We start from the raw sequence: 71,551 nt of genomic DNA on the forward strand, positions 1-71,551 counted from the left end.
CATTTCCAATTGTGCAGGCAGGCTGAATCCCATAGAGATATAACTCTAACAGTATTGACATCTTATGTTTATTTGAGAATATTTTGATACTCCATTATATCTTTATTGAATATTTCAGTGGTAGCATATTCTGATAGACAAATATACCCTATCAAATAATGCTCCCCCAACAGAATCATTATATATTGCACCACTACTCACTCCATGTGCGCACATGGAGTGACAGTGCGCACTGTCAGGAGATAAGGAGCATATTTTGATCCATCCATCTTCTTCGTCCGCTTATCCGGTGTCGGGTCGCGGGGGGAGCAGCTCCAGCAGGGGACCCCAAACTTCCCTTTCCCGAGCAACATTAACCAGCTCCGACTGGGGGATCCCGAGGCGTTCCCAGGCCAGGTTGGAGATATAATCCCTCCACCTAGTCCTGGGTCTTCCCCGAGGCCTCCTCCCAGCTGGACGTGCCTGGAACACCTCCCTAGGGAGGCGCCCAGGGGGCATCCTCACCAGATGCCCGAACCACCTCAACTGGCTCCTTCGACGCAAAGGAGCAGTGGCTCTACCTCGAGCTCCTCACGGATGACTGAGCTTCTCACCCTATCTCTAAGGGAGACGCCAGCCACCCTCCTGAGGAAAACCCATTTCGCCGCTTGCACCCTGGATCTGCGTCTTTCGGTCATGACCCAGCCTTCATGACCATAGGTGAGGGTAGGAACGAAAACTGACGGTAGATCGAGAGCTTTGCCTTCTGGCTCAGCTCTCTTTTCGTCCACAACGGTGCGATAGATGGAATGTAATACCGCACTCCGCTACCGATTCTCCGACCAATCTCCGCTCCATTGTCCCCTCATTGCGAACAAAACCCCAAGGTACTTGAACTCCTTCACTTGGGGTAAGGACTCATTCCCTACCTGGAGAAGGCATTCCATCGGTTTCCTGCTGAGAACCATGGCCTCCGATTTAGAGGTGCTGATCCTCATCCCAACCGCTTCACACTCTCGGCTACGCCCGATCCAGTGAGTGCTGAAGGTCGCAGGCCGATGATGCCATCAGGACCACATCATCTGCAAAAAGCAGCGATGAGATCCCCAGCCCACCGAACCGCAACCCCTCCCCACCCCGACTACGCCTCGATATCCTGTCCATAAATATTACAAACAGGATTGGTGACAAAGCGCAGCCCTGGCGGAGGCCAACCCTCACCTGAAACGAGTCCGACTTACTGCCGAGAACCCGGACACAGCTCTCACTTTGGTCGTACAGAGATTGGATGGCCCTGAGTAGAGACCCCCTCACCCCATACTCCCGCAGCACCTCCCACAGTATCTCCCGGGGGACCCGGTCATACGCCTTCTCCAAATCCACAAAACACATGTAGACCGGTTGGGCATACTCCCAGGCCCCCTCCAGGATCCTTGCGAGAGTGAAGAGCTGGTCCGTTGTTCCACGACCAGGACGGAATCCGCATTGTTCCTCCTCAACCTGAGGTTCGACTATCGGCCGAACCCTCCTTTCCAGCACCTTGGAGTAGACTTTACCAGGGAGGCTGAGAAGTGTGATACCCCTGTAATTGGCACACACCCTCTGGTCCCCTTTTTAAAAAGGGGAACCACCACCCCAGTCTGCCACTCCTTTGGCACTGTTCCAGACTTCCACGCAATGTTGAAGAGACGTGTCAACCAGGACAGCCCCTCCACACCCAGAGCCTTGAGCATTTCTGGACGGATCTCATCAATCCCCGGGGCTTTGCCACTGTGGAGTTGTTTGACTACATCAGTGACTTCCGCCCGGGAAATCGACGACAATCCCCCGTCATCCTCCAGCTCTGCCTCTAACATAGAGGGCGTATTAGTCGGATTCAGGAGTTCCTCAAAATGCTCCTTCCACCGCCCTATTACCTCCTCAGTTGAGGTCAACAGTGTCCCATCCTTACTGTACACAGCTTGGATGGTTCCCCGCTTCCCCCTCCTGAGGTGGCGAACAGTTTTCCAGAAGCACTTTGGTGCCGACCGAAAGTCCTTCTCCATGTCTTCTCCAAACTTCTCCCACACCCGCTGCTTTGCCTCTTTACGGCAGAGGCGCAGCGGCCTTCGGGCCCTTTCGGTACCCCTGCAACTGCCTCCGAGTCCTCTGGGATAACATATCCCGGAAAGACTCCTTCTTCAGTCGGACGGCTTCCCTGACCACCGGTGTCCACCACGGTGCGTGGGTTACCGCGCCCTTGAGGCACCTAAGACCCTAAGACCACAGCTCCTCACGCAGCTTCAGCAATGGAAACTTTGAACATTGTCCACTCTGGTTCAATGCCCCCAGCCTCCACAGGGATGCACGAAAAGCTCCACCGGAGGTGCGAGTTGAAAGTCCGTTGGACAGGGGCCTCCTCCAGACGTTCCCAATTTACCCGCACTACACGTTTGGGCTTACCAGGTCTGTCCAGAGTCTTCCCCCACCCCCTGACCCAACTCACCACCAGATGGTGATCGGTTGACAGCTCTGCCCCTCTCTTCACCCGAGTGTCCAAAACATACGGCCTCAGATCAGATGAAACGATTATAAAATCGATCATTGACCTTCGGCCTAGGGTGCTCTGGTACCAGGTACACTTATGAGCATCCCTATGTCCGAACATGGTGTTCGTTATAGACAATCCATGACTAGCACAGAAGTCCAACAACAAACAACCACTCTGGTTTAGATCAGGGAGGCCGTTCCTCCCAATCACGCCTCTCCAGGTGTCTCCATCATTGCCCACGTGTGCGTTGAAGTCCCCCAGCAGAACAATGGATTCCCCCACTGGCGCCCCATGCAGGACTCCACTCAAGGTCTCCAAGAAGGCTGAATACTCCAAACTCCTGTTTGGTGCATATGCTCAAACAACAGTCAGAGTTTTCCCCCCCACAACCCGCAGGCGTAGGGAGGCAACCCTCTCGTCCACCGGGGTAAACTCCAACGCAGCGGCGCTCAGCCGGGGGCTTGTTAGTATCCCCACACCTGCCCGGCGCCGCACACCCTGAGCAACTCCGGAGAAGAAAAGAGTCCAACCCCTATCCAGGAGTACAGTTCCAGAACCGAGACTGTGCGTAGAGGTAAGCCCCACCAGATCTAACCGGTAGCGCTCCACCTCCCGCACCAGTTCCGGCTCCTTCCCCCACAGAGAGGTGACGTTCCACGTCCCCAGAGCCAGCGTCTGCTGCCCGGGTCTGGTCCGTCGAGGCCCCTGACCTTCACTGCCACCCATGTGGCAGCGCACCCGACCCCAGCGGTTCCTCCCACAGGTGGTGGGCCCATGGGCTGGAGAGATGGGAGCCACGTAGCTTGTTCGGGCTGTGCCCGGCCGGGCTCCGTGGCAAACCCGGCCACCAGGCGCTCGCCGACGAGCCCGCCATCTGGGCCTGGCTCCAGACGGGGGCCCCGGGCTTCCTCCGGGCAGGGTCACTCCATTTCTACCTTGTTTTTCCATTGGGGTTTTTGAACCATTCTTTGTCTGGCCCCTCACCATATATTTTGATATTCTATTAAATTATATTTATTGAATATTTCAGTGGCAGTGTATTCTGATAGACAAATATACCCTATGAAAAGGTACAATGAATAAATTATTCATTAGATATTACTCCATTAACCACAGTATCGACCGTATGTTTCGACCGCAGGGTTGCATAGATTCATGGGCGGGGAATCAGACCATGCTTGTGGGTCGTGCGCATGCGCAGAACCGCTAAGTAGCACATCTCGATAGGTAGCATAGATCGATAGAACACCGGCCACGGAACTCTCCACCTCCCGCTGCCGCCGGAGCTCAGATTGCAGGTCCAAGGCGGCATATATATCATAAAACACATTCTCACCTGTGAACTGTTATCCCTTGCTGTTTTTTTTTGTCATTTCTTTCGTTCCAACATCCAAAAACAGTTTGGCATCTTTAGTGCTAATCCTGCGCCACTGAACTCTACCTATCGATCTGCGCTCGATTGCTCTTCCTTCATCCTCCGAACACCGGATGTCTGTCTCAGTAACTTGAAATTGAATTTGCTGATCTGAATCTGAATAGTGAGAACTGAATGTGAGGATATATAGAGAGTTGAATTTTCAGTCAAGATCAAATTTTATTAGACTTCAGTTACAAACGAATAAATTCAATTTCAAATTATACTATTCAGATTCAGTTTTTCAATGGAATGATTCAAATTAAACAATACAATTTCAAATTATGTGATTCAAATTCAGTTTTTCAATGCAATTATTCAAGTTTAGCAATTCAAATTAAAATATAAATGATTCAAATTCAGTTTCTGGTGGCACATATTTCAGCCCATATTGCAAGCCGTGTATAAGACATAAAAAACATTTAAGATAAACATGTATAAATTTACATAATCTTATAAAGCCAAAAAGTCAATAAACGTTACAAGTGAAATCACAACACACGTAAGTAATCCATCAAATGTATCATCTGCTCTACTACAGTTATTACATATTACAGTTTCTATAACACCAAAGCAGTGGATTGTGTTTTATTGTAAAGCAATATAGACATCTTAAGCATGTATTTCTAATTCTTAATGCTTGGGAAAGAAATTAAGAAAAGTTACCGTACATTAACATTAACTATGTATTAACCATTGGCACAGAATTAATTATACATTCTGCAAAAAATACAAAGCAGAATAGGCTGCAGGTGAATCTACTTTCTTCCTGACTCTCTTATTTCAGTTGTGTCTCACTTCCACGTTTATGACAGTTTCATAAAGGTCTGCCATTGTTGCCACGATGGTGACTTGATCCCCCTTATAAGTGAGACTGGGGCCCTTAGCTTCACCTCTGACAAAGGTGGTTGGTGGGTCGTAGTACATCTTATAATAAAGATCATAATTACACTTTTGGCTCTTGTCAAAGATTCCCACTGCATACACGTTAGAGAACATGCTATAGTCGTAGGGCACAGAGAACATGACAGCTATTTTCTCAGTGGAGTCCTGGAGGTCATAAGTCATGACGCCAACAGATCCTCGAGCAGTGTAGGGAGTCTTGGTGAACAGGGCACTGCCAGATGACTGCGGGCCAATCTGCGGTGGCGGAATTTGGGTGCAGCGACCACTCTGCGTGTATTGACTATAAACAGCAGAATAAATATTTAAGAATTGTGTGTATTTATTGAAAACGTATTTAAATGAAACGGCCAAAAAATAAAAAAGTCAATTGCATTTACCAGGGGTTACAGAGGGTGTCTTCAGAGCTGTAATTTATGACGGTAATATAACACTGACGCCAGGTAATTCTTCCAGTGGTGTCATCGCCAACTGAAATCACTGCACCGGTATCAGTAGAGGCTGTCTCCATATGGGCTGCAGTCTCTTCTGAATCAGACATGATGGCTGTGCAGTGTGCAACAAGACGACCTGTTCAGACAGAAAGACACAAAACAAATTTTTTAATTTAACCTTTATTTATCCTGGTAAGTCGATTGAGAACAAATTCTCATTTGGAACGACGACCTGTCACATTCACACGGTTACACATTCATACCTGGAAGCTGCCCGGTACAACCACAGTCTGATCTGCTGGCCACTGAGCAGCTCAAGAGGCCTCAGATGCACAAGTAGCTTTGTGCAACTGTCTATCTGAACCTGCACAGCTGGAAAGAGGAAGTGCTGTTGGGGCCCTGTATACATGAGGGGTTAGGCTCTTGATGCATACAAGAGGTGAAAAAGGTTACTGCTCTGACCTATTGATCAATGCAGTTGAAGTGAGCAGTTAGATTCTATGTTAGATAGCAACATGCATATGTATAAAGGAAATATCGTCATATGAGATGGTTTTACGTATATCCAACCTGATTCTTGCTTTAAGACTGTATTACCATGTAAGGTCATATAAAGTGGTTGATCACCCCCAAGCTGCATCTATGAAGGGAGGGGGATGAATTGTGTATAAAAAGAGAAGCTTTGCAAGTCAAAGGGCCTCTTTTTTTGGGCAGCACCAGACTCCTAGTGCTCTCAGCACAGGGGTTCAGTACCTCCCTGGATGGCCAGGAAAAGGGCTGAGAGGCACCTCCCTGGGGGACCAAGAAAAAAAAGGAGCTCTCTCGCCCGCGCTCGCTCGATCCCTTGGGTTCGTTTTCTGTTTTTGACCAAGACTCTGTCTCAGAGTAATTTTTGAGTGACTGAACTCTGTTCATTTTTCATTTATTTTGTTTGCTTGTTAACTTTTTGCTTTTTTATAAAAAAATAATAAAACCACCTGTGTTCGTCTTGAGCAAGGTGACCCAAAAGGCCTTGTGAGTCTTTTTTTGCTCTTTTAGAAGACTCTTTCCTTTTTTTTCCTTTTTCTTCCTTTTTGCCATTTGCCTGAGTGACCGGGGACCCCCTCCAAAGGAGAAGTGGTGGCCTCCTCTTTAGCCGTGCGGTTTGCAGCAACCCCGGGGACCGACCTGACAAGCAGACCTTTGATCCTCCAGCCGAGCGGAAACCTCTGTGACCAAGGCAGAAGTGGCTGTTCGAGTGTGAGTAATCAATTGTAATTGTTTGGTTATAAAGATCTTCTGTGTGCTGTGTATTTCACATACGGGGTTGTCAATCGAAAGCCTCTTGTCTCGTCATCGGGTTTCCACTGTAGCGAGATCCCGCCAGTGCGGGGGTGTGTGTGTCTCTCTAAAAATAATCTAAGAACCATAGAGAAGTATTTCAATTAATTCCTTTAAACCTATTAATAGTTATGATACAATATTTATAATATTTGAACCTATAATGTTTTAATACCTACAGTATTAAATATAGGGAAGTATCTGAAACAACTCCTCTAATATAGGCTTAACCATCCGCCCCGCTGACAGTATCTGTAACGGCTGTACGGCAGAAGAGGGCTTAGAGGGCGAGGGTTATCGGGGGGGAGAGGGGGGGTTGGCTTTAAAAGAAAAAGCGATACTATGCCTCGATAACTGTCACATCGTTCCACATGGCGCCCAACGTGGGGTAAACGCGTTAAAAACTGTGATGCTACGTTATAAACATAACTAGTACAGGGAGCAACAGATTAACCATTTAAAAACCCACTCACAGTGTGCTTAAGGACAGTAACGTAAAGCTATAAACATAGTTAGAAGAGTCAAAGCTGATTAAGACACTGATTTTTATTCGCAGTGCGCTAAGAGCTGTAACGTAGAGTTATTAAAAAAAAAAAATAGCTGGAAGTGTCAAAACAGGTTAGCGTCACTGGAACCTGCTGACCAACGAGATCAGCAGGTTCAAACGCTTTAAAACTAGACTGAAGTAGCGCGCCGCGCAACTGTGCTGAAATAGTGCATAGAAGCTACAGCCCTAGGAACAGTAGGCGGACCGAGGCCTTCACTGCCGGCAAATGAAGAAGGGTCCCCGGGTTAAAGCCTGAACATTCCAACGGGTTAGGTGAAGTAGTCGAAAAAAGACGAAAGCAACGCAAACAGTCAATTAGTACTAAAGTAGGACTCAAATCGGCGGCAGGGGCTTTTTGTCGAAACAGTATTTCCACAAGAGCAAATCACTGAAGTAGGCCCCCAAGCATGGCCGCAGCACCGTCTGCATTTGAGGATTCAGAGGAAGAGGGGACGGAAAGAGCCCTAGGTGATCCTCACCCAAACCTAGCTTCAGGGCTTTCCTATAGCATGGTTAAAACCGGCAACGGTTCAATAAAATATTTCCATGGAGATATTGAGAAGTGTAGTCCATTTCCTGGACAAATGAGAATGACCTCGTGGTTTAATCCAGCAAATCGGTCGCTGAACCACGAAGGAGGGGTAGCAGAGGCGTTAAAACGGAGGTTCCCCAAAACATGTGACTGGGAACCCTCTGAACTATTACCAGACGGGACAGTAGTTCAACAAACAATTAGGGATAGTGGAAGTTATGGTGAAATAATCCACTGTTGCTACAGTGATAAAAATAGCCCAGATAGGCTAACATCTGCGTTCTATGATGAAAACGATGAAAAATACTTGTATAGAATAATACGGAAGGAGCATTGGCAGCCAAACACACAGGCAGGGTAATAACCTTATTCCGGGGATGGGAGCTTCCAATACTCACAAAAAGATTGTTGCGTGCACTAATTAGACTGCTACAGAACCACAAAAGTTGTGAGTGCGTGATATGTTGTCCAGAAGCGGTCATGGAGGAAATAGAGAAGGCTCTGGTCTGCCCGGAGCCGCTATACCGGACCTGTTTCTACGACCAGCTAAACACCTGCACCGCCGTCGCCAGATGTAGCAGTGCATATACCAACTAAAACCGTAATGATTGGTATGTCAAGCCGCCTAGTAGAAGGACCAAGAGATACCTCTCTAGGAGCACAAAATAGCAAACAAGCAGAAAAAAACCACTCAGCAACCCCTGGGAATGTGCCAAGTTCCTTTTTAGGACTATTGACTGCAGAACGCCAGGGGGATGCAAGATATGCAGACTCAGATACAGGCATCAGGCAAAATACAGTGGTGCTAAAAGATTGGAAATATCCTGTACATATTACCCAATTGCAGCTTAAAAAGAGACACACCCAAGATGGCAACGGTAGACCCTAGATACCATTATCTGCTGTCAAACGACCATAGAGGAGGCCCATGGGGGAGGACATGACGATGCTGACTGGGGTATACTTCTATATTCCTTATCCGCTCATTTGTTTAGTATTATCTGTAGGGATGTCGTCGGGTAAAACCTGGCGTAGAATGTTTTTGATATGGATTTTAGTTTGTGGTCTTGAAATTATGACATTTGTTACGGTGTGTGAACCCAGAATTGGAACAGCTGTAGGATACGCTATTGTAGTAGCTACTCCGGTCAAGCTGCCTGGCTGGGCAGCAGCGGCCTGGACAGGATATGCCTTGATTGTTTTAGCCAAATTGGCAGAAATTTTCTATCCTGCCTTTAGTTATGCCTACACGGCTGTTATCTTGGTCGGGATCTGCGGTTATTTTATAGGGGTTCTGGTTGTGATTAAACATTGCAAAACTAGGAGGATTGTAGGGGAAATATTTGTTAAACTACTTACTGTTTTCCTCGCCCAAGAATTGCTAGGCTTATTTTTGCCAGTGTACAAAGGGGTGCCAGGGTTAATGTATGGCATGTCTGTCAATGGGCGGGTTCGATGGACGAAACATTTGCATAGCCTGGTAGACATCCGAGTAGACCCACCCACACCTAGGAAGGTTCGGCGTGTCTCTAGCCTAGCTGTGATGCAGGGGGGTAGCAGGGAGATGGCAGTACGATAAAATGATGTCATTAAAGTAGATAGAGTTATGGCCTCTCTGCCCCCAGACTCAGTTTGATTTAGGAAATGGGGGGTTGAATGAATGTCTTAATTCTTGTTTCTTTTTTCGTTTTTCCCTTTTTGATTTTTACATTTTATATTAATCTTTTTATTTTTGTTGATCTTTGTGTGTTTCCCAACCGAACTGGAAGAGAGCTACAAAAAAAAAAAAGAGGCAAAAAAGACCAGTTACGGGAAAATTTTACGTGTAAACTTTTTATTTCAACCTAGGGCGGAGAATCAGTGAGCGGTGACAGTGGAACTGATGCCGTCCTGACACTCTGTCCCATCGAAGACTTGAGCCTCGGCAGAGGGAGGGACGAACCAGAGAGTTGCAGTTCCAGAGAGCCCAGTCTCGAAGTGGTCTTCAGGGCATGACATCCTGAGCCTCGAATCCAGCAGTGGAGGAGGAGGGACTTGCAGCCCAGGAAACGGAGGAGAGTCTTTCGGGAGGTTGGGGAGTGAGGACTTCCCCGTTCGCGGAGGCATATCCTGGTGGCCAGCCCCGTGGTGAGTGTGATCGGGGGAGAGGCTGATGCAGGGGATGTTGCCGATTGGATCGGAGCTGAATACTTTGAGCTCAGGGAGTCGATCCGTAATCCCAGTTTTGGAGAAGAGGAAGAGATGTGGGCTTGCATGAGCAGGAAGCAGAAAAAAGGGAGGAAAAAGAGGATGAAGCGTGTTGGGGCACCTGGATTACTTCTGAGAGCCGGGCTTGTTGGTACCGGCCGGGAGTCCGCTCGGACACTGGCTAGGGGCGCTCAACCAACTGTTGACCCGGTAGCAGGTGTGTCAGTCATGGCTCATGAGCCCCCGCGCTGTTCCTTGCCCACTTTTTTAATGCCGACTGTCTCTGAGCCCCCTCCCCGGTCTGCCTCTCCTGTGAGTCCACCACTGCATGCTGCTACAGGTGACCTGGTGCCGGCGCATTGCTGCTGGAATGATGGATACTGCAAACCTGGTGATGCCGACTGATGCTGAGGTGACGTCTTCTTGTGCTGAGGATCCTGGGGCCAGCGTGGTGGCCAATCCGAGCAACAAAAAGAGGAAGTGTGAGCGTGGCCATGTTCACTATTTTTGCCTTTTGAAATGTATTTGTATTAATCCAAAAGACAGCTAAAACTATACTTCTGCTTTTGAAATGTATCAGCTCAAGAACAGTGGAGACTGTGCTTCTGCTTTTGACATGAGTTAACCCCAAAACAGCTAAAATATATTTTTGCTCTTGAAACTATAATACTGCCTTTGATTTTGGTTTATGAGTGCTATGGTGCTTGTTAAAGAAATATATGTATTTGTGTATAAAAAACTGAAAAAATAAAAAAAAAAAAAAAAAAAAAAAATTATTTTGTTTGTGGTTGTGTGTGGTGTTTTGATTGACAATGGAGAAAAAAAAAAGGGGGGGGGGGGGGGGGGGGGGAAAAAAAAAAAGAGTTGGGGAATTATATAAAAAAGCACACGGGGGAAAGGGGGGGGGGGGGGGGGGGGGTTAATGAGGGGTTAGGCTCTTGATGCATACAAGAGGTGAAAAAGGTTACTGCTCTGACCTATTGATCAATGCAGTTGAAGTGAGCAGTTAGATTCTATGTTAGATAGCAACATGCATATGTATAAAGGAAATATCGTCATATGAGATGGTTTTACGTATATCCAACCTGATTCTTGCTTTAAGACTGTATTACCATGTAAGGTCATAAAAAGTGGTTGATCACCCCCAAGCTGCATCTATGAAGGGAGGGGATGGTAATTGTGTATAAAAAGGTTGCTTGCAAAGTCAAAGGGCCTCTTTTTTTGGGCAGCACCAGACTCCTAGTGCTCTCAGCACAGGGGTTCAGTACCTCCCTGGATGGCCAGGAAAAGGGCTGAGAGGCACCTCCCTGGGGGACCAAGAAAAAAAAGGAGCTCTCTCGCCCGCGCTCGCTCGATCCCTTGGGTTCGTTTTCTGTTTTTGACCAAGACTCTGTCTCAGAGTAATTTTTGAGTGACTGAACTCTGTTCATTTTTCATTTATTTTGTTTGCTTGTTAACTTTTTGCTTTTTTATAAAAAAATAATAAAACCACCTGTGTTCGTCTTGAGCAAGGTGACCCAAAAGGCCTTGTGAGTCTTTTTTTGCTCTTTTAGAAGACTCTTTCCTTTTTTTTCCTTTTTCTTCCTTTTTGCCATTTGCCTGAGTGACCGGGGACCCCCTCCAAAGGAGAAGTGGTGGCCTCCTCTTTAGCCGTGCGGTTTGCAGCAACCCCGGGGACCGACCTGACAAGCAGACCTTTGATCCTCCAGCCGAGCGGAAACCTCTGTGACCAAGGCAGAAGTGGCTGTTCGAGTGTGAGTAATCAATTGTAATTGTTTGGTTATAAAGATCTTCTGTGTGCTGTGTATTTCACATACGGGGGACATCTAGGTTGTCAATCGAAAGCCTCTTGTCTCGTCATCGGGTTTCCACTGTAGCGAGATCCCGCCAGTGCGGGGGTGTGTGTGTCTCTCTAAAAATAATCTAAGAACCATAGAGAAGTATTTCAATTAATTCCTTTAAACCTATTAATAGTTATGATACAATATTTATAATATTTGAACCTATAATGTTTTAATACCTACAGTATTAAATATAGGGAAGTATCTGAAACAACTCCTCTAATATAGGCTTAACCATCCGCCCGCTGACAGTATCTGTAACGGCTATGCGGAGAAGAGGGCTTAGAGGCGAGGGTTATCGGGGAGAGGGGGTTGGCTTTAAAAGAAAAAGCGATACTATGCCTCGATAACTGTCACATCGTTCCACATGGTAGCGTTACGGGAAACGGTGCGTTAAAAACTGTGATGCTACGTTATAAACATAACTAGTACAGGGAGCAACAGATTAACCATTTAAAAACCCACTCACAGTGTGCTTAAGGACAGTAACGTAAAGCTATAAACATAGTTAGAAGAGTCAAAGCTGATTAAGACACTGATTTTTATTCGCAGTGCGCTAAGAGCTGTAACGTAGAGTTATTAAAAAAAAAAAATAGCTGGAAGTGTCAAAACAGGTTAGCGTCACTGGAACCTGCTGACCAACGAGATCAGCAGGTTCAAACGCTTTAAAACTAGACTGAAGTAGCGCGCCGCGCAACTGTGCTGAAATAGTGCATAGAAGCTACAGCCCTAGGAACAGTAGGCGGACCGAGGCCTTCACTGCCGGCAAATGAAGAAGGGTCCCCGGGTTAAAGCCTGAACATTCCAACGGGTTAGGTGAAGTAGTCGAAAAAAGACGAAAGCAACGCAAACAGTCAATTAGTACTAAAGTAGGACTCAAATCGGCGGCAGGGGCTTTTTGTCGAAACAGTATTTCCACAAGAGCAAATCACTGAAGTAGGCCCCCCGAGCATGGCCAGCACCGCGTCTGCATTTGAGGATTCAGAGGAAGAGGGGACGGAAAGAGCCCTAGGTGATCCTCACCCAAACCTAGCTTCAGGGCTTTCCTATAGCATGGTTAAAACCGGCAACGGTTCAATAAAATATTTCCATGGAGATATTGAGAAGTGTAGTCCATTTCCTGGACAAATGAGAATGACCTCGGGTGGTTTAATCCAGCAAATCGGTTAAGCTGAACAACGAAGGAGCAGTACGAGGCGTTAAAACGGAGGTTCCCCAAAACATGTGACTGGGAACCCTCTGAACTATTACCAGACGGGACAGTAGTTCAACAAACAATTAGGGATAGTGGAAGTTATGGTGAAATAATCCACTGTTGCTACAGTGATAAAAATAGCCCAGATAGGCTAACATCTGCGTTCTATGATGAAAACGATGAAAAATACTTGTATAGAATAATGCAGGAAGGAGCATTGGCAGCCAAACACACTGTTGAGGCTATCCTAAGCCTCGGTATGGATGACATGGTATTCTCAACACGTAGCAAAAGATCTTGAGTCCAGGCATTGATTATCGTTGGGTGGTGTTCCCGTTTATTATAAAAGTAGAAAAGGAGGTATTTCACATAAAATAGTACTTCACCCAGCGTGGTTAATTAATAAAGTGCGGTGACTTGCTGTCTATAGAATGGGTGATCACAGCTACGGTAAGAACTGTGTGTTCCCCGCCATCCACACCTTGCCCTCACTGATTGCCACACCTGCAGATATATCCAATTCAGAGTGACATACCACACCCAATGCAATACTCCCCCAAGTGGCTAAAATAAATATAAACTAACTTAACCTAACCAAAAAAGGTGAATATAAATGGCTCCTACACACCGGCCCCATAATTGTGAATATTTACTTTAACCACAATTACCCCAATTTCCTAATTTAAATTAAAGGAGCCATTTGTGCAAAGTTAATCTAAATAAAATCATCTTCCTTTCTTGAGCCTAGGAGATCTATAATCAAATCATCTAATCAGGTCATCTATAGCACTTCAGCTTCCATCAAAAGGCAGATCTTCGTTACAGGCCGGTCCAGCTGACCCGTTTTTGTCTTCAGCTGAACTGAGCGGACAAAGCCTTTCTTATCGGGGTACGTCTGTATAATTCTTCCCATCAACCAGGACCCTCGTGGAGCGACAGGATCCATTACGACCACAATGTCTCCAATGGAAAAGTTTCTTTTTGGTCTCGTCCACTTCTGTCTCTCCTGGAGTAGTGGTAAGTATTCCCTCACCCAGCGCTTCCAAAAGAGGTCAGATAAAAACTGCACTTGCCTCCATCTTCTCTTCATGTACAGGTCATCCTTACAAAAGAGCCCAGGAGGAAGGTGTGGCTTTGATTTTAAGAGCAGAATATGATTGGGTGTAAGCGCTTCAAGGTCATTCACATCATCAGAGGCCTTTGTGATGGGACGACTATTGAGAATGGCTTCAACTTCACAAAGAATAGTGTGAAACCCTTCATCATCCAGTGTTTGGAGTCTAAGCGTGGAAAAGAGGATCCTTTTCACAAGGCGAATAAGACGCTCCCAAACTCCCCCATGGTGAGACCCGGCTGGAAGGTTAAAGGACCATGTTAGACCATTCTGCAGCAAAACATGTTGAATCTTCTGGTGGTCTAACTCAGCGATGGCTTCCCTTAACTCCCTCTCAGCTCCTATGAAGTTGGTGTCATTATCTGATGTCAGGTGTATCACCTGACCTCGGCACACATAAAACGGCGGCGAATAGCATTTATGCAGAGTCAGTGTCTAAAGCATAGGCAACTTCGAGATGAACTGCCCTGCTCGCCATGCAGGTAAAGAGGACGCGCCGTAGCGCTTCACTCTGCCTCGACCTTTCTTCACCTCCACTGGCCCAAAGTAATCAACGCCCACATTTGTGAAGGCAGGTAAGTCTGGCACAACTCTCTCTACTGGTAGGTCAGCCATTTTCTGTTCCCCCATCTTTCCTTGGGGGGTGCGACACACTACACATTCAGAGATAACCTTCCTGCAGGCAGAATTGGCATGAGTAATCCAGTATTGCTTCCTGAGAGAAGAGAGCATGTGATTTCTACCTGCATGACCCAGTTGTTGATGGATATGCTTCAGGAGGAGTTTGGACACATGTTGCTCTTTGGAAAGAATGATCGGATGTTTTTCCACTTCAGGCATGGCAGCCCTACCAAGTCTTCCCCCACCCGCAACAATCCGTCCTCCAACACTGGGTCCAGCTTGTGAGGGTTGCTGTTTCGTTTGACAGATCCTCCGTCTTTCAAAACAGCAATCTCATCAGAAAACCTCTCTTGTTGGGAAAAACAGATGATGGCACCTTCTGACCTCTCAAGGTCACCTGTTGTCAACAACTTTCCACGGAGTGCGAAATTTTCCCCTTGCATCTCGGCATGAAGATGGTCGTTTCTTCGGCTTCCATTGTCATGGCCAAGAACCTGTCTCCTCCGGAACAAGGTTAGAAGCACGTGCTTTGTCTGTAAAGCATCCATGCCACAGACGTTCTCAGCTTCTTAAAATCTGAAAAGTGGCTTAAAAACACTTTTGTTTGCATTAACTGGGCTGTGGGAGACAAAGGCATTCACCAGTAGGTTTTTCTTCACCTCTGGGTCATCCAAAGGAATCAAAGGTTGTTCAATGATGGTCTTAGGCCATTCCACTTCCCCCCTCAAGAGAAATTCTGGTCCCTTCAGCCCCCGCTTGCATGCAAAGAATTCTTCAGCACTTAGACCCCTGGATGCCTCATCTGCTGGATTCAATCTTGAGCCAATGTGTCTCCACTGTGCAACATCTGGTTTTTAATATACAGCCACCCTATTGGCCAACAAACGTATGAAACCTCCTAGTCTCGTTTCCAATATACTTTAAAACAGTTGTGCTGTCTGTCCAGAATATTGATGGGTGTAAATCCAGCTGCAACTCCCTCTTCAGCATCTTGTCCACCCGGGCAGCTAGGACAGCAGCAGTCAGCTCAAGACGAGGAATTGTTGTTTGCTTTAAAGGAGCGACCCTGGCCTTTCCCAAAATAAAGGCAATACTGACTTGGTTTCTCGCATTCTCCATCCTGAGGTATGATGCAGTTCCGTAGCCATACTCACTAGCATCAGAGAAGTGATGCAGCTGCAAATGAGTAGGTGTGCCAAAATCTTTTGGCTTGATGCACCGATCCACTCTAAGCTCAGTGATGTGATGGAGATTAGCCAGCCATTTGGACCACTGCTCAGAGAAGACACAGGGTATACTGGCATCCCAGCCGATGTTAAGCCTGCACATCTCCTGCAGCATCCTTTTAACAGACAAAGTAAATGGTGCAAGAAAGCCCAAAGGGTCGTAGATAGATGACACCACAGACAATATGCCACGTCTTGTATGTGGGCGCTCTTCTATGGCTACCCTAAAGGTCAGGACGTCTGCATCTATGCACCAATGAAGACCAAGAGCTGTTTCAACAGGACTTTCCCTTTGATCCAGGTTAAGCCCCTTGGTGGTCTTAGAACGCTGTAACTCAGGAATACTGGCCAAGACTTCACTGCTGTTACTTGTCCACTTCAACAGATGGAATCCTCCCTTCACACAGGCTTCAGTCAATTCATGCACCATTTTTATAGCTTTGGCCTCCGATGATACAGACTTTAGACAATCATCCATGTAGAAGTTTTGAAGTATTGTATTCAGAACACTAGGTTCAAAACTGTCTCTGTAGTCTTGCACAATTCTCCTCAGTGCATAATTCGCACAACTGGGCGAAGACACAGCCCCAAAGAGGTGAACTCTCATCCTGTATTGCATGGGAGTTTGTCTTGTATTGCCATCAGAATACCACAAAAAGCGTAAAAAGTCTCTGTGCTCTGGAGACACCCGCACCTGATGGAACATGGCTTGGATGTCTGCCATCAATGCTACAGGTTCCTGTCTAAACCTGGTAAGTACACCAAGTAAGGTGCTTGTGAGGTAAGGCCCCTGCAACAGCTGTGAATTCAATGAAATGCCTTTAAACACAGCAGCACAGTCAAATACAACTCTAAGGGTTTTCTTTTTTGGATGGTATACCCCATGATGGGGAATATACCACACCTTGCCGTCAGCTCGCTTCAACTGCTGATGTGGTACAAGCTCAGCATAACCTTTTTCGATGACTTCGGAGAGAAAAGCTGTATACTCTTGATGATAATCTTTATTCCTCTTGAACTTCCTGTGAAGACTCAAGAGACGCTGCTCTGCAATGCTGTAGTTATTTGGCATGACGACATCTTTAGCTTTAAAAGGCAAGTCAAAGCAGTAGTGTCCTTCATCAATCTGCATTGAAGACTCCATTATTTTCATGAACCTTTGATCCTCTCTGGAAGGACACACGTCATCTGATCTTTCATTGAAATCCTGATTGTATTGGGCAACCAATAAGTCCTGTAGTTTAACAACTGAGATCCTATTGGCAGTGACAGCAGGATGGCCAAACTTGCCTTTGCACTCGCCCCCTCTCAGCGGACCATTCACGACCCATCCCAATAGAGTCCTGACAGCATATGGTCCTTCGCCTTGGCTATTTATTATTTCCCATGGTTCCATGAGCTTCGGCGCATTAGTGCCTATCAGCAATTCCACCTCTGCCTCAAGACTGGAAACCTTAATGCCGTCAAAGTATTTCCATCCCTGTAGGTCCTGTTGAGTGAGAATGTTTTTTCTACTCACAGCCATGGTCTTCTGAGTATAGACTTCCGGTAAGTCCAAGAAGTTTTCCTCATCCAATCCAGAAACCTCAAGACCACTAAGCAAGAATGTGTCTACAGACCTCTCTTGGCCGAGAGTACGAAGGAGAATGCCAGTCTTGACTCCTGAAAGATTCATTTTTCTCATGAGATGTTGGGTACAGAATGAAGCTGAACTCCCAGGGTCTAGAAAGGCATAGGTATTCACAATTGTGCTCCCAGACTTGGCCTTCACCTGTACAGGCACAATGGAGAGAACACATTCATCACTTCCGGCCCCAATATGGCCACATGTCTCCAATGACACAAGTGCATTATTGACTGACACTTCCTGTGGTTTAGCTTTAGATTCAATGTGTAGGATAGTTGGATGTTTATATTTACATATATCACATATCAAAGGCTTGTCACATTCCCTACTCATATGACCTTTCTTCAAACAGCTGAAACAAACTCTACCTACTTTCAGCGCATCCAATTTCTCCCTGTGTGTCATCTCTTCAATCTGTGAACATTTCTCCACTGAATGCTGGCTCTTACACACACAGCATAACTCTTCGCTGTTCCTCTGTGAAGCTGGCCCTCTGCGCTGTTGGTGCCAAGCTGATGATGAGGTTGATCCTAAAACAGTATTAATGGCAGCAACCGTAGCTTGGCCTCTTCCAATATATCTGCTCCTAGGTTTAGAAGAAGGGTCTGGTTGCGTACCCTGTAGGTCACCAAAGAGAGGATCAGACAGAATCTTTACCTGACGCTCAATGAAGGCCACAAAGTCTGGGAACATAGCTCTGTAACCACGGCGCTCCTGTAGCTCCCAGGCTACAGACCTCCATTTTTCCCTCAATTTATAGGGCAACTTCATCATTATCAGGCGAAGATTAGATGGCACGTTCATCTCCTCCATATGCTGTAAATCTTCCATGACATTACAACAGTCCCTTAAAAAAATTGAAAAGGACTCCAGAGCGTTAATATCATCAACCCCCATAGTTGGCCACTCCATAGCCTTCTCCATATAAGCTACAGAAATTTTTATTTCATTTCCAAAGTATTCTTTCAATAGATTCTTTGCTCTCTCATAGCCCTGCCCAGGAGCCATGTTATAGCAACTCCGAACCAGTTCTCTTGGCTGCCCTTTGGTGTATTGCTCGAGATAATACAGGCATTCTTGTTTATCTGTAGTTCTCTTTTCAATAGCTTGCTCGAAGGCTCTAATAAAGGCAGCATATTTAAGTGGATCACCATCAAACTCTGGAATAACTCGTGGAGGAAGAGAGGCTATGGCTTGATTCTGAACCAGCTGAGCAGTGATGTTAGTTTGCTGTTGTATAAGGTCATACAAAATAGAGTGTTGAACATTGTCGAGAGAGGAATGCGACTGTGATTGCATACATGTGCTCCGTTGTGAAGTCAGTGGCTGGAATCCTGCTGTTGCATTGGTGAGTCTGGATCCAGAGCCGTTTCCCTGTACTTCAAAGTCATGCATGTGGGTAGGCTGACTCCCTTGTAAGATCGAAGGCTGAAGTCCTGCTGGTGCAATTTTAATAGGTCCGGGTCCGGGGACATTCCCCTGCACTTCAAACTTATGAGAGGATGGTGCATATGATGCTGAAGACAAAGGGTTATTAGACCTTACTGAAGACTGGGCTTGTGGAATGTATGGCCTTCCTTTAGGCCGTACAGCCAATGGCAGAGAATGGTCCTGTTGGAAAGCAACAGTTTTAGGAAGTTGCAAAACAGGAGCTGTGTTCAAATAACTTGATGTTTGTGATTTCGAGTGAGCACGAAGATAGGCATTCATGGCATCTTCTCCGTTATCCTCTTCATACTCATCTTCATCATCACCTACATTTTCAAACACAGACAATTTAGCTGTAACAGCAGCCAACTTGGCCTCAACCTCTAGCTGTTCCCTTTTTCTTTTCAACTTTGCCTTTTCAATTTGAAGGGCTTCTTCTTCAGCGTCAATGTCATGTATTTTTTTCAAAGCAACTGCAGACTGTAAAAGTGCAGCCCTTTCAGCCTTTGCCTTTAAACATGCAGAAATAACACTAGAAGTCTTTGAATGGACAGAAAAGTGATCTCCATGTTTTGACCCTTTACTTGAAACATTGGAAATACTATCTTCAGGCTTTATGTCATAATTTGTTATAGACAGCACATCAAAATTCTCACTGTCCTTTGCGGCAGCATCAGCCAACCATTGCTTCACATCATTCTCGAAGGTATTAACTTCCTTTGTTTTTTGTACAAGCCAGCATTGTTGCTTGTCGTATTCAGGGTCTGGCATAGGCATTTCCAGCAAAGTAGTTTGAGTTTCTAAAGCCTCATTGCACAGTGTGGTATATTTACTTATCCATTTCTTCACGTCAGACACAGTTTGAAACGTAATTTTCCCAGAAAGAACCTCATTAATCCTTTGCTTAATTTTATTAGCTTGCATAAATTGGGATCTCCGATTTTTTTGCAGATTTTCAAACAAAATTGCACATCCCTTAGCTGTTAATTTCTTTGTGCGCTTCCCAGAATCATCAACAAGAAAACTAGACTTATCAGGAATATTATTTTCGTCTGTAACCACAGAAGCAGTCTTAGACTTGTCGGGCAAGTTTTCTTCCTCTGCACTCATCTTTGTGCGTTTAATGCGCTTTGTCACGTTCAAAGCGCTCTTCCCCCCTTTTTCTTTTTTTTTTTTTTTTAACAGCACTGAAACAGTCTTTTCTTCAGTTCCATCGGCAGAGATTATGAAAATGTACCCACCAGCTTTCCGTGGTTGCGGTCTGCAGTGCACTGGTTGACGTGAGGACTTACAGGTGTTTCAATTAAAGCTTCCAGGCTCCAAGACAGGTAATCCAACGAAACGGGTAATCCTTTCCATATCCAAACATCGTGGTCAACAGAAGATATTTTTACGATCCCATCCAATTCAGAAGCGTATCCAAACGATCAGGACGCTCCTGTCCAATTCAGAAGCGTATCCAAACGAAGAGGAATAAGTTCTTACGTTGTTGAGGCTATCCTAAGCCTCGGTATGGATGACATGGTATTCTCAACACGTAGCAAAAGATCTTGAGTCCAGGCATTGATTATCGTTGGGTGGTGTTCCCGTTTATTATAAAAGTAGAAAAGGAGGTATTTCACATAAAATAGTACTTCACCCAGCGTGGTTAATTAATAAAGTGCGGTGACTTGCTGTCTATAGAATGGGTGATCACAGCTACGGTAAGAACTGTGTGTTCCCCGCCATCCACACCTTGCCCTCACTGATTGCCACACCTGCAGATATATCCAATTCAGAGTGACATACCACACCCAATGCAATACTCCCCCAAGTGGCTAAAATAAATATAAACTAACTTAACCTAACCAAAAAAGGTGAATATAAATGGCTCCTACACACACAGGCAGGGTAATAACCTTATTCGGGGATGGGAGCTTCCAATACTCACAAAAAGATTGTGTGCGTGCACTAATTAGACTGCTACAGAACCACAAAAGTTGTGAGTGCGTGATATGTTGTCCAGAAGCGGTCATGGAGGAAATAGAGAAGGCTCTGGTCTGCCCGGAGCCGCTATACCCGGACCTGTTTCTACGGCCAGCTAAACACCTGCACACGCCTTGTGCAGATGTAGCAGTGCATATACCAACTAAAACCGTAATGATTGGTATGTCAAGCCGCCTAGTAGAAGGACCAAGAGATACCTCTCTAGGAGCACAAAATAGCAAACAAGCAGAAAAAAACCACTCAGCAACCCCTGGGAATGTGCCAAGTTCCTTTTTAGGACTATTGACTGCAGAACGCCAGGGGGATGCAAGATATGCAGACTCAGATACAGGCATCAGGCAAAATACAGTGGTGCTAAAAGATTGGAAATATCCTGTACATATTACCCAATTGCAGCTTAAAAAGAGACACACCCAAGATGGCAACGGTAGACCCTAGATACCATTATCTGCTGTCAAACGACCATAGAGGAGGCCCATGGGGGAGGACATGACGATGCTGACTGGGGTATACTTCTATATTCCTTATCCGCTCATTTGTTTAGTATTATCTGTAGGGATGTCGTCGGGTAAAACCTGGCGTAGAATGTTTTTGATATGGATTTTAGTTTGTGGTCTTGAAATTATGACATTTGTTACGGTGTGTGAACCCAGAATTGGAACAGCTGTAGGATACGCTATTGTAGTAGCTACTCCGGTCAAGCTGCCTGGCTGGGCAGCAGCGGCCTGGACAGGATATGCCTTGATTGTTTTAGCCAAATTGGCAGAAATTTTCTATCCTGCTTTTAGTTATGCCTACACGGCTGTTATCTTGGTCGGGATCTGCGGTTATTTTATAGGGGTTCTGGTTGTGATTAAACATTGCAAAACTAGGAGGATTGTAGGGGAAATATTTGTTAAACTACTTACTGTTTTCCTCGCCCAAGAATTGCTAGGCTTATTTTTGCCAGTGTACAAAGGGGTGCCAGGGTTAATGTATGGCATGTCTGTCAATGGGCGGGTTCGATGGACGAAACATTTGCATAGCCTGGTAGACATCCGAGTAGACCCACCCACACCTAGGAAGGTTCGGCGTGTCTCTAGCCTAGCTGTGATGCAGGGGGGTAGCAGGGAGATGGCAGTACGATAAAATGATGTCATTAAAGTAGATAGAGTTATGGCCTCTCTGCCCCTAGACTCAGTTTGATTTAGGAAATGGGGGGTTGAATGAATGTCTTAATTCTTGTTTCTTTTTTCGTTTTTCCCTTTTTGATTTTTACATTTTATATTAATCTTTTTATTTTTGTTGATCTTTGTGTGTTTCCCAACCGAACTGGAAGAGAGCTACAAAAAAAAAAAAAAAAGGCGGAAAAAGACCAGTTACGGGAAAATTTTACGTGTAAACTTTTTATTTCAACCTAGGGCGGAGAATCAGTGAGCGGTGACAGTGGAACTGATGCCGTCCTGACACTCTGTCCCATCGAAGACTTGAGCCTCGGCAGAGGGAGGGACGAACCAGAGAGTTGCAGTTCCAGAGAGCCCAGTCTCGAGTGGTCTTCAGGGCATGACATCCTGAGCCTCGAATCCAGCAGTGGAGGAGGAGGGACTTGCAGCCCAGGAACCGGAGGAGAGTCTTTCGGGAGGTTGGGGAGTGAGGACTTCCCCGTTCGGCGAGGGCATATCCTGGTGGCCAGCCCCGTGGTGAGTGTGATCGGGGGAGAGGCTGATGCAGGGGATGTTGCAGATTGGATCGGAGCTGAATACTTTGAGCTCAGGGAGTCGATCCGTAATCCCAGTTTTGGAGAAGAGGAAGAGATGTGGGCTTGCATGAGCAGGAAGCAGAAAAAAGGGAGGAAAAAGAGGATGAAGCGTGTTGGGGCACCTGGATTACTTCTGAGAGCCGGGCTTGTTGGTACCGGCCGGGAGTCCGCTCGGACACTGGCTAGGGGCGCTCAACCAACTGTTGACCCGGTAGCAGGTGTGTCAGTCATGGCTCATGAGCCCCCGCGCTGTTCCTTGCCCACTTTTTTAATGCCGACTGTCTCTGAGCCCCCTCCCCGGTCTGCCTCTCCTGTGAGTCCACCACTGCATGCTGCTACAGGTGACCTGGTGCCGCCGATTGCTGCTGGAATGATGGATACTGCAAACCTGGTGATGCCGACTGATGCTGAGGTGACGTCTTCTTGTGCTGAGGATCCTGGGGCCAGCGTGGTGGCCAATCCGAGCAACAAAAAGAGGAAGTGTGAGCGTGGCCATGTTCACTATTTTTGCCTTTTGAAATGTATTTGTATTAATCCAAAAGACAGCTAAAACTATACTTCTGCTTTTGAAATGTATCAGCTCAAGAACAGTGGACACTGTGCTTCTGCTTTTGACATGAGTTAACCCCAAAACAGCTAAAATATATTTTTGCTCTTGAAACTATAATACTGCCTTTGATTTTGGTTTATGAGTGCTAATGTGCCTTTAGAAATATATGTTTTGTGTTACTGATATTACTATAAACATGCTTAGAAACATTTTAGTGTGAGTTACTGTGTGAAGCTGCCTATTTGACCCTGCAGTCGGAAAGAGGAAGTGTCTGCAAGAGGCCTCAGATGCACAAGTAGCTTTGTGCAACTGTCTATCTGAAACCGGCACAGCTGGAAAGAGGAAGTGCTGTTGGGGCCCTGTATACATGAGGGGTTAGGCTCTTGATGCATACAAGAGGTGAAAAAGGTTACTGCTCTGACCTATTGATCAATGCAGTTGAAGTGAGCAGTTAGATTCTATGTTAGATAGCAACATGCATATGTATAAAGGAAATATCGTCATATGAGATGGTTTTACGTATATCCAAGCTGATTCTTGCTTTAAGACTGTATTACCATGTAAGGTCATATAAAGTGGTTGATCACCCCCAAGCTGCATCTATGAAGGGAGGGGATGAATTGTGTATAAAAAGAGAAGCTTTGGCAAGTCAAAGGGCCTTTTTTTTTGGGCAGCACCAGACTCCTAGTGCTCTCAGCACAGGGGTTCAGTACCTCCCTGGATGGCCAGGAAAAGGGCTGAGAGGCACCTCCCTGGGGGACCAAGAAAAAAGGAGCTCTCTCGCGGCCGCGCTCGATCCCTTGGGTTCGTTTTCTGTTTTGACCAAGACTCTGTCTCAGAGTAATTTTGAGTGACTGAACTCTGTTCATTTTTCATTTATTTTGTTTGCTTGTTAACTTTTTGCTTTTTTATAAAAAAATAATAAAACCACCTGTGTTCCGCGCGTAGCAAGGTGACCCAAAAGGCCTTGTGAGTCTTTTTTGCTCTTTTTAGAAGACTCTTTCCTTTTTTTTCCTTTTTCTTCCTTTTGCCATTTGCCTGAGTGACCGGGGACCCCTCCAAAGGAGAAGTGGTGGCCTCCTCTTTAGCCGCGGCGGTTTGCAGCAACCCGGGACCGACCTGATAAGCAGACCTTTGATCCTCCAGCCGAGCGAAACCCCCTGTGACCAAGGCAGAAGTGGCTGTTCGAGTGTGAGTAATCAATTGTAATTGTTTGGTTATAAAGATCTTCTGTGTGCTGTGTATTTCACATACGGGGACATCTAGGTTGTCAATCGGAAAGCCTCTTGTCTCGTCATCGGGTTTCCACTGTAGCGAGATCCGCCGCCAGTGCGGGGTGTGTGTGTGTCTCTAAAAATAATCTAAGAACCATAGAGAAGTATTTCAATTAATTCCTTTAAACCTATTAATAGTTATGATACAATATTTATAATATTTGACCTATAATGTTTTAATACCTACAGTATTAAATATAGGGAAGTATCTGAAACAACTCCTCTAATATAGGCGTTTTAACCATCCGCCCCGCTGACAGTATCTGTAACGGCTGTAACGGCAGAAGAGGGCTTAGAGGGCGAGGGTTATCGGGGGAGAGGGGTTGGCTTTAAAAGAAAAAGCGATACTATGCCGCGATAACTGTCACATCGTTCCACATGGCGCCCAACGTAGCGGGTAAACGCGTTAAAAACTGTGATGCTACGTTATAAACATAACTAGTACAGGGAGCAACAGATTAACCATTTAAAAACCCACTCACAGTGTGCTTAAGGACAGTAACGTAAAAGCTATAAACATAGTTAGAAGAGTCAAAGCTGATTAAGACACTGATTTTTATTCGCCAGTCGCTAAGAGCTGTAACGTAGAGTTATTAAAAAAAAATAGCTGGAAGTGTCAAAACAGGTTAGCGTCACTGGAACCTGCTGACCAACGAGATCAGCAGGTTCAAACGCTTTAAAACTAGACTGAAGTGCGGCCGCCGCGCAACTGTGCTGAAATAGTGCATAGAAGCTACAGCCCTAGGAACAGTAGGCGGACCGAGGCCTTCACTGCCGGCAAATGAAGAAGGGTCCCCGGGTTAAAGCCTGAACATTCCAACGGGTTAGGTGAAGTAGTCGAAAAAAGACGAAAGCAACGCAAACAGTCAATTAGTACTAAAGTAGGACTCAAATCGGCGGCAGGGGCTTTTTGTCGAAACAGTATTTCCACAAGAGCAAATCACTGAAGTAGGCCCCCCGAGCATGGCCAGCACCGCGTCTGCATTTGAGGATTCAGAGGAAGAGGGGACGGAAAGAGCCCTAGGTGATCCTCACCCAAACCTAGCTTCAGGGCTTTCCTATAGCATGGTTAAAACCGGCAACGGTTCAATAAAATATTTCCATGGAGATATTGAGAAGTGTAGTCCATTTCCTGGACAAATGAGAATGACCTCGTGGTTTAATCCAGCAAATCGGTCGCTGAACCACGAAGGAGGGGTAGCAGAGGCGTTAAAACGGAGGTTCCCCAAAACATGTGACTGGGAACCCTCTGAACTATTACCAGACGGGACAGTAGTTCAACAAACAATTAGGGATAGTGGAAGTTATGGTGAAATAATCCACTGTTGCTACAGTGATAAAAATAGCCCAGATAGGCTAACATCTGCGTTCTATGATGAAAACGATGAAAAATACTTGTATAGAATAATGCAGGAAGGAGCATTGGCAGCCAAACACACAGGCAGGGTAATAACCTTATTCGGGGATGGGAGCTTCCAATACTCACAAAAAGATTGTGTGCGTGCACTAATTAGACTGCTACAGAACCACAAAAGTTGTGAGTGCGTGATATGTTGTCCAGAAGCGGTCATGGAGGAAATAGAGAAGGCTCTGGTCTGCCCGGAGCCGCTATACCCGGACCTGTTTCTACGGCCAGCTAAACACCTGCACACGCCTTGTGCAGATGTAGCAGTGCATATACCAACTAAAACCGTAATGATTGGTATGTCAAGCCGCCTAGTAGAAGGACCAAGAGATACCTCTCTAGGAGCACAAAATAGCAAACAAGCAGAAAAAAACCACTCAGCAACCCCTGGGAATGTGCCAAGTTCCTTTTTAGGACTATTGACTGCAGAACGCCAGGGGGATGCAAGATATGCAGACTCAGATACAGGCATCAGGCAAAATACAGTGGTGCTAAAAGATTGGAAATATCCTGTACATATTACCCAATTGCAGCTTAAAAAGAGACACACCCAAGATGGCAACGGTAGACCCTAGATACCATTATCTGCTGTCAAACGACCATAGAGGAGGCCCATGGGGGAGGACATGACGATGCTGACTGGGGTATACTTCTATATTCCTTATCCGCTCATTTGTTTAGTATTATCTGTAGGGATGTCGTCGGGTAAAACCTGGCGTAGAATGTTTTTGATATGGATTTTAGTTTGTGGTCTTGAAATTATGACATTTGTTACGGTGTGTGAACCCAGAATTGGAACAGCTGTAGGATACGCTATTGTAGTAGCTACTCCGGGTCAAGCTGCCTGGCTGGGCAGCGCGCCCGGACAGGATATGCCTTGATTGTTTTAGCCAAATTGGCAGAAATTTTCTATCCTGCTTTTAGTTATGCCTACACGGCTGTTATCTTGGTCGGGATCTGCGGTTATTTTATAGGGGTTCTGGTTGTGATTAAACATTGCAAAACTAGGAGGATTGTAGGGGAAATATTTGTTAAACTACTTACTGTTTTCCTCGCCCAAGAATTGCTAGGCTTATTTTTGCCAGTGTACAAAGGGGTGCCAGGGTTAATGTATGGCATGTCTGTCAATGGGCGGGTTCGATGGACCGAAACATTTGCATAGCCTGGTAGACATCCGAGTAGACCCACCCACACCTAGGAAGGTTCGGGCGGTCTCTAGCCTAGCTGTGATGCGGGGGTAGCAGGGAGATGGCAGTACGATAAAATGATGTCATTAAAGTAGATAGAGTTATGGCCTCTGCCCCCAGACTCAGTTTGATTTAGGAAATGGGGGGTTGAATGAATGTCTTAATTCTTGTTTCTTTTTTCGTTTTTCCCTTTTTGATTTTTACATTTTATATTAATCTTTTTATTTTTGTTGATCTTTGTGTGTTTCCCAACCGAACTGGAAGAGAGCTACAAAAAAAAAAAAAGGCGGAAAAAGACCAGTTACGGGAAAATTTTACGTGTAAACTTTTTATTTCAACCTAGGGCGGAGAATCAGTGAGCGGTGACAGTGGAACTGATGCCGTCCTGACACTCTGTCCCATCGAAGACTTGAGCCTCGGCAGAGGGAGGGACGAACCAGAGAGTTGCAGTTCCAGAGAGCCCAGTCTCGAGTGGTCTTCAGGGCATGACATCCTGAGCCTCGAATCCAGCAGTGGAGGAGGAGGGACTTGCAGCCCAGGAACCGGAGGAGAGTCTTTCGGGAGGTTGGGGAGTGAGGACTTCCCCGTTCGGCGAGGGCATATCCTGGTGGCCAGCCCCGTGGTGAGTGTGATCGGGGGAGAGGCTGATGCAGGGGATGTTGCAGATTGGATCGGAGCTGAATACTTTGAGCTCAGGGAGTCGATCCGTAATCCCAGTTTTGGAGAAGAGGAAGAGATGTGGGCTTGCATGAGCAGGAAGCAGAAAAAAGGGAGGAAAAAGAGGATGAAGCGTGTTGGGGCACCTGGATTACTTCTGAGAGCCGGGCTTGTTGGTACCGGCCGGGAGTCCGCTCGGACACTGGCTAGGGGCGCTCAACCAACTGTTGACCCGGTAGCAGGTGTGTCAGTCATGGCTCATGAGCCCCCGCGCTGTTCCTTGCCCACTTTTTTAATGCCGACTGTCTCTGAGCCCCTCCCGGTCGGCCTCTCCTGTGAGTCCACCACTGCATGCTGCTACAGGTGACCTGGTGCCGCCGATTGCTGCTGGAATGATGGATACTGCAAACCTGGTGATGCCGACTGATGCTGAGGTGACGTCTTCTTGTGCTGAGGATCCTGGGGCCAGCGTGGTGGCCAATCCGAGCAACAAAAAGAGAAAGTGTGAGCGTGGCCATGTTCACTATTTTTGCCTTTTGAAATGTATTTGTATTAATCCAAAAGACAGCTAAAACTATACTTCTGCTTTTGAAATGTATCAGCTCAAGAACAGTGGAGACTGTGCTTCTGCTTTTGACATGAGTTAACCCCAAAACAGCTAAAATATATTTTTGCTCTTGAAACTATAATACTGCCTTTGATTTTGGTTTATGAGTGCTAATGTGCCTTTAGAAATATATGTTTTGTGTTACTGATATTACTATAAACATGCTTAGAAACATTTTAGTGTGAGTTACTGTGTGAAGCTGCCTATTTGACCCTGCAGTCGGAAAGAGGAAGTGTCTGCAAGAGGCCTCAGATGCACAAGTAGCTTTGTGCAACTGTCTATCTGAACCTGCACAGCTGGAAAGAGGAAGTGCTGTTGGGGCCCTGTATACATGAGGGGTTAGGCTCTTGATGCATACAAGAGGTGAAAAAGGTTACTGCTCTGACCTATTGATCAATGCAGTTGAAGTGAGCAGTTAGATTCTATGTTAGATAGCAACATGCATATGTATAAAGGAAATATCGTCATATGAGATGGTTTTACGTATATCCAACCTGATTCTTGCTTTAAGACTGTATTACCATGTAAGGTCATAAAAAGTGGTTGATCACCCCCAAGCTGCATCTATGAAGGGAGGGGGATGAATTGTGTATAAAAAGAGAAGCTTTGCAAGTCAAAGGGCCTCTTTTTTTGGGCAGCACCAGACTCCTAGTGCTCTCAGCACAGGGGTTCAGTACCTCCCTGGATGGCCAGGAAAAGGGCTGAGAGGCACCTCCCTGGGGGACCAAGAAAAAAGGAGCTCTCTCCCCCGCTGCCTTCGATCCCTTGGGTTCGTTTTCTGTTTTTGACCAAGACTCTGTCTCAGAGTAATTTTTGAGTGACTGAACTCTGTTCATTTTTCATTTATTTTGTTTGCTTGTTAACTTTTTGCTTTTTTATAAAAAAATAATAAAACCACCTGTGTTCGTCTTGAGCAAGGTGACCCAAAAGGCCTTGTGAGTCTTTTTTTGCTCTTTTAGAAGACTCTTTCCTTTTTTTTTTCCTTTTTTCTTCCTTTTTGCCATTTGCCTGAGTGACCGGGGACCCCCTCCAAAGGAGAAGTGGTGGCCTCCTCTTTAGCCGTGCGGTTTGCAGCAACCCCGGGGACCGACCTGACAAGCAGACCTTTGATCCTCCAGCCGAGCGGAAACCTCTGTGACCAAGGCAGAAGTGGCTGTTCGAGTGTGAGTAATCAATTGTAATTGTTTGGTTATAAAGATCTTCTGTGTGCTGTGTATTTCACATACGGGGGACATCTAGGTTGTCAATCGAAAGCCTCTTGTCGTCGTCGCGGTTTCCACTGTAGCGAGATCCCGCCAGTGCGGGGGTGTGTGTGTCTCTCTAAAAATAATCTAAGAACCATAGAGAAGTATTTCAATTAATTCCTTTAAACCTATTAATAGTTATGATACAATATTTATAATATTTGAACCTATAATGTTTTAATACCTACAGTATTAAATATAGGGAAGTATCTGAAACAACTCCTCTAATATAGGCTTAACCATCCGCCCCGCTGACAGTATCTGTAACGGCTGTACGGCAGAAGAGGGCTTAGAGGGCGAGGGTTATCGGGGGGGAGAGGGGGGGTTGGCTTTAAAAGAAAAAGCGATACTATGCCTCGATAACTGTCACATCGTTCCACATTACTCTCCTCAAAGTAGGAAGGTCAGGTCAGCGTGCAGACCCCACCCCGGGAGGCGACTGTGGGAGACAGAAAGATGAGACAGAAGGCCCAGCTACGACAAGGACATGCACTACATCAGGGGTGTCCAAACTACGCCCTGCGTGCCAACTGCAACTCCCTTTTTTAATTGGCCCTTTTTTACTGTAAGTACCTAGGTACAGTCCTTGACAACCATCTGAGTTTTTTAGATAACACAGACTATATTTATAAGAAATGCTCACAACGACTCAGTCTCCTCAGATGACTGAGCTGTCTGGGCGTCAGTGCTCAGATTACTGAGCTAGTATACACCACACACATTGAAAATGTTTTAACCTTTCACTCTCCATGTATACACTAGAAACAGTGGGGAAATATTAATAAATTGCGTGTATTTATGGTAAATGTATTTCAATGAAACATCCAAAAAATTGCAGTTACCAGAGGTTGCCTAAGTTGTAGGTAGAGCATTCATTCATAATATTAATGGAACACTGACGACATTTATTGCACATGATGGCTGTGCAGTGTGCAACAAGACAACCTGTTCAGACAGACACAAAACGAACCATTCATTTGTGTTCATAAAAGTTTTCTGCTTTTGGATGCAGTCAGCAGATGCAAAAAAAAGTCATGTTCCAGGGAAACTCTGGTACATAAGAAATTGACAGAGTAAGAAGTCATCTCAATATTTATCTCAATTAATGAAGCTATGCTTACCTTGAATGAATGCTTCTGAAGGACGACTGCAGGCTCAGGCGAAGGGAGTAGCTGTGGGCTGCATCATCGTATAGGCCACTACTTCCAGATAAGAGCTCCTTCTCCACAGAACCATTGATCATTAACTCAAAAAACAAAAGCTAGAACACAAACACAAAAGTTACAACACAAACTCAAAAGCCACAACACAAACTCAAAAGCCACCACTGCATGAAAAGTAGGATTTTCGTCAGTATGCGGCACTGTAGATTGTCGTGGAACTTCAGGTTTACGGCTGTACACGGCAATTTACAGGCAACATCAAAAACTGCCGAAAATTGTCGGAAATTGACGTGGGCCTTGCTTGGCAGTTGTCCCCCCATGACCCCCCCTCCCTCTAATTCTAGGGGAGGCTTTCACATGTAAATGAAAATGCTGTGAGCTATACAAATGCAAATCAGGGTAGCAGGGGGAGTTTTACCCCAGGTGACATTTTTCTAAAAGGTATTAAATTAATTTTAATAAAATCTCTTAAAATAGATCAGACTCAGTATAGCCTAATTGTAGACTCTTCAATTTTAGCTTGAATTGATTTATTTAATGGAAGTATGCTAGATTAATTACTTTGTATGTCATTAGCAATGACCAATGTTATGTAAAAAAGATACACAAAATAATTTATTTCAACAATTAGTTTTAATCAGGCTTTGCCACAAAGGTAAAATGTGCATTCCATGATTCATTCGCAGTCTCCTCGAGCTCAACCACTGAGCATAGTGACATGACTACAGTCTTTGGTCTTGCTCATCCAACATTGTCTGGTGGAATGGAGACAGAGGCTCCACTGGACAGTTTTCTAAGAGAAGTCTTTCTGCTGGGCTTCACATAAAGCATATCAGCTTTGTCATTGCATGACAAGGTCCCAACCATTTCTCTTCTTAAAATACTGGCAAATTCAGCACAATATTCACATGTCCATGGCATATGAAGCGGTTGGCTCTGCTGAAATGGCCTCATAATCCAGACTTCAATTGTGCTTTTATTAACATTTCCCAGTAATCCATTATAACTCACTGTAATTCACCTCCACACCAGTGTGTGCGCTGTTCGCGCCCTGCTGGTTAATCTGCTCCACGGTCTCTCTCTATCACTCTGCCCCGCCCTCTACCCCCGCCCTCACTGCTTCCATTTGAAAAAAATCGGCGGGACATGGGAGATGAGTCTGAGAGTTGGAGCAAAAACTTCCGAAATATGGGAATATTTCAGGCCAACTGGTAAAAGAGTTGTCGGTACACTCTCCAAAGATGCGCTCACAGAAAAGAAGAAGACAACGTAAGTATATGATTATTAATGAAACGGCGAGCTAGTCTGTACTGTTTATTAACTCTTGATCGTACAATGACTGTCTTTGGATGTTAAACAGGCTACTTAGACTTGGCAGTAATGTTTTAAACCCCACCAAGTTTAAACGCGAGCAGCACAGAGCTGTGGCTGCTTTCAGCGCCATTCATTACATAGCTAAGCTGGTGATGTTGTTTTATAAAAGTGTATTTTTTTTATCTCGTAATTTACAGGAAGCAGTCCGCCGTCTTCACAACTCTGAGATAAACTGTAGCAGACACTACGAACCGGAGCAAGGGTAAGATTTAAAGAATAAGCTTTCATTGAATGAATTTCATTAACTCTTCTGTATAAGGACATAGATACGTTAATAGATACCGATCTTAACCATAGTTTTTTTTTTTTTACAGACTAACCTCGCCTCATAACGAGGCTGTGACCTATATTTGCTCGGAGCTGTCTGCAAGTCCAGATTACATGACGCTGATAATGACGCCATTGTGTGTAAGTGATTTTTTTCATCTTTCCTTGTTTAATTTTACTGTGACTTATGTTTTTTATTCATGCCACTCTCATCTAATTGTTTTCCAGCTGCCTGTAAGACATATTACGAGACAGCACGCAGGAGCTTCAGCTAGAAACAACCAGATCTGGCATCGCGGGCAGAAGCTGTGAAGAGATCAGCTCGGACTCGGTCGAGAAGAAAAGAGGGTAAGACTAGATCCGTTTGGTTAATGTGAATATTTTTCAGGTGCATTCATAGGCGTGTTGTGTCCATACGCAGTGCATTGCGCAGTACTGACTGTCTTTATTGATTGATTTTACAGCTGCTGGAAGCGAGACAGAGTATGTGGGCATTTGGAAGTGCGCCACATAGGACAACGCACCACAGACGTCTGCTAAATAGACAGAATTCTGCCGGTTACCTACAGCTCCGATGCTTTGTACGCAGTTTTTTTCTGTCTGTGTTTTGTGTCAAAGCTCTATCTTTGAATAAACAGCACGTTCCTGGCAAATCATTTTAACTATGATAATCATGACATGAATTTACAACATAGCATATATGAAATAAATATATATATATATATATATATATATATATAAATAAATAAATATATATATAATACATAAATAAATATATATATAAAATTTTATTATTATAATAATGATGGCCCAGGTTGACCAATAGCCTAACCCGTGACAGACCTGTGAACCAATCACGAGAGATTTTTCTTGTTTAAAAGTAGTGGTTTCATCCAATAGCGAGTGAGGAAATTCCAGCCAGGCCAGACGTTCTCTGGCCAGGCGCCTATTCATATTCTAATTAGATCATTAACACCTCCGCGGGGGCTCTCCACATACGTCATGGTTCGTTTCCGACAATATGTGGCACAGACGAACGTGACGTTCGCAGCCTGTAAATTGTCGATAACTGCCGAAAATTAGGGGGATTTCCGGGCGTTTACAGGCATTTACGGGGACGGAAATCCCACTTTTCATGCAGTGCACAACACAAACACAAAAGCTACAACACAAATACATAAGCTACAACACAAATACATTATCAGGGTGGGAAATTAACTTTTTTGCCCACCAGCCAAAGTGGCTTGAAAAATTTTTTACCAGCCACTTTTTCCGGAATTCAAATTTATAAAAGAAAGTGCACTAGCATACTTTTAATTGCTTTATTAAATTACTTATTATTAATACATATTTTATTAATATAAATTTATTTATTATGTGTCAGTAGCTTGTTGATCTTTACATTGTTAGTTAATTACCTATCCTGGCCTGAGACACACATTCATACGGTTTGATAAAGGACTTATTGGACTTAAACTTATCATTGGTCTTACAATAACAAGTGTAGCTGTCCTCAATTTAGGTCATCCTGTACGTCTCATCTCCGGTTTTTCCTGCATCCTGTGTGTGTGTGTGTGTGTGTGTGTGTGTGTGTGTGTGTCTCGTCAGTCGCGGGGTAGAACTGAGCAGCAGAGAGCCGACAGGATTTAAACGGCAGCAGCTCCTTAAACATCGTTAGTCTACATTGACGTTAAAATGTCTACAGGTTGGCAGGACGGTCTGAAATGTTTTGAACGGTCTTTCGCTGTACGTTTGTCAATGCGCCACTTGTTCGAGAAGTACCTCCTCCTTTTCTTTACTTCGCTCTCAACTGTTTGTACAGTCATAGCTACTGCTGACTCCGCGGTGGGCCTCTTAGCACCGGGGATATGTCGCCACATTTTTTAACAGATCATTTTCCATTCGTCTGTACCTCAGCTCAGCTAGCTAGCTACACCTGTCACGGACTCACGGACTAGCGTGGTGAAAACTAGCTACTCGACTATGCGTGGTCAAAGCCCCGGCTGTGAACGGTTTCATTTCCTATAAGTTCTTCACAATAAAGGTCCTCCGTTATGTTGGTATTTGAATGTTTTTATTATGAAGCAGCAAAATCTGGACATTTTGGGGATTCATTAGCAGTAACGTAACGCGACTCCTATAAGCATTGTGCATTGTTACTTAACAACAGCATTCTTTGACAAAAACTGTCCAATCCGTTACAAGGAATGTTTTACAATCCACCCGCCACTGTGGCTGGTAAACAAGGCAAAGCCACCCGGCACTTTGAAAAAATACCCGCCATTGGCGGGTGGCGGGTGTCACTACCCAAAATGAGTAGAGTGCAGCTCTGAGTTGCGCATGCGTCACTTTGCGACGAGGGCAGATGTGAGTTGCGCATGCGTCACTTTGCGACAAGTAGCCTACAAGATGCTAACGGCGGTTTGAGCTAACGTTAGCAATCAAGTAGCCTACTAGATGCTAACGGCGTTTTTAGCTAACGTTAGCAATCAAGTAGCTAGCCTACTAGATGCTAATGGCGTTTTGAGCTAACGTTATCAATCTAACAATCATAGAGAGCTAAAACGTTTTTGAAATGACTGCTAGCTACAAGTTAGCAATCAGACACAAAGACTGTCACTTTAATGGCGTTTTGAGCTAACGTTAGCAACCAAACAATCATAGATAGCTAAAACATTTTAGAAATGATTTCCATCTTCTGTTATTGTATGTAAAGAGAAAAGTTTATTATTTTACAGATTTCACAAATTTCAGTAAGACACGTTATGCCGTAAACAGTTTAAATCTGACCATGCGCAACTCACATTTGCACTCGACCAAAGCCGGTCTGACTCGGCTAACATCGGGTATGACACGTTATGCCGTAAACCGTTTAAATCTGAGCATGCGCAACTCAAAGCTGCACTCTACTCATTTTGCGTAGTGACAACGGGTACTAATTTCCCACCCTGCATTATCGACGGAAGTGAGCGTGTTGTTGACAAACGGAGCCGGCGGATGAGCAGGAGGAAAGTTCTTGTATGTTTGAGAAGTAAGTGAAACACGGTTCCTTGCTAATTATGATTACTGTCGCTATGTCATTGTCACGAATCAGCAATGTTGTTCAATATCTTTGTGTTTTCATATCTATGTACTCTACCATTTAGGCTACCAAGCTACAGCTATAACGTTATCTAAATGGCGCCCAATGGCGTCTTTTACTGTTTTTTCCAATTGCTAAAATACAATTTTGCAAACTAGGCTGGTTTTATCAAAATACTTAACACAATACAAAAAACACACACCCAAACTGCAAAATACCTCATACTGTATGAAGCACTGCAACCAAAACTACATCTAGCATTATCAAAATCAAACCTTTTCACCAAATGGCAAACACTTCATATTACCAGAATTTTGTCTAACCACTACACACTGTTGGGCGTAATGAAAAGCACTCTCATCTTTAGTGTGCTTTGTCATAATACTGAAGTGTATTAACATCCTATTTTATTCTGCACATTCGCTACCAATACACCACAATACTAAAATAGTTCAAATTGTAGAAAATTCTTCAGATAGTTCACATGCACAGATTAACCAGAGCACATTTTTCTACCATCCCAAAATGTTGTGTGGAGTAGCCAGAACCTCCTCCGTGGTGCTGTGGAGGAGAGCCAGGGTAGCTGGCTGTTTCCCCGTTTCATGCCTATAAGTAACCAGTCTGTAAATATCTTACAGCAAGAGTCCAAAGCCACACTGTGACAAAGATTGATTTTGCAGATTTATTAAATGTTTGAGATTTGAATCTGAAGTGATGTTGAAAGCCGTGCATGAGACAGTTTACATAATCTTATAAAGCCAAAAAGTCAATAAAAGTTGCAGGTGAAATCACAACACACGTAAGTAATCCATCAAATGTATCATCTGCTCTACTACAGTTATTACATATTACAGTTTCTATAACACCAAAGCAGTGGATTGTGTTTTATGGTAAAAGAATATAGACATCTTAAGCATGTATTTTTAATTCTTATTTTCTTTAAATTACCATACATAGCCATTGGCACAGAATGACTTATAAATTCAGTCAAAAAACAAAGCAGAATAGGCTGCAGGAGAATCTACTTTCTTCCTGACTCTCTTATTTCAGTTGTCTTTCACGCCCACGTTTATGACAGCTTCAGAAAAGTCTGTCATTGTTGCCATGACGGTGACATGATCCCTCTTATAAGTGAGACTGGGGCCCTTAGCTTCACCTCTGACAAAGGTGGTTAGTGGGCCGTAGTACATCTGATAATAAAGATCATAATTACACTCTTGGCTTTTGTCAAAGATTCCCACTGCATACATGTTAGAGTACAGGTTATAGTCAAAGGGCACAGAGAACATGACAGCTATTTTGTAAGGGGAGTGCTGGAGGTCATAAGTCATGACGCCAACAGATCCTTGAGCAGTGAAGGGAGTCTTGGTGAACAGTTCACTGCCAGATGACTGCGCACCAATAAGCTGGGGTGTAGTTTGAGTGCAGCCACCAGTCGCCGTGTATTGACTAGAAACAGCAAAATAAACATTAAAGAACTGTATGTATTTATTGAAAATGTATTTAAATTAAATGGCCAAAGCATAAAATAGTAAATTGCATTTACCAGGGGCTATCGAGGGTGGATAGAGAGCTGTAATTTATAACGGTAATATAACACTGACGATTGCCCATGTTGGCTGTACAGTGTGCAATAAGAAGACCTGTTCAGACAGAAAGACACAAAACTAACCCTTCATTTGTGTTCATAAAAGTTTCTGCTATTGGATGCAAAAAAATGAGAAATTGACAGAGTAAGAAGTCATCTCAATATTTATCTCAATTTATAAAGCTATGCATACCTTGAATGAAGGACAGCTGCAGGCTCAGTCTGTCAGGCTTTTAGGTCTTCTCCTTATGAAGGTCAAGGGAACAGCTCTGGGCTGGATCTTATTGTGTAGGTCCCTCCCACCAGAGAAAAACTCCTTCTTAGTCTTATGAAATGGAAAATGGAAGTGAAACAAATGTGTCATTCAGCATGTAGGTAGGGGGAGTTGTGCCAGTTTTTATTCAAATTGACTTTATGCTATATGAAAGCAAGACAAATGCAATACAAAATTACTCATTTAAGGTTTATTTAGATATTGTCACCCTATTAAACTGTTGGAATAAGTTATATTTTGTAGTTTGGGAAAACAAAAAATTTAAATACACAATATGTGATATTTGTGAATCATTTCAGGCAAAAAGGCTTTGGCAATAGATACCTGTTTACATACATAGAATGCTGTCTGTCAATTATGTAACAGATAAGAATAAAGTGACAAGGCTAATTTCTAAACATCCTATTGCGACGTAGGCCACTTGAAAACTTAATAAAACTTCTCTTTAATAACAGTGCAAACTCAAAACTGAAATCAGTGTTAGCTAAATTAAACAAATGGCAGGTAGGCCTAAATCAAACACTGACGAGGCATGCCCATCTCCTCACTTCTCCAGATTATCCCCTGTGAGTATGTAGGTCTAGGTGGTCTGGATCTGGCCTACTATCTGGCCTTAACATCCCACTTGTCAATGCTGCTCCCTTCTGGCTGTACCACCAAGTTTTTGGGGTGTGGGTAGTTTCTTGAGCACATCACCTCTAGGGATGACTCCTTCATCACTGGCACAACTTAACCCAGGCCCTTTGGCACAAATCACCCCAGACCCACAAGTTTGAAAAACTAGCATGATCCAGCAGTTAAGAGCTAACATCATGCTATCTCTATAGACTCATTGTGTAGCCTGCTAAAGGACTAAAACGTGTGAAATGTTTTCAAACTTGTCTATAATTGTTCGGACACTACAATCAAAAAACCTTAATCATAGAAATTTTACTTTGAAAGGAAAAAAACAGTTTTTTGAGCTAAAATGTGCTTACTTCTCATGCCATGTGTCTCCCTTCTTTGGAGGATGAGTAAAATTGATGGCTTTTCAAAATGATGTGGTCACATGACCAATTTATTCTATGATTTTCCAAAAACAAGGGGTGGCACTACTTCCCCCCTGGCACAAATCACTGTTGTGGAAAATCTCTTTGGTGTTCGGTGATGAAGCTGGAAAATAAGTTTGTCTGATACGCTGGAGTTCTCTAAGTTATTTTCTTTATTCTTTTGCAAAAGAAGGAGACAGTTTAACAGACCGACAAGCAATCTGAGAAAGTGTGTCAGTGAACAAAGAAACTTCAGGGTTTTTATAGCTGAGCATGAGATGGGAGGGACCGTTTTCCTGCTGACACTGCTTCTTTTACTGCTGAGCTTTGAGCTTTTCCTGGAAACCTTCTTCAGGTTGCGGAAAGCCTACTCATGTAGAGCTGAGCCCTGAGGCTTTCTGTGGAAAGCTTCCTCTAGTTGCGGAAAACATACCTCTGCTTCATGTAGAGTGTGCATGAGGGAGACAGAGGGGCCGCATAGGCTTGCATGACAGATACAGGAGAAGCTATGATCACTTTTTAGAATAATAGAGTACTATACTAAATCCTTATAACTGATATATATTATATTATATAGAAAACCGAGTAAATATTGTATAGTATAAAGTTAATATATATAAAATGATGAGAATATAAAAAAAACAGAGTAATGGATAAAATATGAAAGAAATATCACACATCAGTATGACAGATAAAAACTTTCCACTACACTTCCCCCCTTTTGATTATTCATTAATCATTATTACAAAACACTTCACAGTTTGCAAACATCAAGCCAAAAAATTCACAAAGATTCAATTTTAGCCATCATTAATGTGAGTGTGTGAAGGCAACTGCTGATTGTTTCTGTGTGGACATATGCATCCTAAGGAGTAGAGTAGACTAAGAGGAAGGTTATTTAGTCCTTATGCTCCAGCATCATTGTCTTCTTCGGAGTCACTGCTAGTGGAAGAAGGTGGTGAAGGAATCCAGTCTGATTTCGGGAAAAGGTCAGGAGTGTTTTTCAATAAGGGCTTATGTTCTAAATGGAGGTATCGTCCAACTTGACCAGAGACTGTGTCTCCTATTCATCTATACATCAATGCCTTCATGCAAGTTAGGGTACAGGTGCAAAAATACAAAAAAAGAACTGTCCCTCAATGTAGCGCTGAACCTCGTCTTTCTCGGCGGCAACATCACTTTCATCCTCCCACTCACTAAAATCATCTCTTTTTCTTTTGACTCGCTCGGCTTCGTCGTCAACTAAAAAATAAAATATAACAATATTTAACATTTAAAACATACATTAGACCACTATAGCTAAAACACCTATCTATTTGCTGGTGTTACAATACTCACCTCGAGGCATCGGCTGATTCGGCTCTGGCTCCCTCAGACTTGCTGGAGGTGTAACCGGCGCACTGTCAAATTCCCTGACAAGTCTTCTGGCCTGGTCGTACACAGCGTTTCTCTCCTCCGCTTGAAACATCTTCAAGGACTTAAAACGGGGACAAAGAAACGTTCCAAGCTTGTGGGTGACGCTGATGGACATTTTCTCATTTAGCAGCTGCGTTGCCTGTGCCCGAATATAAGCCATGTACTCCGGATCACCGTATTGGGGCTCGCAGTGTTTCTTCAGTTTAAAAAACCAAAGCACGACCAGCTGAATAGTTGGATACGTATCACCCTCCAACTCGTCACTCGCAGCTTTAAAAGGCAGCAAAAACTCAGTAACTGTGTTCAACACATCCAGCTGAATGCCATCCATTCTGTGGAGCTGATCTTTCTCCTGCAAGGCCTGTTGGATTTCACGATACTGTTTACTGACAGACTGCATCATCGCAACTTTGCTGTTCCAACGGGTTTCACATTCTTGTATCACGGTGTGTGGGAGTTGTACTACAATCCCGGATTTTTTCAGGTATGTCACAAGGCTTTTGCACTTTGCAATGACATCATTCACGTCGCGCATATATGTTGGCGTGTTCTCTTTAACATCAAATGTGTGTTTGAGAACGATGTTAATGACATGGGCTGTGCACGGCACCCACTTGTAGCTGCGAAGGGCAGCTTTTATGTTTGCTCCCTGGTCACTTACAAACATTACTTTTGATATGCCGGCAGGTTCAATACCAAAGTCATGCAGCTCCTTAATAATTTGCTCGTGGATGTTGTGCGCTGTCTTTTTGAGAGTAGAGTCAAATTCAGCTGTGCTTATGACACGGCTCTCCAATTTCCAGTCGTCATTAATGAAGTGACCAGTAAACGCCGTGTATGATCGTTTGTTGAACTCATCGGTCCACATGTCAGTGGTAATAGATATGCCACAATCCAGAGCTTTATTTATCTTCTTTGAGAGGATTTCTTTTTTTTCTTGCGCGGTCGCTTTGGCTCTGTCGCAAACAGTTTGCCTGTGAGGGAGTACACTGCTGGCATCCACACGTCCGTAACGTGAACCAATGTTAATTAGACACTGGGCTACGGTATGAAATCCATCTCCAGATACTATGTCGAAGGGCCGCAGATCTCGACAGCAGAATTCAACACAAGCGTCTGTGACCTCGGACTTGACATGTGCTGGTACTACTTTACTTTTGAGGAAAGCAGTAATATTTTGAGACGTGCCACTGTCGTCCTTTTTCTTAGACCCCCCACAGACATGTCTTGACAGGCTGGAAGTGCCCGTTTTGTGGCTATCGTGTTTGTATATTTTTTCACACGAATTGCACTTCACGTAGCCGATACTGCTGTTGTCTCCTGCTGCAACTATTTCTGAGAACCGGTCCCAAACATTAGATTTAGCAGCCTGACCTTTTTTTCTTTTAATGATGTAAATTCCCGACCTTAATTTCTCCCTCACCTCATCTTCCATCTTCTTTTTACGTTGGGAGCTGCTTGGCGCGCCACTTTCGTGACGTCTCACGTGACGCCTGGGCACGCAATGACCCGCCCCAACCCGCCCCGCAAATAAAGTGACAATTTATTTACCCGCCCCAACCCGACCTGCGGGTAACCCGCGGGGTCCGCGGGTTATGAGACGATCCGCGCATCACTATTGTGGAGGGAGGGAGCTCCCTGGGGTGGCTCAGTCCTACGTGGGGAGGTGCTGCAAAAAGAATTTCATATGGACTTAGGTAAGATTTCGATCTTTTCCTCATTCTCATGTACATCAGAACCAGAGGCAGAGCTTTTGTCCATGGTAGGCCTGTTTCTGTACAGCATTTTGCCAATTTATTTTTTACTGTGAGGTTCTCTCTCTCCACTGCTCCCCCGCTGGCTGGCACAGTGTGTTCTCAGGTCTATGCCTAGGTATGTGCTAGCTTGTTGTATGGCTTCATTCACAAAATGTGAACCATTATCACTTGAGATTTTGGTTGGAATTCCCCATCTGGGAATTATTTCCGTGAGCAAGGCTTTGGCTACTACACTGGCTGTTTGTTTTGAGGCAGGAAATGCTTCCACCCATTTGGACCACATGTCTACAATCACTAGGCAGTGTTTTTTCCCTCTGCTGGATCTAATTCAATGAAATCCATCATGAGGTGTTCGAATGGTCGTGTGGGCGGTGGGTGTGCCGCCTGTGCAGACACTGGTGTCGACCTACCTACGTTGTGTGTGGCGCAGATGACACATGCCTGACAGTATTTTTGAGCAAAAATAGAAAATCCTTTTGTGAACCAATGCTGTTCCATCATACTCATCATTCCCCCTTTTGACACGTGGTCTAACCCATGTGACAACTTTGCAAAATGAGGAAAGAAATGGCTGGGCAGGCACGGTTTGCCGTTCGGGCCCCACCACTCTCGATTGGTGATGGTGGCACCTACTCTTGACCAGAGACGTTTGTCCTCCACAGTGGAGAAAGATTGAAGGGCAATGACAGTGGTGGGAGTATGGAGTGAGAGATACTGTGTGTATGTAAATGTGTGGTCTGACAGAGGGAGTTGAGCTGCAGCTTTAGCTGCGTAGTCTGCTCTAGCGTTCCCCTGAGATACCACATCCGTACTGTGTGTGTGTGCTTCACACTTACACACAGAGACATCTGCAGGAAGCAAGATAGCATCAAGCAGTTCAGCTACTAAGTGATGATTTAACACAGGTTTACCATCAGATTTCAGAAATTTCTGTGTTTCCACAGCGCACCAAAATCGTGTACGCAGCCAAATGGATATCTGGAGTCCGTGTAAATTGTCACAGTCTTACCCTCTGCTGCTTTACAGGCTTCCGTTAGGGCAATGAGCTCTGCTGCTTGTGCTGAGAAATTAGATGGCAGAGGTCCAGATCGGATAACATCAGAATCAGATACCACAGAGAAACCCACACGGTTCAGTCCAGTTTTAGGGTCTCTGGAAGCAGAACCGTCAACATAGAAAATGAAATCGGGGTTAGTAAGAGGTGTGTCAGTGAGGTCAGGTCATGGTGTGCAGACCACCTGTAGCTCTGCAACACAATTATGTTCCTCACTGTCATCTGGTGTGGGGAGGAGAGAAGCAGGGTTAAGAACAGTGCATCTTTTGACAGTGACATTAGGCATATCTAACAGCGCTGTGTGATATCTAAGGTACCTGGCCGCAGATAAATGAGAGGTCTTTTGTTCCAACAGAATGTGTGAAAGAGAATGTGTCCTGGGATGCATTCAATGCTTTTTCAGCAGCAGCCACTGCATGAAGGCATCGCGGTAAACCCACAGTGACCGGATCGAGTTTGGAAGAGAAATACGCAACGGGACGAAGTTTGTCGCCGTGGTGTTGCAGCAACACAGAGGTCATACAGCCCTCGCATTCGTCAACGGTCTGTATGAACGGTTTTAAGGGATCCGGCAGTCCCAGTGTCGGGGGGGACTGCAGAGCCAGTTTCATGTTTACGAAAGCCATGTTCGCTTCGGAGGTCCAGGAGATTGTTTGATGTGAACTGAGACCTGTACCATGAATCAAGGAACTCAATGGAGCTTCCATTTGTGAGTAGTTTGGATTGAAACAACGACAATAGGAGCACATTCCCAGAAATGACATCATCTGCTTTTTTGTTTGAGGTTTTGGTAGGTTAACAATAGCAGAGATACGTTTTGGGGAGAGTGTTTTACCGTTTTCGGAGATTTCATGACCTAGGAAAACAACCTGTTGTTTTACATATTGGAGTTTTGAAAGACTGGCTTTGTGGCCTTCGGCTGCCAGGTGATGCAATAATTTTAGCGTGTCTTGTTCGCATTGATTCCTAGAGGGCGCACAGATCATGAGGTCGTCGACATATTGAAGGAGGGCGGAGCCTGTGGAGAGCTCAAGAGGCTCAAGGCTTTCTTTCAATGCATTGTTATATATAGTGGGAGACTCGGTGTAGCCCTGACAAAGGCGAGTGAAAGTATAAGGTTTTCCATTGAAGTTGAATGCAAACCAAAACTGACTGTCTTTATGTACAGGGACGCTGAAAAATGCATTTGACAAATCTACAACAGAGAACCACTTAGCTAGCCTGACGTGGCATACTCAGATTCTAGTCAGAATGTGAGTCTGAAACCGCTCCATTGGGCTGTGATTATGGGGCGTGTTCCAACCGCACCAGGAAAAAAAATGCCTCTGCATTCATTGGATAGACCTCCAACCAATCAGAGCAACGGAACTCAACTCAGCTGTCAACAGAACTCAACACTGTGTATCGTCTCCATAGCAACCACTCTTTGCACAATGCATTCGTTCTAACTTCCGACTTTTAGACCTTTTTGAAGCTGGATATATCATTTGTTGCGTGTAAATATAAATGTGGATAACGTTAGTGATAGTGACATGCTTGCTACAGTCGCATTTCTAGAGATGAATCGGCGAAAACACGTTTTATTTCTCTGATTCACGGCTTTGTTCTAGCGCCGCTGGGCGCTCTCTCTCTTCAGTCTCTCTTTATGTCTCTCCACCATATAACGCTCTCTCTCTTCAGTCTCTCTCTATCTCTATCCACCATATAACGCTCTCTCTCTCTTCAGTCTCTCTCTATCTCGCTCCACCATATAACGCTACTGTGCTTTCGGGCAGTTGTTGAGGCTCCTCCGCTGAGGATTTTAAAATGAATGCGCTGTCGATATCGTCTGTAACAGACGCGATGGTGGAATCTACACATCTCAACAAATTCAACCCAAGCGTTCTTTGGTGACGTGGTTGATTCTGTTACTGTTGATCATCTGTCCGACAATCTGATTGGTCCGAACAGATCCTGTTCGGGCAATAATTTCTTCTCAACGGAGCGACTCCAGACCGAACTTCCCGACCTCAAATTTTGTGGGCGGGGCTAAATTCGGCTGGCATCCAGGCTACCACTTAGCATCTGCTGGCACCTGTGAGAGGATAGTATATGGATTGGGCACTTCAGGTGCTCTAGCTTGGACTGCTGCATTTACTGCCTGCAGGTCCTGGACAAAACGCCACTCAGTTGGCTGTCCCTCGTCTCTGATTTTCTTGACTGGAAAAATAGGCGTCCTCACAGGTGAATATGGACAGGGGACAATTACTCCAGCCTGTAACAGAGAATTGAATACTGGCGTGATACCATCAATAGCTTCCTGTTTGAGAGGATACTGATGTTTTTGAGGTCTGTAGTCAGATTTTGGGACGATGACAACTGGCTGAGCATTTCGGATGAGACCTACATCATACTTATGAGCCGCCCACAAGGAGGAGGGGATTTCCTGCAATGATGGGGGAAGAGAAGAGGTGTCAGCCAAAAGGATCAGTGCGTCATCACTCTCATCAATCAAATGCACGGACCTCAGTGCATTAGTGGTTAAATGATAAGGCTGTTTGAAAACCTCTTTAGAGGGTGAATACATGACCTTTGGGTTGGCTGTTAGAGTCCAGTCAGATATCTGTTTACATTCCTTCACAAAGGGTTCCAAATCACGCCAACGGTCACTTGGTGCTTTGGCGAGGGAGATGTGTGGAAAAGAGGCATTCACACGGAACAGACATTCCTGGTTAGAAGACAAAGAAAGAGAAACTGCGCATCTACTGTTAGTCCAGTATATTTCAGAACAAGTGAGAAAATCGTTTATATTGTGAAAGAAAATGTTCTCATAGTCTGAGTCAGGCCCGTGAGATATATGAGCCGTACATTGCAAATGTTTTGATAACATAAAGTCTGTAGTCGCTAAAGTCAAAAAATGAGCTCTGTTGGTAATTTGCATGGCCACGGCTGAGGGAATTTTCCATTGGTACACATGCAGTGGTGTGTTTGAATTGTTTTTGAGCATGCTGTAGTGGGAAGAGAGGTTTTTAACAACATTTAGCCCTGTCAGAGTTGACACTAAGCTTATGCCTAAAATAAGCATTAAATATCTACCCATTAAGTTTACTGGACATACTTTTGACAAAAGAAATGCATGTTTTACCTTTGTTTCAATCATAGGATCTTGGGGATCTGTGTGCCCACATTTTAGGGGTGTTGAAAAATTTTCTTTTATGGTAGTACCTGAGGCACCAATAGAATACACAAATCTACCACTTGTTTTGCTTTCTGGCAGTAAATGGTGTCTTATTACAGAATGAGTGGCTCCGGAGTCCACTAAAAATGTTAAAACCTTTCCATTTACCAGGAGCTGTGTTTCAGGCAGGATGTTATACACCTGTGTGTCATATTTAGCATAGATGCTTACTGTGGGTGATTTTAGTTTTTTGCATTGTTCCAAAAAATCAATAGCGGTCATCAATGCCTGTCTCTGTTCATGTGTGTGTGCGTCACCTCCTTTTTCTTTATCAGGTGAACAGGCTGTCTCCCCTCCGCTCACTCTCCCCCTCCTTTGGCTTCAGTCAGCAAACCTTCTGGCAGCCCCAGTGCAATCAGCTTGTTGATTAGCGTATTTCTGGGGACAGTTACGAGCCCAATGGCTTGGCTGGCGGCAGTAGTAACAAGCATTATTGTCCTCTGGTGGGTCTGAGACCCACGGCTCCTGTTCACGGCCTCTATCACGTCCTCTACCTCTCGACCTTTGTTGAAACCCTCTTCTGTGAAAGTTTGGGAGCTGTCGGGGGTTGTTGTCCTGAGGTTGGAACTTGTGGTGGGGTCAGGGTCATCTGGGCCACAGCCTTGACCATGGTGAGCTGGGCCTGATGATTTTCCTTGTCCCTTTTCTTGTCAGCTTTAACAGCTGCAGCAGCAAGGTTTTTCTGTGCGTGAATGGCGTGTCTCACCACTTCAGCGAGGCGGGCGTCCTCCCAGCCGATGCATGTGTTCTTTATTCCTGTACTAATGTCTGGCAAAAGTCCATTCAGGAGAGCCTGGGTGAAATGTGTCTCCCAGACACCTCTGGTCTCGCCCAAGTTTTCAGGTTGTTGAATCCCAGAATGGATGGTGAATATTTCCAGGAGGTGAAGTCGATATTCATCCACTGGTTCATCTGGTTTTTGTTTGCATGCAGAAATCTTTGTCATGTCCACTTTGACAGGAAAAGCTGTCTTCATTGCATTGACAATGGCTGTTATGCGATTTTGGTATTGAAGATTGCTGGCATGGTTCCCGTCGGGATTTGTCAGCTGTTCTTCCCCCCCTGCTTGGTTGCTGATTGTTGCGTACAGGACGGGTCCCATGTGTCTCATCAGTAGGCGAAGTATCTCTGGAATGGTGGGCTGAAATTGTCTGCAGAAGATCAGGAACTGGTCAGCAAATTTGTCACCTGACGGATCAACTGGGGGCAGGTGTGCCAATGCCTCTGTCATGTCCGCCTGAGTCCATGGTCTGTAGATGAGGGCTGTTGCTCCAGTTGGTCCCATGACGTTGACCATGGGCATTAGTGTCACTCTCTGCTCTGCGTCCTTGAATGTCTCCTCGTCTTCACTATCATCTTTCTTTCCTGCCTTCTCTTTCTTTGTCTTCAAGCGTGTGTCATATGGGTGGTCTGGGGCAGATTGGCCTGTGGTGGAGAATGCGCCTGCATTTTCAGGATAGGGTGGAGGAGCCGCAGGAGGAGGAAAGGTTGCGTCGAGGAGAGGGCCGTTATGACCTGTGAGAGGTGGATAAAGGGAAGAAGAAGATCAAGAGTGTGGTGAAGCATCATTGTCTCGTTTGTCTTCATTCACTAATTTTACAATAGGTTTTCTTGCTTGTTTTCTTTCCCTTTGTTCACTTTCCTGCTCCCAAAGCCACAAACACATTTCATGATTTTCAATCATTTCTAAATCTTCCCATTTCACATGCTTTCTATTTTTCATCTTATTTTTGGCCTCTTCTAAACCCTGTCTTAACATATTTATTTTAAGTTTACTCAAAGATCCACCCTCTGTAAATCCATAAACTCTTGTCCAAATTGGCAAACATGATACTGATTTTGGTCCATATTTATCCGTCATGATTTCCACAATAGGGCCTCCCGGAGGCACCTCGGTTTTACTCCCCTGTCCTCCCATTTCACGCGTTTCACACGGAGGACAGTAAAACTAGTCCCGGACTAGTCAACACAGTCGTCACTGTGCAGCTTGGATTGTTCCTAGGCACAATCAAAGTTAAAGCCGTTACGTCACGGACGTAAGCGAGAAATCCCTTCTCGTCTTCCCGTAAGAGGTTAAGAGGTTCCCTGTCAACTCTGGTTTTATGAGTTCACAGTTACTGACTTACATTACGTACCTTTTTCTTAGTTGTAAGGGGTTAACAGGTTCCCTGCAAATTCTGGTTTTGTGAACTCACAGTTACTGACTTACATTACGACTACGTGGATTTTTTAGTAATAGGTTCCCCATAAATTCTTGGTGTGCGAATTTATAGTTACTGACTCACATTCGAGAAATCCAATTTTCTCGTCATGAGAGATGAATATGGAGCAAAACGTTTTACTTATGGATTCCCCAAACCAAAAAATAGAAATAAAACCAAAACAAAAAAACAACCTGTGGTAAATATTAAAGACTAACTCCAGATGAGCAGACAAACTGTTTCAAACCTTTTTGGTTTGTCTTACAGCACCTTGTACTTCAGAATTTTACTTAATGTACAAGAAAGCTGTATAGTAAAAACTCAACTTTGACTTATAATTAAATTTCCTGATAGAAAAAATGAATAATAAAATGGAATTTCAACTTCTCACCAAAGTTAGGAGATTATTTCCATTCGTCTGGATCGGTGTGGAGTCGATCGGTGATCGTCAGGCGTCAATCCTCTCTTCTCTGAATCTTGTTTGACGAGGTAGAGGAAGAGTCAGTCTCGACTCCGGTGATCAGCCTCTGACAACCCTCCGTATCTCCGACGGACTCGCACCCGATCCCATCCTCGTCGCCAAAATTGTTGTGGAAAATCTCTTTGGTGTTCGGTGATGAAGCTGGAAAATAAGTTTGTCTGACACGCTGGAGTTCTCTAAGTTATTTTCTTTATTCTTTTGCAAAAGAAGGAGACAGTTTAACAGACCGACAAGCAATCTGAGAAAGTGTGTCAGTGAACAAAGAAACTTCAGGGTTTTTATAGCTGAGCATGAGATGGGAGGGACCGTTTTCCTGCTGACACTGCTTCTTTTACTGCTGAGCTTTGAGCTTTTCCTGGAAACCTTCTTCAGGTTGCGGAAAGCCTACTCATGTAGAGCTGAGCCCTGAGGCTTTCTGTGGAAAGCTTCCTCTAGTTGCGGAAAACATACCTCTGCTTCATGTAGAGTGTGCATGAGGGAGACAGAGGGGCCGCATAGGCTTGCATGACAGATACACTTTTGAGAATAATAGAGTACTATACTAAATCCTTATAACAGATATATGTTATATTATATAGAAAACAGAGTAAATATTGTGGATAAAATGGATAAAATATGAAAGTAATATCACACATCAGTATGACAGATAAAAACTTTCCACTACATCACCCCACTCTCCCCTATTTAATGTTTCATCCTTTTAACAAAAAGGAAATTGTCCAAGCAAAACTGGCACAATTGACAACAACAACAACACTTGTGCTTATTGATCACCAGGGGGCTTCTAGGATTATTAATTTTTACATGTTATTCTACTGTGCATATTAACGTCATTTTGGACCATTGTGGTAGGGGGAAACACTGCATTATGTAACTAGAAAGACACAAACAATTCTGAGAAAACTTACTTGAATGCTAAATGCTCGAGTTAAGATAATTGACCCTTCGCTAAGCCAATCGTGGCTTAGCAACCGTAACTAGGCGCAGGAGGTCTGTCAAGCTTTCGAGCGAGGGAAACATGCCCAACATGCCGAAGCATTGTGCGTATGGATTGCTCAAATCTGATACTCAGGGCTAGATTTACTAACACTAGCGCAGTTTGCGCTGCGTCCGTTTATGCGAGTTCGGTAATAGTGCACGCTATGCTTCCACATTTTGCGTAGTATTTATCAACCCTGACACCCATCAGCCAATCAGCGTCTTTCTCCGCCCACTAGACCGTAAATTGCGCTGTAGCAAAGCGGTACTTGTGCTATGATATGGCTGAGTGCAGACTGCGATATTCCCACTGCTGATGCTATGACTGTTTGAAATGATCCTGATGCCAATATTTGTAATGTAGCGAGGAGTTTAACAACTGCTGGAATGGGATGTGAACGCTGAGTGGGAGATTCAATTTCATCTTTGATTTCTTCCAGTAACTCTAATATTGCATGGCTGCTTGATCTGTAACGCTAAATTATGTTGTGTTCACTGACAAAGTGTGATTCTTCTGTTAAAAATATTTTCAGCCTCGCCTATGTCTTCGTCTTGCTCTAATTACTGTTGCCATTTCACCAGCGGCATAAAGGTCTACGAGGAAACTCGATTGCGGCTGGTTTAAAGAGGCGGAGAATTTCCCCCGCAGAATAGAGGCGCGCTCTTACTGACAGTCTTTGTAAATACCACGGAATATATAATTAGGTGCACTTTGCGCTTATCCTCCCACCTTTTGGGTGGAACTCCCACTTTCCCCACGACCCTCCCACGAACGCATATTGAAAGCGCAACTTGTCTCTTCTCGCTCATGTGGCAGACAATCTGCAATTTTACCCAAGTGCGCCCTGTTTGTAAATAGCCCGCATCGGTTACGTCCGTCTTTGCGACCAATTAGCGCCTGGAAACAGGCGCAAACGGCTTGATAAATCTAGCCCTCAGTATCCTAAAAGTTTGGATGGGGAGGTGGAATTTTTTCCCTTCCCAAAACCTAAAACCCAAGGGGAGAAATGCCGGGCGTGGATCAAGCATGAGGCTCCATTTACAACTAGCTAAATGTCGACAGGATTAACAAAAACATCTATGTTTGCTCCAAGGTAAATGGGACATTCTAAAACGCTTAACGTGAAAAAGTTAACATGGTGTAATGTACCTAAAGAACATCAGTGATCACCAAATTTATCTCTCATATAACCACTGAAAACTGTCAAAAAATCAAATCCAAAGTCCAATTATTATGGACATTAGTAGGTACACGTTAAGCTTTTTCCTTACAATAGGCTTCAATGAAGCAGAAACACTAAACTAATGTCAGATAACATCCATAATGATTGGAATTTGGGTTAGATTTTTTTGACAGTTTTTAGTGGTTATGAGGATCAATATGAGAGAGAAATGTGCAAGTCGTTTTCCGACCTTAAGCCACGTTAAGCGTTTTAGAATGTCCCATAAGAACACGCTAATGTTAGCTAGCTAGCTAACTCAGCACAGCATTGCTTGGAAGTAATGACGGTTCTTTGTTCATAATGCATATATTTGAACGTAAAATAAGATGATAAAGGCAAGACGGAGGCTCACTGAAATACTTTAAAATACATTTCAGCATTTTATTAATCGCTAAACATTTAAGCAGGAGAATGTCTTGTGTTTATTCCACAAGACTTATGGATAAACTGTTTGATTTATAATTATTAGCTAGATTATTTTCAAATTTCCCTTACCCTACTGTAAAGAAGTAATGCAGGAAGTGTGCATTTATTTTCCATGCTTATTGTGTTTCCACAACAACGTTAGTGAGTAAATCTAGTGAAATGGCCCCCACACCATAACAGAGGAGTGGGATGCGTCAGATGAGAAAGCAGAGGTTTACTCATGTATGTCTTAGGTGTAAAAAAATCAAAGGGCGTCTGTATATCTTTGCCAAGCGCTAACTAGCACATAGGGCATCAATAGATTGCTGGGGAGGGTCATGACTTTTTTCCAAATCGTTTTGGAGGGACATAGAAAATGTATTACTGGTGAGGGGAGGGTCAAGTCTGTTTTGATTAAAGATCCCAAAACTCATCCAGTGGCCCTTTAAATAAATAACGAACAGTCCCTTAGTGCTGTCTGTGTGTCTGGCTGTGAAGATAAATACTTAAAATGTGATCGGACATTTGACACAGGAAGTGCTGGCAATAGCAGATGTTCAAGAAGGCTGAAATTACAAGTTTGTTTCTTTTCTGTACAATGTATTAAATATTTTTTTATAAATGCATTGTTTGGCTTTCTGTTGAATGTGCTTATTTATTCTCTTTGCAAATGTTGTATCTTTAAAAGAAAACAGACTGTCCACAACATTTAAATACTTTTCAAATTAAAGTAAATATGGCATGACATATTTACTTGTTACTCTCACATGTAACTAATCCATCAAATGCATCATCTTTTTCTTTTCTTTTGAAGGACACGCAACAGCTCTACTACAGTTTCTACATATTACACACAACAGTGGAGTAATATTGTAAAGCAATGAAAACATCTTAAGCATGTATTCCTAATTATTTTTGCTCAGAACAAAATTAAGCAAAATGACTATACATGAACTATGTATTAGCCATTGGCACAGAATTAGAAATAAAAGCAGAATGTGCTGCAGGGTAATCTACATTTTAGCACTTCACAATTCTCTTATTTCAGTTTTCTTTCACTACCACCTTCATGACAGGCTGGTATGAGTTTGACATTGTTGCCATGATGGTGAAGAGACCATGATGGTGAAGAGACCATCCGTGTGAGACTGGGACCACTTGCTTTACCTCTGATAAAGTTGCTGTTTGAGTCATGGTTCATCAGATGATAAAGACCATAATTACACTCTTGGCTCTTATCAAAGATTCACACTGCATACCAGTTACAGTACGAGATACAGTCATAGGGCACAAAGAGCATGACAGCAATTTTCCTAGTGGTGTCTTTTGTAGATTCTTTGAAGATATTGTAAGTCAAGATGCCAACAGCTCCTCTAGCAGTGAAGGGAATGTTTGTGAACAGTGCACTGCCAGTTGAATTTGAGTCGATCAGCGGTGGAAGAGATTCAGTTTGGAAAATATCAATAATTTGCGTGTATTTATGGTAAATGTATTTTGATGAAACACCCAAAACATTGCAGTTACCAGTGGTTGCCTAAGTTGTAGGTAGAGCATTCCTTCGTAATATTAATGGAACACTGATGACATTTATTGCCCATGATGGCTGTGCAGTGTGCAACAAGACGACCTGTTATGACAGACAGACACAAAACGAACCCTTCATTTGTGTTCATAAAAGTTTTCTGCTTTTGGATGCAGTCAGCAGATGCAAAATAAGTACATAAGAAATTGACAGAGTAAGAAGTCATCTCAATATTTATCTCAATTAATGAAACTATGCTTACCTTGAATGAATGCTTCTGAAGGACGGCTGCAGGCTCAGTCTGTCAGGATTTTAGGTCATCTCTTTATGAAGGTGAAGGGAATAGCTGTGGGCTGCATCATCGTATAGGTCCCTCCTTCCAGATAAGAACCCATTCTCCACAGAACCATTGATCATTAACACAAATACAAAAGCTACAACACAAACACAAAAGCTACAACACAAATACATAAGCGATTAATGAAAGTAACAACAGTAAGTGACAACGGAAGCAGGGCCGGATTGGGACTCATTTTCAGCCCTGGAGTTTCACGCCTTAGGCCCACTTTAGTTCACGACTGACTATATTAAAATAATGTAATTAAAACCTCAGAATATAAGTCTGCAATAGACGCACTGTTCTCTACAGCCTTGTAATTCATTGTATTTTTGAAAAATATATTATATTCATTATCGTTTGATTAAAAAACATAATGGGTCACTAGTAACACTTGGGCATAGAAAGTTGTTATATTGTAACTAATGTGATCACTGCAAAAAAAAATGCTTTTCTTACTTAGTATTTTTGTCTCGTTTCCAGTCCAAATATCAAAAAAAATCTTACATCAAGATGCATTTACTAAAACAGTATATAAAAAACAACTCAACATTTTTTGCTTAAAACAAGCTATTATCTGCCAATGGGGTAAGAAAAATAATTGTTTTAGATTTAGCTTGTTTTAATGTATTGCTGAATCATCAGGTATCATTAATTATCTCAGGGCATTTTTCATTGAGCAGGGCTCTTCATTACTATTAGTTCTTCTGAATGACAATCCTACCTGCCCATTCTGGTGTGTTGGGCTTATGATTGGAGCTTGGTAACGTTACCGGGCCTTGCTCTTCACTGTTAGCAGCTAGAGGTGGCTGCTGCTGAAGAGCTACAAGAAAAAGTTTGATACATGAACGGTGGTTTGCAGAAAACATTGTTTTGCACGGTCGCCAGCATCTTGCACTGCTCCTGACTACCTTAACGTTAGCTTAGGCTTACCGGCCTCGTTGTCTTCATTAGTTTTTTTGAGGAAAAATGTGCTCAGCTTAAAACATTTGGCCGCGTCAGTTTCTAAAGCTTTCTTCTTTTTTATTCTGGCCTTTTTCAGTGCCGCCTTTGCGCTTCCTGTTATCCATTTTTATCTGACTTTTTTTTATTTTGAGCAACTTGCAAGGTGCCGTGTCGGGGGCGGGGCCAGGGAGTCAAAACATAATCACGTCATCATTAACCTGCAGCTGCACACAAAATATTAAATAAAAAAAGAGTGGTGCTGCTGCGGTAAAATAATAAATAAAAAGAGTGGGGCTGCTGTAAGCGCAGGCAGCCTAGGGACAGCATCCATATTTCAACCCAGTGCCATGACAACAACGGCCCTCGCGGCCAAAAAACAGACCGGCCCACTGGGAATTTTCCCGGTGCTCCCGATTAGCCAATCCAGGCCTGAACACCTGTGAGCGTGTTGTTGACAAACGGAGCCGGTGGATGAGGGGGAGGAAAGTTCTTGTATGTTTGAGAAGTAAGTGAAACATGGTTCCTTGCTAATTATGATTACTGTCACTATGTGATTGTCACGAATCAGCAATGTTGTTCAATATCTTTGTATTTTCATATCTATGTACTCTGCCATTTAGGCTACCAAACTACAGCTGTAACGTTATCTAAATGGCGCCCAGTTACTGTTTTTTCCAATTGCTAAAACACAATTTTGCAAACTAGGCTGGTTTTATCAAAATACTTAACACAATACAAAAAACCACACACCCAAACTGCAAAATACCTCATACTGTATGAAGCACTGCAACCAAAACTACATCTAGCATTATCAAAATCAAACTTTTGCACCAAATGGCACACACTTCATTCATATTACCAGATTTTTGTCTAACCAACTACACACTGTTGGGCGTAATGAAAAGCACTCTCGTCTTTAGTATCCTTTGCAATAATACTAAAATAGTTAAAATTGTAGAAAATTCTTCAGATCGTTCACATGCAGCCAGATGAGTAATGTGTCCGGTACTTTTCCATCATATAACTGGGTTCTCGTCGGATCTTCTTCATGACGTACAGTATTTGAAGGAATTATCCCATTTGAGTTATCCATTTGCTGATCTCAAAGAGATACTTATGACTTGATACCCTGAACAGTCAAATTAGTAACTTCCAATACAGAGTGAACAGGCCCCTAAAAAATTATTTTAGAAAGCAACAATAGGTGGGAGTGGGCATGATGCGCATTGGGTTTTGCTGCGATTACTGATTAATGATTGCTAATCTTGTGCCACAGAATGAAGCCTCTCTCGGGAGATCTTGCTGGACCTGAAAGAGATAGTTGAGTGTTTGTTTGATGAATTCATGTTGACCCAAAAACTTACAGCTTGTTGAATGGATGAATTCTGACCTCTAGTGTTTGCATTTGTGTGTTTCAGTTACTGCCCGATCCTCTGATAGGTCAAAGTTACCTGCAGTCTCCCATTGCCAGACACTCCTCCACAGCACCACGGAGGAGGGTCTCGCTAGTCCACACAACATTTTGGGATGGTAGAAAAACGTGCTCTGGTTAAACATCAGGTACACTTTGACTCAGTAATAGTTGTGTTGTTCAATGGTTCCCAACCCAAAATGGCTGTAATCTATGTCCCCTTTGCTGGCTAAGCAACACCGGCAATAAAATTGCATTTGAAAGTTTTCTCTGAAGCCAGCTAGAGCATTAACCCCGAGATTATCAGAACACTCAGCAGGTTGTTCCCCTCAAATGTGAATCAAGTGCTTTGACAAATACACCTCGCTGCTCTAAACAGCTTAAATCTTTAAGAAGTGGATTGAAAAACTATTCAAAGCATTATGTAAAACAGGGAACATTAACTGATTAGCATATAAGCTGATGTTTTCTGGCCCCGATTAAATGTGGTGTAAAAGCCTTTAATATTTAGTTTGACATTGTAAATTTGAAATTTGAATGGCCTTAATACTAAGTAATTAATTGAACCTCCTTAAATGTTTTCCATTCACATTATATTTAAAATAAAAGGGGAAATTAAGTCTCACAAGTGCTCCTGAGCTGATATATTACTGATAACCCCCCCCCCATCAAGTACCAGTCTGTAAATAACTTACAGACAAGAGTCCAAAAACTGGCTGGTAACAAAGACCATTAACATGAAACAAGAAAAACCCAGCAAACACAAAACCCCAAAATCAGACCTTTGATAACTAAAATGTATTTAAGGAAGCAACACAGCCCAGTCTCAACACATTTCAGAAGACATACAGCCACACTGTGACAAAGATGGATTTTGCAGTTTTATTAAATGTTTGAGATTTGAATCTGAAGTGATGTTGCAAGCCATGTATAAGACATAAAAAACATTTAAGATAAACATGTATAAATTTACATAATCTTATAAAGCCAAAAAGTCAATAAACGTTACAAGTGAAATCACAACACACGTAAGTAATCCATCAAATGTATCATCTGCTCTACTACAGTTATTACATATTACAGTTTCTATAACACCAAAGCAGTGGATTGTGTTTTATTGTAAAGCAATATAGACATCTTAAGCATGTATTTCTAATTCTTAATGCTTGGGAAAGAAATTAAGAAAAGTTACCGTACATTAACATTAACTATGTATTAACCATTGGCACAGAATTAATTATACATTCAGCAAAAAATACAAAGCAGAATAGGCTGCAGGTGAATCTACTTTCTTCCTGACTCTCTTATTTCAGTTGTGTCTCACTTCCACGTTTATGACAGTTTCATAAAGGTCTGTCATTGTTGCCACGATGGTGACATGATCCCCCTTATAAGTGAGACTGGGGCCCTTAGCTTCACCTCTGACAAAGGTGGTTGGTGGGTCGTAGTACATCTTATAATAAAGATCATAATTACACTCTTGGCTCTTGTCAAAGATTCCCACTGCATACACGTTAGAGGACCGGCTATAGTCGTAGGGCACAGAGAACATGACAGCTATTTTCTCAGTGGAGTCCTGGAGGTCATAAGTCATGACGCCAACAGATCCTCGAGCAGTGTAGGGAGTCTTGGTGAACAGGGCACTGCCAGATGACTGCGGGCCAATCTGCGGTGGCGGAATTTGGGTGCAGCGACCACTCTGCGTGTATTGACTATAAACAGCAGAATAAATATTTAAGAATTGTGTGTATTTATTGAAAACGTATTTAAATGAAACGGCCAAAAAATAAAAAAGTCAATTGCATTTACCAGGGGTTACAGAGGGTGTCTTCAGAGCAGTTATTTATAACGGTAATATAACACTGACGCCAGGTAATTATTCCAATGGTGTCATCGCCAACTGAAATCACTGCACCAGTATCAGTAGAGGCTGTCTCCACATGGGCTGCAGTCTCTTCTGAATCAGACATGATGGCTGTGCAGTGTGCAACAAGACGACCTGTTCAGACAGAAAGACACAAAACAAATTTTTTAATTTAACCTTTATTTATCCTGGTAAGTCGATTGAGAACAAATTCTCATTTGGAACGACGACCTGTCACATTCACACGGTTACACATTCATACCTGGAAGCTGCCCGGTACAACCACAGTCTGATCTGCTGGCCACTGAGCAGCTCCACTGGAGCGGTTGGAGGTTAAGGGCCTTGCTCAAGGGCACCTCACTGGTGGTAATGAGGGAGGGACAAGCGCTGCTCTCTCACTTTCCCCACCCAGATTTTATCCTGTCGGTCTGGGGATTGAATTGGCGGTCACAAGCTCGCTTCTCTAACCTTTAGGCCACCACTGCCCCTGTGTTGATAAAAGTGTCTGCTATTGGATGCAAAAATGTTCATGTTCCAGAGAAACTCTGGTACATAAGAAATTGACAGAGTAAGAAGTCTTCTCAATATTTATCTCAATTAATGAAGCTATGCTTACCATGAATGAATGTTTCTGATGGACGGCTGCAGGCTCAGTCTGTCAGGATGTTAGGTCTACTCCTTATAAAGGTGAAGGGAATAGCTGTGGGTTGTATTATTGTATAGGCCACTCCTTCCAGATAAGAGCCCCTTCTCCGCAGAACCATTGATTACCATAATTCACGCAGATTTATGGTTTTGTGGCAGGGCGTAGCCGGGCACTGATAGATAAAGACTCTGGTTCCCATTCTACTTTTACTACTACTTTTACAACAAACAACAAGCCTTGGATAACCAGCAATGTCAATAGGAACAAGATGACATTCAGAGAGGGGGCAACCAGGCAGAGTTGAAGCACGTCCAGGGGGAACTCAAAGTCAAGCTGAAAGAGGCTAAGGAGGAATACAGAAAAAAGGTGGAAGGAGGTCTGGGACGGAATGAAGACCATCACTGGCCTGAGGAAGAGTAGCAGCTCTGTGGAGGGAGATCTGGACAGGGTGAACCAGTTGAATCACTTTCAACTGGTTCAACTGCACAGCTCCAGCGGCAGTGGTCAGTCCACCAGTGGCAGTTCTACATTGAATTACACAGCCCCCCCAAAAAAACTACACACAAAATTGCAGAATTTGTATATTTATTTTAAGTTCTGATAACTTATACTGTCATATTTTGTGCAGAATTGTATTCATTTTCTTTTGAAAATGTTGGAGGTGGAGATTTCTTAACTGTGTTTTTCAAATGTTCTAAGGAAGGATTTGTGCAATTGAGAAATATAATTTTCTCTTTCATTTATGTTGTTATAATAATATATATATATATATATCGCCGGTGCCAAAAAACGCTACTGCAGTCCACCACCCACTGCTGACCCAGGCACTGCTCTTTCTTGCTTGCCTGCCCAACCCACACCTCCCCCCTCACTCTCAGTGCACACTCACCCTCACCATCAAAGGCTGATGCACCTCTCTTCCCCACAAGGTGACCACACACAGCGCGGTTCCCCCCCCCATCATCACGGCAGACCAAGTCAGAGGACAGCGGAGGAAACTAAGCCCCAGGAAGGCAGCCGGGCCTGACAGACTGTGTCCAAGGCTGCTCAGGGCCCGAAAACTGGTTTCCATGGTGCATTAGTTTTGACGTTTACTTTTTTTTTTATTACATTTTACATTACATGTACTATTTATTTATACATTTGACTTCAAAAGCGGGTTAAAGGCATGCATCAATGCTTGATATGTGAAAGCTCAACCTGAAGAATCTCAAAAATGGGCTCAGCCCACCCAAACATGTGTCTTGCCCACTCAATCAAAAAACAAATAAAAAAAATGTGTTCAGCCAATGGGAAAAAGAAAGCACAAGAAATAGCATTTTCTGATTGTGTGGGCAGCATAAAGCCTGCCTCAAGAGTTGCACGCTGCCCATTGCCCTGTCTTCTCATCGTGTTCAGGCTTGTTTACATGGTCAGGCACTATCACATGGACCTCCTTTCTCCTTTCTCTGTAAAAATAGAGATAAGCAGCGCGGCTTCCGCAGTCAGTGTAGCAGCTCCACTTGATTGTAACGGAGGCGAGCTCCATGTATTTCTGCCGTAGTTTCGGATTTCTACCTCTGATAAAGAGCAGCGTGCAGCCGCTTGCCTAAACATTGTCTCATTCAGAGACCCAAACAGGGCTCTGTGTCTGTCAGACGGTCTGGATACTGCTATACAGCAACGGAATAACGTAATGCACAGCAGACTGTAGGGGCAGGTGGATTTTCAGAAATCTCGCTGAAACACATCTGAGCTATTACGGTCCAGGTTTTTTTTTTTATTAATTCAAATTAATTGAGGTATCATTGCAACCCAGTCTTACAGCAGTTCGTGAAATGGTCAAGTTATTTAATCTATTGATTTGTACACGGGCACTTTTTTTTTCGTGGTGGCCAGCACGAAAATTGAAACTAATGTATTTCACTGGTAAGCATATTTCGTGATCACAGCATGACTATGGTAGCGAGTAGTATGAAATGCCGAAAATCCGCGTAAGGAGGTTGGTTGGGGTGGTGGATGGGTCAAACAACACAGGACTTTTATCCCAGGAGACCGGGGATCATGGGCCGCATGTGGCGTTTCATTTCCCCGCTGTTCTTTTCCTAAACCTAACCTCCGCCGTCCCGTTGTTGTTGTCGCGTGTCCCCCGGAGACCACGAATCGTGTCCCGGGCTGTGACATTTGCTTTCCCTGTTCTTCTTTTCCTAAACCCAACCTCCGTATAGATGCTTCCCATTACGTGCTTGTACACGAATCAATAGATTAAAATTTACGTGACCATTTCACGAACTGCCGTGGGACCGTGTTGATCAGTGAGGTGAATAATTGCCACGTGTACAGGAAAGAGGTTAGTTCCCCAACAAAAGATGGAGAGATGTTGACCATGTGTTGACTCAGCAGAGATAACATTAAATGAGAAAAGTTGATCTACAGGCGGAGAAATATTTGAAAGGAAAAACAGAAGGTCAGAGAGCCTCAGTGCATTATGTAAGGGTTAGTGCCCGACTAGGTGTCCATTGTCAGGTATTAATGGACGACGGTGAGGCATTATTTATTTATTCATAATTTAATATGTATTACAATCAAAATCGCAAGTTTTTCCAAACAATAACTCTGGTTACGCCTGAGGTTTTGATAATACCTGGAACAATCATTTCCATCCCATGAGGTTCTCATGCACACAAACGTTGATCACTGCTCCAGGGAATAGGAAGGACCTTAGATACGACTTGCCACCCTTAGCAACAGGAGATCAGTAGAACCCTTCAGCTCAGCACCAAGCCTGAAAGCTAACGCTATGCTAGCAAGATTCAAAGTCAGTAACATATAGCTCATTCAGATACTTTCTATTTAGCTTTTCCTTTTTTAGAACTGCCAAAGAGAGACAGGAAACCAGGGAGAGAGAGGGGGGGTATGACATCCCTCAGGTGGGATTTGAACCCGGACTGCTGGCAAGGACTGAGCAAACATGGGTCGCTTGCTCTACCAGGTGACCTATAGGCCTCCCCGTCATTCAGATATCTCAATATGAGAGTTTAGTTTAGAGGACCCAAATAAGATACCAAAACTTTGTTTCGTATTTGTAATGTATACAGATGAATTGTTTATATTTTTTAAAGATTCTTTTTGTTTATGGATTCTGACATCTCCTTCCCAAACTTTGCATACATGGCAGTGTTGTAGTTGAGTCCCCAGTGTTCGAGTCCGAGCCCAAGTCCAAGTCCGACTCATCAAAGAAGAGTCCGAGTCGAGTCCAAATCGAGTCACCATTACCTGAGTTTGAATCTGAGTCGAGTCTCGTGCCCCTACATCAGTTACAGACTACATATAATCAATATTTGATATCAAATTTGTATGAGCTATTACACATAAAGTAGACGTAAGAGAGTCTGATATCATAAATCCATCATAAGTCCAAGTCGTCTGTGTGCGAGACCGAGTCGAGTCATGACTCCAGAGAATAGCGACTTTGAGTCAGACTAGGGTCTGAGTCCAGGATCTTGGAGTCTGTAAGGATGAGTTTAGGAATTTCCACAAAAAGCTATTCACGCTACAACATCATATGAGAAAAAACAAGGTAGTTGCCAAAGAAAAGTATCATCCTGTAGAGCCTACAACCTATTTTGTATCTAATTGTTCTTCTTCATCATTCTGAAACCAGAACACAACAAATGCTGAGAATGACTCATTTTTCCGACTGCTAAAAACAGGCAGAACGAGTCAGATGTTTCTATTTTTAAGTCTTTGAGTTCTTCAGGCTTTTTAATTAGAGGTAGAGTTCACAGAATAGAATAAAATATACTTTATTGTCCCCAAGATAATAGAATACACTTTATTGTCCCCAAGGGGACATTTGTCTTGGTCATAGTGCTATAATCTGTTGCTTCACAAAACAAACATGTACCAGAGAAACCATTCTAAAATCCACACAAAATCAACATAAAACAGAAGATTGACAAAACATCTTTTGCCATGAAGAAAGGACACATATGACTGTACAAACAATATGACATCTTAAAAAGTGACTGTAATAATTCCAGTGCAAAGTGCAAATAAGTGCTGATGTATTAATTGCACTTTACTCTGTTCTGCTAAGATTTACTATTGGAGATTAGCAGCTTGATAGAGGTTGGGATAAATGATAACTTAAGTCTGTTTGTTTTATATCTCGGCACACAGACTATTCTCCCTGGTGGCAGAAGTTCATAATCAGGAAAGACAGGCTATGAATAGCGAATGAATGGCGATATTTCCCCAGGTATAGAACTTTTGCTCCATTGATTTGCCGGTCCAGTCAGAGAGACTGTGTTGCATTAATGAAGTCATACAGATTTACAGTTTCGGAATAATTTCTATTACTAGGCTGCATGTATTATGCTATTATTATGGTTTCTAATTCCAGATATGCTATTGGTGTATAGTAGATTATTTACGAAAATCAGTGGAAAACCCATTCAACCATTTTAAGTACACAATTACTGTCTTTTTATTTGTTTCTGATTCTCTTAGTGTCTGTGTATGGTAAGAGGTTAACTAGCCTACTTATACATGTTTCTTCTTATTTTTGAACTTTTCAATTCTCTTGTGAACCTTTTTCCTATATCAGTTGAAATTTACACCTAATATATATTTTTTAATTAATATATAGTAAGTCTCCTGATGTCCAGCCTACTTATACCCCAGAATGTACTGTCCAAATACTGATGCAGGGTCCAAAACATTTAAGTTTGAAATGTATTAAATCATTTTTATAAATGCATTGTTTAGGTTTCTGTTCAATGTGCTTATTTATTCTCTTCTGGCCTCTTCTTCATCTGATAATGGAGATCATAATTGCACGCTTGGCTCTTATCAAAGATTCCCACTGCAAGAATCATGACAGCAATTTTCCCAGTGGTGTTTTTTGTAGATTTTTTGATGAGATCGTAAGTGAAGACGCCAACAGCTCCTTTAGCGGCGGGGGAGTCTTGGTGAACAGTGCACTGCCAGTTGAATTTGAGTCCATCAGCGGTGGCAGAGGTTCAGTGCAGACACCACTCTCCATGTATACACTAGAAACAGTAGGAAAATATTAATAAATTGCGTGTATTTATGGTAAATGTATTTCAATGAAACAACCAAAAAATTGCAGTTACCAGGGTCTGCCGAAGTCGTAGGTAGAGCATCCATTCATAATATTAATGGAACACTGACGCCATTTATTGCCCATGATGGCTGTGCAGTGTGCAACAAGACGAACTGTTCAGACAGACAGACACAAAACAAACCCTTCATTTGTGTTCATAAAAGTTTTCTGCTTTTGGATGCAATTAGCAGATGCAAAAAAAAAAGTAATGTTCCAGAGAAACTCTGGTACATAAGAAATTGACAGAGTAAGAAGTCATCTCAATATTTATCTCAATTAATGAAGCTATTCTTACCTTGAATGAATGCTTCTGATGGACGGCTGCAGGCTCAGTCTGTCGAAGGGAACAGCTGTAGGCAGCATCAACGTATAGGCCACTACTTCCAGATAAGAGCTCCTTCTCCACAGAACCATTGATCATTAACACAAATACAAAAGCTACAACACAACACAAATACATAAGCGACAATGGAAGTGAGTGACACTGTTGGGCGTAATGAAAAGCACTCTCATCTTTAGTATGCTTTGTCATAATACTAAAATAGTTCAAATTGTAGAAAATTCTTCAGATCGTTCACATGCACAGATTAACCAGAGCACGTTTTTCTACCATCCCAAAATGTTGTGTGGACTAGCGAGACCCTCCTCCGTGGTGCTGTGGAGGAGTGTCTGGCAATGGGAGACTGCAGGTAACTTTGACCTATCAGAGAATCGGGCAGTAACTGAAACACACAAATGCAAACACTAGAGGTCAGAATTCATCCATTCAACAAGCTGTAAGTTTTTGGGTCAACATGAATTCATCAAACAAACACTCAACTATTTCTTTCAGGTCCACCAAGATCTCCCGAGAGAGGCTTCATTCTGTGGCACAAGATTAGCAATCATTAATCAGTAATCACAGCAAAACCCAATGCTCATCATGCCCACTCCCACCTATTGTTGCTTTCTAAAATAATTTTTTAGGGGCCTGTTCACTCTGTATTGGAAGTTACTAATTTGACTGTTCAGGGTATCAAGTCATAAGTATCTCTTTGAGATCAGCAAATGGATAACTCAGATGGGATAATTCCTTCAAATACGTCATGAAGAAGATCCGACGACAACCCAGTTATATGATGAAAGTATGCCGGACACATTCGCTTAAAACATCAGGTACACTTTGACTCAGTAATAGTTGTGTTGTTCAACAGTTCTCAACCCAAAATGGCTGGAATCTATGTCCCCTTTGCTGGTTAAGCAACACCGGCAATAAAATTCCATTTGAAAGCTTTCTTTAAAGCCAGCTACAGCATTAACCGCAAGATTATCAGCACACTCAGCAGGTTGTTCCCCTCAAATGTGAATCAAAAACACTGGTGTTTAGCCAGAAAACTGGTTCCCATAGTGCATTTGCTGCCTTCAAATGCTGGTTAGAGGCAATCATCCCTGCTTGATATGTCAAAGTGGATGTCAGGAAATCACCTAAAGCTCAACCTGGACAAGACTGTCCAGCTAGTGTTCTTTTAGGGGACAAGACGTCAATGCAGAGATGCTTTTAATTGTTGGGGTGTGTGGCAGTAGCTCAGTCTGTAGGAAGTTGGGTTGGGAGCTGGACCAGAGTTAGGTTGGTGGACCGGTAGCTGCAAAGATGCCAGTTCACCTCCTCACCTACACTGCCAAACTGCTCAGGGCGCCTGTCCATCGACTGATGCAGCCCCTCCTCACTCTGACATCTCTCCATTTGTGTATGTATAGGTACTGAGCATGTGTGTGTAATTCAGGCCTGTGTGTAGTGTGTTCTAACAACAGAGTGAACACATTGTAATTTCCCTTGCGGGATTAATAAAGAATAAATAATTTTTATTATTATTATTTTACACTCTAGATTTAACATGTTAATTAGCGAGCTTTAGAGGTGCTAGTAAGTGGATTTTATCACCTTGGACAGAGTCAGTGTAAGTAACCAGTCTGTAAATAACTTACAGACAAGAGTCCAAAAAACAGGCTGGTAACAAAGGTCTAGCCAAAACCCATTAACATGAAACAAGAAAAACCCAGCAAACAGAAAACCCCAAAACCAGACCTTTGATAACTAAAATGTATTTAAGGAAGCAACACAGCCCAGTCTCCAGACATTTCAGAAGACATACAGCCACACTGTGACAAAGACGGATTTTGCAGATTTTATTAAATGCTTGAGATTTGAATCTGAAGTGATGTTGAAAGCCATGCATGAGACAGTTTACATAATCTTATAAAGCCAAAAAGTAAATAAACGTTACAGGTGAAATCACAACACACGTAAGTAATCCATCAAATGTATCATCTGCTCTACTACAGTTATTACATATTACAGTTTCTATAACACCAAAGCAGTGGATTGTGTTTTATTGACCTATAGGATGACCTATAAATCCAGCAAAAAAACAAGCAGAATAGGCTGCAGGAGAAACTACTTTCTTCCCGACTCTCTTATTTCAGTTGTGTCTCACTTCCACGTGTATGACAGCTTCAAATTGGTCTGTCATTGTTGCCACGATGTTGACTCGATCCCCCTTATAAGTGAGACTGGGGCCCTTAGCTTCACCTCTGACAAAGGAGGTTGGTGGCTTGTACAACATCTTATAATAAAGATCATAATTACACTCTTGGCTCTTGTCAAAGATTCCCACTGCATACACGTTAGAGAACATGCTATAGTCGTAGGGCACCTGGAACATGACAGCTATTTTGTAAGTGGAGTGCTGGAGGTCATAAGTCATGACGCCAACAGATCCTCGAGCAGTGTAGGGAGTCTTGGTGAACAGGGCACGGCCATATGACTGTGGGCCAATCTGAGGGGTCGGAGTTTGAGTGCAGCGACCACTCTGCGTATACTGACTATAGAAACAACAGAATAAATATTAAAGAATTAAAGAATTGTGTGTATTTATTGAAAACATATTTAAATCAAATGGCCAAAGAATAAAATAGTAAATTGCATTTACCAGGGGTTACAGAGGGTGTATTCAGAGCTGTAATTTATAACGGTAATATAACACTGACGCCAGGTACCGCTTCCAATGGTGTCATCGCCAACTGGCATCACTGCACCAGTATCAGTAGAGGCTGTCTCCACGTGGGCTGCGGTTCTTCTGAATCAGACATGATGGCTGTGCAGTGTGCAACAAGACGACCTGTTCAGACAGACAGACACAAAACGAACCCTTCATTTGAGAAATTGACCGAATAAGAAGTCATCTCAATATTTATCTCAATTAATGAAGCTATGCTTACCTTGAATGAATGCTTCTGAAGGACGGCTGCAGGCTCAGTCTGTCAGGATTTTAGGTCTTCTCCTTATAAAGGTCAAGGGAACAGCTGTGGGCTGCACCTTATTGTGTAGGTCCCTCCTTCCAGACAAAAGACCCTTCTTAGTCTTATGACAGTAAAAATAAAAGTGAAAAAAAACTGTGTCATTCAGCATGTATTTAATGTTTCAGCCTTTTAACAACAAGGAAATTGTCCCAAACTGTAACAATTTGTGATGGTTGGGGTTGGCTGGCTGTGAGTTTTTGTTTAGTTTTCTAGTTTCCTAGTTCCTATTTTATTTCCCACTGTCAGTTTCTCTGTTGGCCCTGCCTCTCTCTCTCTCCGTCTCCTGTGTTTCCCCCCCTCCTGCCGGATCCTGCCGGCTACTGCCAGCTGACTACACACGCCTGCTCGTCATTCCACCATCACCTCTCCCTGCCATGCACACCTGCCAGCCATCTACAATCAAGCCCAGTATTTGAACCCCGGATCCACTCATCATCTTCGCTTGATCGTTGCTTCAGCTACCTTGGTGACACGCAATACAAGCGCTCTGAAAATTCTCGTACTTACCTGTCCCTGTCTTTTGCTGACCTTCTTTGTGTTTCTCCCCTGCAGCCATCTCCTCCATACCTCTCCGTTACCTCCAGTCAGCTGGCTTCACCATTCGGTCCCCTCATCGCGGCTCCCCTGCTCCACCCTGCCTCCGCCTCTGCTCCGTCCTGCCTCCGCTCCTGCTTCCAGCCATCCCCTCTTCGACTCACCTGTTCCCCGGACTCCAGTGCCTCCTCTTCGGTTCCCTCGGCCCCGGTTTCCCCGCGCTCCCCCGAGCTCCCTCGTCATCCCATCCCAGTGAATCCTTTGCCATCCTATCCCCGTTAGTCCCTTGTCATCCTATCCCAGGGATTCCCCTTGCCTCCCAGTTCATCAGTAGTCATCTTGACATCTGGCCTATGACCTCAAAATGGACTGTTTCTCTATTTCTCTTTCCCTGCGTCAATCCAGCAGTAATCCTCTGTTGTGTCCAGAGCCATATGGTGGTCATCATAAAAAAAACTCTGTTTAGTGCTGACTGTGTGTCCGGCTGTGAAGAAATGCTTAAAATGTGATCGGACATTTGACAGTGCCGGCAAAAGCAGATGTTCAAGAAGGCTGAAATTACAAGTTTGTTTGTTTTCTGCAATTTTTAAATGTTTAGATTCAAGATTTTCTGTAATGCCATACATGCAGATAAATAGCGGCTGTAGGCGGAGGTCCTTGTTTACCCGCAGGTATAGCTCCGCTGGATGACTCGCTTCAGAAGGGTTGAAAATCAGAGACTGTCCCTCTTTAGCGTTTAGCTCAGCGCAGCGCCAGTGCAACCATAAACAACACTGGCTTGGCAGCATCATCCTTCCTAGCTCCACCCTCTCGTCAAAGATCGTCACATCCGGTTTCAAAAAACCAAGATAGGGACGCCCATTTCGCCAAATTCGAGGCTTCAAAATAGTAGTCTGCAAACGTATCCCTACGTTTGCAGACATAAAGTAGACGTAAAAGAGTACTATATCATAAATCTATTATAAGTCCAAGTCATCTGTGTGCAAGTCGAGTCACGACTCCAGAGAATAGCGACTTTGAGTCAGACTAGAGTCTGAGTCCAGGATCTTGGAGTCTGTAAGGATGAGTTTAGGAATTTCCACAAAAAGCTATTCACGCTACAACATCATTAGGAGAAAAAACAAGGTAGTTGCCAAAGAAAAGTATCATCATGTAGAGCCTACAACCTATTTTGTATCTAATTGTTCTTCTTCATCATTCTGAAACCCAACGAATGTTGAGAATGACTCATTTTCCCTTCTGCTAAAAACAGGCAGAAAGTGTCTGATGTTTCTATTTTTAAGTCAGAGTCCTTCAGGCTTTTTAATTAGAGGTAGAGTTCATAGAATATAATACACTTTATTGTCCCCAAGGGGACATTTGTCTTGGTCATAGTGCTATAATCTGTTGCTTCACAACACAAACATGTGGCAGAGAAACCATTCTAAAATCCACACAAAATCAACATAAAACAATGTAAGATTGACAAAACATCTCAGGACATGAAGGAAGGACACATTCAAAATTCAAATAATGAGCCATGTTATTTTGTAAATTGTATTAATGATGATTTACAGTTTCTGAATACTTTCTATTACTATGCTGCGTGTATTATCCTGTTATTATGGTTTCTAATTCCAGATATGCTATTGGTGTTTAAAAGAAAGTGCAAGTAGACTATTTATGAAATTCAGTGGAAAACCCATTGAACATTTAAAGGTTCTATGACATGCTACTTTTTGGATGCTTTTATATAGGCCTTAGTGGTCCCCTAATACTGTATCTGAAGTCTCTTTTATATAAACCTTAGTGGTCCCCTAATACTGTATCTGAAGTCTCTTTTATATAGGCCTTAGTGGTCCCCTAATACTGGATCTGAAGTCTCTTTTATATAGACCTTAGTGGTCCCCTAATACTGTATCTGAAGTCTCTTTTATATAGACCTTAGTGGTCCCTAATACTGTATCTGAAGTCTCTTTTATATAAACCTTAGTGGTCCCCTAATACTGTATCTGAAGTCTCTTTTATATAGGCCTTAGTGGTCCCCTAATACTGTATCTGAAGTCTCTTTTATATAAACCTTAGTGGTCCCCTAATACTGTATCTGAAGTCTCTTTTATATAGACCTTAGTGCTCCCCTAATACTGTATCTGAAGTCTCTTTTATATAGACCTTAGTGGTCCCCTAATACTGTAACTGAAGTCTCTTTTATATAAACCTTAGTGGTCCCCTAATACTGTATCTGAAGTCTCTTTTATATAGGCCTTAGTGGTCCCCTAATACTGGATCTGAAGTCTCTTTTATATAGACCTTAGTGGTCCCCTAATACTGTATCTGAAGTCTCTTTTATATAGACCTTAGTGGTCCCTAATACTGTATCTGAAGTCTCTTTTATATAAACCTTAGTGGTCCCCTAATACTGTATCTGAAGTCTCTTTTTATATAGGCCTTAGTGGTCCCCTAATACTGTATCTGAAGTCTCTTTTATATAAACCTTAGTGGTCCCCTAATACTGTATCTGAAGTCTCTTTTATATAGACCTTAGTGCTCCCCTAATACTGTATCTGAAGTCTCTTTTATATAGACCTTAGTGGTCCCCTAATACTGTAACTGAAGTCTCTTTTATATTGGCCTTAGTGGTCCCCTAATACTGTATCTGAAGTCTCTTTTATATAGGCCTTAGTGGTCCCCTAATACTGTATCTGAAGTCTCTTTTATATAGGCCTTAGTGGTCCCCTAATACTGTATCTGAAGTCTCTTTTATATAGACCTTAGTGGTCCCCTGATACTGTATCTGAAGTCTCTTTTATATAGACCTTAGTGGTCCCTAATACTGTATCTGAAGTCTCTTTTATATAGACCTTAGTGGTCCCTAATACTGTATCTGAAGTCTCTTTTATATAGACCTTAGTGGTCCCCTAATACTGTATCTGAAGTCTCTTTTATATAGGCCTTAGTGGTCCCCTAATACTGTATCTGAAGTCCCTTTTATATAGACCTTAGTGGTCCCCTAATACTGTATCTGAAGTCTCTTTTATATAGGCCTTAGTGGTCCCCTAATACTGTATCTGAAGTCTCTTTTATATAGGCCTTAGTGGTCCCCTAATACTGTATCTGAAGTCCCTTTTATATAGACCTTAGTGGTCCCCTAATACTGTATCTGAAGTATCTTTTATATAGGCCTTAGTGGTCCCCTAATACTGTATCTGAAGTCTCTTTTATATAGGCCTTAGTGGTCCCCTAATACTGTATCTGAAGTCTCTTTTATATAGACCTTAGTGGTCCCCTGATACTGTATCTGAAGTCTCTTTTATATAGACCTTAGTGGTCCCTAATACTGTATCTGAAGTCTCTTTTATATAGACCTTAGTGGTCCCTAATACTGTATCTGAAGTCTCTTTTATATAGACCTTAGTGGTCCCCTAATGCTGTATCTGAAGTCTCTTTTATATAGGCCTTAGTGGTCCCCTAATACTGTATCTGAAGTCCCTTTTATATAGACCTTAGTGGTCCCCTAATACTGTATCTGAAGTCTCTTTTATATAGGCCTTAGTGGTCCCCTAATACTGTATCTGAAGTCTCTTTTATATAGGCCTTAGTGGTCCCCTAATACTGTATCTGAAGTCCCTTTTATATAGACCTTAGTGGTCCCCTAATACTGTATCTGAAGTATCTTTTATATAGGCCTTAGTGGTCCCCTAATACTGTATCTGAAGTCTCTTTTATATAGGCCTTAGTGGTCCCCTAATACTGTATCTGAAGTCTCTTTTATATAGACCTTAGTGGTCCCCTAATACTGTATCTGAAGTCTCTCTCCTGAAATTCAGCCTTGGTGTAGAATTACAGCCACTAGAGCCAGTCCCACAATGAGCTTTCCTTAGGATGTGCCATTTCTGTGTCTGTAGCTTTAAATGCTATTGAGGAGGAGAGGAGCGGGGCAAAGAGGAGGGTGGGGGTGTGGCCTTGATCAACTGCATGCTTCATTTGTTTTCAAGCCATGATGCCTCTCTCTCATGGGCGGGCCAAATTCTCTGGGCGGGCAAAGCAGAGAAAGGGGAGGTAACCTTTCCCCTTATGACATCATAAAGGGAAGATTCCAGATTGGCCCATCTGAGCTTTCATTTTCTCAAAGGCAGAGCAGGATACCCAGGGCTCGGTTTACACCTATCATCATTTCTAGCCACTGGGGGACCATAGGCAGGCTGGGGGAACTCATATTAATGTTAAAAAACCTCATAAAGTGAAATTTTCATGCCATGGGACCTTTAAGTACACAATTACTGTCTTTTTATTCTCTGATTCTCTTAGTGTCTGTGTATGGTTAGAGGTTAACTAGCCTACTTATACATGTTTCTTCTTATTTTTGTACTTTTGAACTTTTCAGTGCTCTTGTGAACCTTTTGATGTATAGCGTTTCCTATATCAGTTGAAATTTACACCTAATATATATTTTTTAATTAATATATAGTAAGTCTCCTGATGTCCAGCCTACTTATAACCCAGAATGTACAGTCCAACTGCTGATGCAGGGTCCAAAGCATTTAAGTTTGAAATGTATTAAATCATTTTTATAAATGCATTGTTTGGGTTTCTGTTCAATGTGCTTATTTATTCTCTTTGTATGTTGTATCTTTAAAAGAAAACGGACTGTCCACAACATTTAAATACTTTTGAAAGCTTTACTAAACTGTTTGGCATGACATATTAACTTGTTACTCTCACATGTAACTAATCCATCAAATGCATCATCTTTTTCTTTTCTTTTTAAGGAAACTCAACAGCTCTACTACAGTTTCTACATATTACACACAAC

The 71,551-nt window shown here is 43.3% G+C and overlaps 4 protein-coding genes across 6 annotated transcripts in view; all 4 read right to left on the reverse strand.

Moving 5' to 3' along the window:
- Positions 1 to 4,609: 4,609 nt before the first annotated feature.
- LOC120573857 (bryoporin-like) lies at positions 4,610 to 30,748 on the reverse strand. 2 transcript variants are annotated; one of them, XM_039823728.1, is made up of 3 exons: positions 30,668 to 30,748; positions 5,207 to 5,396; positions 4,610 to 5,109 (listed from the first exon to the last, which is right to left on the reverse strand). In XM_039823728.1, exons 2-3 carry the CDS (start codon positions 5,365 to 5,367, stop codon positions 4,707 to 4,709), a joined length of 564 nt encoding a protein of 187 aa, XP_039679662.1. In that variant the 5' UTR covers positions 5,368 to 5,396; positions 30,668 to 30,748; the 3' UTR covers positions 4,610 to 4,706. The 2 variants fall into 2 exon arrangements, with proteins under 2 accessions (XP_039679662.1, XP_039679663.1); XM_039823729.1 differs by lacking the exon at positions 30,668 to 30,748 and adding an exon at positions 5,524 to 5,554.
- A 25,513-nt stretch (positions 30,749 to 56,261) lies between these two features.
- On the reverse strand, positions 56,262 to 57,803 carry LOC120575164 (bryoporin-like). The gene is made up of 3 exons (XM_039825813.1): positions 57,750 to 57,803; positions 57,079 to 57,268; positions 56,262 to 56,981 (listed from the first exon to the last, which is right to left on the reverse strand). The coding sequence occupies exons 2-3, from the start codon at positions 57,237 to 57,239 to the stop codon at positions 56,579 to 56,581; spliced, it is 564 nt and encodes a 187-aa protein (XP_039681747.1). The 5' UTR covers positions 57,240 to 57,268; positions 57,750 to 57,803; the 3' UTR covers positions 56,262 to 56,578.
- Positions 57,804 to 65,060: 7,257 nt separating this feature from the next.
- On the reverse strand, positions 65,061 to 67,206 carry LOC120574964 (bryoporin-like). Its single transcript, XM_039825494.1, has 3 exons — positions 66,145 to 67,206; positions 65,856 to 66,044; positions 65,061 to 65,748 (listed from the first exon to the last, which is right to left on the reverse strand). The coding sequence occupies exons 2-3, from the start codon at positions 65,951 to 65,953 to the stop codon at positions 65,346 to 65,348; spliced, it is 501 nt and encodes a 166-aa protein (XP_039681428.1). The 5' UTR covers positions 65,954 to 66,044; positions 66,145 to 67,206; the 3' UTR covers positions 65,061 to 65,345.
- A 4,197-nt stretch (positions 67,207 to 71,403) lies between these two features.
- Positions 71,404 to 71,551, reverse strand: part of LOC120574869 (DELTA-sagatoxin-Srs1a-like) — an 8,700-nt gene continuing 8,552 nt past the window's right edge. For both annotated transcript variants that reach the window (XM_039825354.1, XM_039825355.1), the window contains exon 3: positions 71,404 to 71,551. This exon is cut by the window's right edge and continues 604 nt beyond it. The gene's annotated coding sequence lies outside the window, so the exon portion shown is untranslated.

The sequence above is a fragment of the Perca fluviatilis genome, chromosome 15 (assembly GCF_010015445.1).
Source record: "Perca fluviatilis chromosome 15, GENO_Pfluv_1.0, whole genome shotgun sequence".
Taxonomy (NCBI): domain Eukaryota; kingdom Metazoa; phylum Chordata; class Actinopteri; order Perciformes; family Percidae; genus Perca; species Perca fluviatilis.

What these genes read in the sequence shown, in the direction of transcription:
- LOC120573857 (XM_039823728.1), bottom strand. Translation starts at nt 5,367, where the DNA reads ATGTCTGATTCAGAAGAGACTGCAGCCCATATGGAGACAGCCTCTACT. An exon ending in GACACCCTCTGTAACCCCTG is followed by an intron (nt 5,110 to 5,206) that starts GTAAATGCAATT and finishes TGCTGTTTATAG; the next exon opens with TCAATACACGCAGAGTGGTC.
- LOC120575164 (XM_039825813.1), bottom strand. Translation starts at nt 57,239, where the DNA reads ATGTCTGATTCAGAAGAGACTGCAGCCCATGTGGAGACAGCCTCTACT. An exon ending in GACACCCTCTGTAACCCCTG is followed by an intron (nt 56,982 to 57,078) that starts GTAAATGCAATT and finishes TGCTGTTTATAG; the next exon opens with TCAATACACGCAGAGTGGTC.
- LOC120574964 (XM_039825494.1), bottom strand. Translation starts at nt 65,953, where the DNA reads ATGCCAGTTGGCGATGACACCATTGGAAGCGGTACCTGGCGTCAGTGT. An exon ending in TACACCCTCTGTAACCCCTG is followed by an intron (nt 65,749 to 65,855) that starts GTAAATGCAATT and finishes TTGTTTCTATAG; the next exon opens with TCAGTATACGCAGAGTGGTC.